Below are 72,089 nucleotides of genomic sequence, written 5' to 3'. Positions count from 1 at the left end.
CTGTACAGCAGTTATCATTTGAGCTGTTGCAAATATATACGTATTCACTTTTGTGCCAATGCTTGTCTGTTCCCTTTGCTTACCCGACAACCGGCCAAAGTTATTTCCGGCGTGACCACGCCCTCCGGAGCACTAAGCTAAAATCACTAATGCGACAGAGCCTGGTCGTGCTCTCTTTGTTCAATTCAATTCAATAAGCATAAAATTATTGGAAATGTTAGACGATACTGGGGCAAAATATTTCAATAGATATTATAGATTATTATCTCTTCTCTATGCATTAACTTTCCTGCCAGACATTAGTTTTCTTGATATTTATACTAAAAATAAAATATTGTGGATGAAGGTATATTAGGAAACTTGGGCCTCACGTTTCAAAGCCAGGTTTTCCTAGAAGCAAGTTTCTACAGCGCGCGCAACGTAAAAACGCTGATTGGTAAAAAAAAAACAAACCTGAATTTCAAGTTTTTAACCGATCAGCGTTTTCACGCTGCACACGGCGCAAAAGTTCTACTCCTAGGAAAACCCGTCTTTATGGGCGTTGACAGCAACCAATCTTTTATAGTGTCCTTACCTTTATAATCCGAGACAAATTTTCATTAGTTCAGATGATTTTTGAAGATGGAATGGGAGAAGACAAGTAAAATTACCAGGGTGAGATAGATCCGTACTCTATAGAGCAGGGGTTTTTCCAGTACTGCCCAGAGAAATTTCGCGAGAGAATTCAGTGTTGGGACATGTATAGACGGTCAATATCTTGCAAAAACACCGATACAATTAATCAACATTGCAGAGAGTTTGTCTTGTATGTCAGTATATGAACTGACAATGAGATACTATACAGTATGCCTGTTGACAGCAACTGCTTTTAGTTGAGCTTCTGATGATAACCAAGAGGTGGTGTTGGTTGAATTTCCCGGTAATCGAAGGAGATGATAGTCATACTGAATGCCTTAGTCATCAAAGAAGATGCCCAAGGATTACCGCTGATTCAGTTGAAAATCAAAGATGACCGACCAAAGATTGCTACTAATTCAGTTTTTTAGATCAAGGAACTCCAAGGACTACTACTACCAACCGTACATGCACCTCGTACACATTCCTCTTCGGAATTTCTAACGAATCGGCACATGCCGGAATGTGTTTTCTGAGTGAATGTGTGGCCCTAACGTATCTATATTGTAGAGTTGCGCTTGTTTCGCGTTCATGCTTCCATCTGTCTTCCATTTTCTGAAGTAAAGATAGAAATGCTTGAATTTTCATGTTAAGTCAGTATCGTGTTGCAGGTCTGCCTGCTCTCTGCGGAGAGACATTTTAACTGAGAGACCGGCTCGAAATTCACGCCGGTCCGACGCTGTAGCCCAGGTTGATAAGATATTCGCCTAAAGTGCCAAAGGATGTTTATACCCGTGTTAATACCCGGTTCATCCTTGTCAGAAAGTTTCCTGACACAGGGGTACAACAAAAACGGCGAGAAAAAGATTGCTACAGCTGGGTGTGCCACACCGAGGGGTTAGAGCACCAACGTCTCGGTGAGTATAAAAAATTCTGACGTTTGGAATCGGCAATAAATAGTAGGTCCCGGTCTAATTAGCCCTCGTGTGCAGAAAATGACCGTTGTGCGACAAAAATGATCAATGATCCAAGGATTGCTATTAATTGTGTTTCTTGATAAGCAAAGATGATCAAGGACTGCTTCTACTACTCCTACTAAACTACACACGCCCCTCGTCCATATCCCTCTGCGGAACTTCTAACGAATTGAAACATGTTGGCATGTGCGCGTATGTGTTTTAACTTAACGTGAAGTTTATGATCAAGGACTGTTGCTGCCCGAGTTCCTTGAAAAGCAAAGGTGATCACAGGGGTTGCTACTACTGAACCAAACTTAGAATTCGTAAACCAAGGACTGTTGTTGATTTGGATAGTTCCACGATAATAAATGACTAAGCTGAAGCTGCAAAAAATATGCTTTGCATGTTTACTGCAGCTCTCGTCACATTTTCATTCGATCATTCCTGATATCTCAATTAAATCCCTGCCAGGCAGGCCATTGATCTCAGCATTAAAAAGTTCATATTTGAAAAAGGAGGGTAAGAAATCAAAGTTTCTGCCTCCACAGAATCAATCATCTCATCTCGATTCGATAACACGGTCGGGTATGTTCGAGATTTGCTCACCCCCTTGTCTAAACATTATTTTTCCTGTGATATTTGTATTATAAATAAAAATAAATTGGTGGATGAAGGTATATTTGCAGCAGCTCCTACTAATTTAACGTTGTCGAGAAGAGAAATGATAAATGAAGTCAGATGGGATTTCAAAAGCCACACCCAGAGATCGTTTGTACGCGAGTAATAAAGGATCTTATCTCTTAACTCGACTACAACAAGATCCGAATGAAAGCTAAGAAACATCCATCTCCGGAAACCAGGATGACATATTTTGCGCATTTTATAAATATATTTCCTTCTGTCTGGATGTCATCATGTTCGTGAAATATGTGCTGTGCGTAAATTACATTCTCGGATGATTATGCCGTACCAGAATAATCCGCTTTTCTGTATCGCGTTCAATATTCCATGTTTCCGTGGTGGACTGTAATTAGAGTGTCTGCGTTTTGTTGGTTTATGTCTTTCTCGCATTATGAAATCTTTATTTATACTTCATCCGTGCGCATGCGCTTTCGTCTCAAACCAGGTGATTTGTTATAACTCTTATTCTTCGATCATAGGTAACATCGCGACCTTCTAGACGCTGGAAGCTCCCTCTGTCAGCTCTCGGGAATCAGAATCCGGAGATCAACCTATATGTATTTAAATTTTTTAAAGTATGGATTGCTAGAAATTACAGCTGATGTATGTATATTCAGTAAATATATTTTTGAGGAAACTTTAATTTCCAGCTTCAGTGACTTTCCACAGTGCAGTGACTTATTTGTTTGGAACCACAGACCTTATTATTCGCATAACATGCGATTTCCATGGCCCTCAAAAGGGTGAAGCTCACATGGCCTGGAGCTCCCTGAAATGACATCATAGATTTCGATTTTTTTGCATTATGTTACTAAGAAATCGATCTAAAAGGGACTTCCCAAATGTCCTAGAGACCACAAAAATACTGGTAGGGCCTCACTCGATTATATATGGAGGTTGGCATGATAATTTAATTCGAAAAATATTCCGAAGCACCTTAAAGTACCGTAACACAAAACTGTAGCGAGAGGGGGAGGGACTAGGTGGTCTAGTCTCCAACTGAAATGTTAGAAAATGGCTGATTTTATATCGAATAACATGGCCGAGTCTATTGTTCTGTCACTTTGCCCCCCCCCCCTCCTCCACCAAAACATCAGTGGTCCTTTCCCGAAAAAAATTTCTGGTTACGACCCTGCCGTAACACATTTTTTCGAAATCGCAGATCTATTACCACCTTTAATATATATTCTCATCTCCAAAATATTTAGGAGTAGCCTTCGTTGATCTCAAGGCCCACCGTTAAGGAATCACCCAAAAGGGAATGGCCAAAGGAAATGTGACGAGGGCTGCAGAAAATATACTGTATAATGCATATTTTGCAGGCAGCTTCAACTTAGTCATCTATTACCATGGAGCTGTACCAATTAACAGTAGCCTTGGATTTACTAGTCGCACGTGCGGTATAGTAGTAGCAGTCCAAGGTAATATTTTTTCCTTATCAAAGGACTCGATCAGCAGCAGTCCTTGGTCATCTTCTTCGATTATCAACATACTAAATCAGCAATCCTCGACCATATTCTTTGCTTGCCAAATAACCAAACCAGCATCCTATCAGCGGCAATCTGTGGTCATCTTCGATTATCAACTAAGTACGGGCTTATCATAGCTATCGATAGGCACGGCAATGTATAATAGAGACTTGCGACGAAAGCAATTGTATTGTTTTGTTCTACAGCGCATATACTCGAGAAGGGAGATGAAGGAGAGAAAGAGGCCACTCAACGAGGAATGCGACTTGAACAACTTGTTTTCATCTCGATCTGCTGGTTGGTCCGTTCCTCCCCCCCCCCCCGCTTCTTCTGTCTAGGGATCATCATCACACCCTTACATTTATGCAACACTCCGGTCATTTTCTCTATCCTCTTCCTTTACCACGTGCGGACACAGCTCTTCCTCCACCCCTACGCATTTTTTCTTCCTAGTTGCAATTCTTGCAACTCGTACCTCTACGCTCCACTATGACCGCAGCCTACCCAGATCAGTGACAATCCTCGGTTATCTTCTTCGATGATCAACTCTCAATACCGGCAATCCTTGATCATCATCTTTTTGATATTCTTATCAAACAGTAATTTAACGAAGTTCTCAATAAACACTCTCGATTAAACCATCCCATTGAAACAGCGGTTATCACACTTTCGTAACTCGCGACTTCCTCCCCACCCCCCCCCCTTTTTTTTCCATCTGCGGCTCTCCAGAATACTTTAGTAGATATTTTCCCTTATGAAAGAACCAGTGCCAAATGATTTAAACCAGAGGTTCTCAACCGGTGCTCCGCGGAGCCCTTGGGGCTCCTTGTGCACTCTCCAGTGGCTCCGCGGCCGCTCGAGGAAAATAAAAAAACAACAAAATTTAAAAAAATTATTACAAATATTTAAAATAGCAAAAATAAATCGGTAACTTTGATGAATAATTAAAAAATTGGTCTACGAGGCTCCGCCATAGAATTTTTTTACTTAAAAAGGCTCGGCGCGAGTCGAAAAAGGTTGAGAACCGTTGATTTAAACGATATGAAAGTCCAGATTATTTTCTAGATTATACTAGATTACTTCGGACTTAAGCCAGTTGGTGCTTGAACTGACTAGATTTCGGACATTGGCCATGATACAAATACGAGTACACAGGTAAACTAATTTCGAAGGGGTCTAGTAATTGAATCCCGATCAGTGAATGATGGATAGCAATGTTTTCCCGGAAATTTTCTGATCATTCATCACAGAGATTGAATGCTCTCAATCGACTTTTCTCTGCGCTTTCAAACCTAAATCCCTGGTGGTGTGGAACCGATATAATGTACCACATAGACCATAATGTCTGCAATTCAGGTCTTTCCATTTAATGATGGACATTGGTTTGCATTGTTACCCTCGTAAGCCCATATAAATATATCCACAAGGGAGTGTTCCATCTAACATGAGCCTGTGGATAGGTTCGACAAGCGCTCGGTTCGTATTCCCTAAGGATGAATTAAGGGGAAAAAATGGGGTAGAAGGAGCAACACAGACACACGAAATACTTGAATTTCTATGTCCTATAGATTCTCCCATCCCTGTATTTTCCGTTTATATTTTTACTGTGCCTAGTCAGTATGAAACTTTCCCCCTGTGCTGTATAACCCATCAACACGGTACACCCACAGTACTTTGATGGCTTCGAAGAGAGGGGGCGCGAGAGCATAAAAGTTTTGATGATCGCCTTTGGAACGGGGAACGAAGACCCATGGAAAATGAGAGGGATGGTCTTGGAATCGATGTGGAACTTGGTGTGGATGAGAATGTATGAGTTGTGGGAATAGTCGGTATGCACATGTCATCTGTTATTTGGTATTTCGTGCAACCATCCAAGTTCCCTTTTTCCAAGACTTTACTGCTTGACTTCCCTTTTGGCACGTGAAGGGGAAGGTCGCCGGATCGTATATGGAATATATGAGGAATGGGAGGGGGGAAAAACCAATAATAAGCTTGGGAAATCCGTGCCGTGCCGAGAGTTGATCCGGTCCACGATATGGACAGACGAGGTGGCATGTAATAAGATGCACGTGTAAGGGAAAATAGAAATAAATTTACGGATTTTCAACCGCAAAACTGTGTTGGATTGTGAGAAGAGACCTCTGTGGATGACAGGTTGAGAACGGTTTGGGGTGGAGGGGAAATTGCTTATCTCACGAACATCGGGGGCTTATCCAGGATTGAAAATTTATTTTTTGATGTGCGAGGGGGTGCAACGTTTACGAATTTTATGATGGGATCAACACTATATGAGTATCATATATGAGTATATTCTCTCGTTTAATCTTATCAACCTCACGTATTGATTCATGTTAATCTCCAAATAGTGTTTCTATAATGGGTTGATAGGTCGTCTGGCTGCGCTTTGAAACATAAGACACTTCAAAGTGATGCTCGCGCGGTGTTACTGCGCTCTTATTGAAGCTCCCAATATTGCTGATGAATCGTGTCCGGAAAATCCATTGCTAGCATCTCACAGAAAGTTAAATTCATCGATTCCCAAGCGGTTCCGAAGCGAGCCACCAATTTTTGTCAGGGGCACCGCGGCGAATTGGAGATACTGATTTGCGTGCGAATTTATGCTTATATAAGGTGTAAATTATCTACTAAACTAAATTCTGGGGATCCGCAGCTGAACCATGAATCGGGCACTGGAGCTACGTGTGACAAAGGTTTGAGAACCACTGAACTACTGGATCACCAGGTTTTTCAATAAAACAAACAAATTCAAATGAGCTTCGTTGAAAATACAGAAAAAGTGGTTCTCAAAGTTTTGTCACTCGCTGCTGCTCCTTTGCTCTATTCGTGGTTCATCTGTAGCTCCTAAAATAGTTGAGCAAATATAGGCATACAGATCAATATGTTCAACTCATCACTTCAGACAAACGTTGGCAACACCGCCAGGAGCTGCAAAGCACACATTTTGAGAAACACTGCCGTTAAGTATAGGTCAGTGGTTGCCAAATAATTTAATTGTGAATCCGAAAGAAATCTTGGTGTCTGCCATGGGCCCTTATTTACAGCAGATGAAACTTCAGCCATCTTTCAGCGAGAATATTCTTGAACAATGGTGGGCATTTTATCCAGTACAAGTAAATGTTATGCGATTGCACTGCAATCTACTGGACTGCAAAAGAACAAAAACAACGTTGCATACCTCTATCGAGAACTCTCGTCACAAGTTAAATTTTTGCCAAATCACTACAATATTACTGCAAGCAGTCTACCAAAGATGCAGCTGTGCTTTTTCACAGTAATTTAATTAAAAGTTTTCTTTTTAAGTAAATTGTTTATACTCTTTTTCAACTTAGCATTAATTTATTTTATAATTTTACAATTGGCTCGCGTGGACCTCTGGATGTCCAGGCCAGGGCCGTAACTAGGATTTTTGCCACCCTCACCAATTTAAAATTTTATAATTCCATTGTAGTGTTCTTTGTTTCCTCCTAAAAATTACCACTCCCCCTTAAATTTTTCCACCCGGGCAGTTGCCCCTCGGCCCCCTCTAGTTCCGGCCTTGGACCAAGGCCGGAACTAGAGGATCCATTTGGGAACAGCTGGTATAGGCCATATCATCAAACCTGTATCCTGACACATAAAAAAAAGTAAACATAAAAAATTTACTATCATTTTAAGAATTTTTCAATCCATATAATTTCCCCATTTAAACTGTCTGTTTCAATCTCCCCCGAAATCCCCCAATTTCCCCTAAAATTTAATTTCAGTCTAATTTTTAATCCGCTAAATACATTGTGAAAATATCTTGTAGCACTAAAAATTCTATCGCATCTAGGAGGGAAGTGGTGGGGGGGGGGGGCAAAAGAAAAAAAAAGACTTAAAAAAAAAGGTTTGTAAAAAATGCTGTCTCAGTTCTCTAAGAAAAAACCGTCTTTCTTGACAAGCCTCATTCGGACGTCACTTCTAATTTCCCTCTCGATCCTCCCTCTCTCTAGTCTTTTTCCCCACTCTCCCTTCATAAAGGAAATAAAAAGCAGATGCTCTTTTTCCCTCTTCTTTTGTCCCTATCTTGTTTTTTTTTTGTCCATCTTTCACCTTACTTCAACACACCCGGGCGTATTTTTCCCTTCCGCCCCCCTTGAAAAATTCCCTCCGTCCCTGTTTCCTCCACACGGTTTTTTTCTCATTTTTGAATCGGATCAGTAAAGCTCTTCACAAAACGGATCAAATAAGAGGGAAAAAATAAAAAGGGAAAAATATTTTTTGCCCCTCCCCCTTTTCGTATCAAGATATGTGTTGCCTCCTCAAGTGAGTGAGTGAATGAAGGCAGGTTGACAATATTGTATTATTTCAAGAAAAAAAAAATATGGTGGATTAGAAAATTGTGTGTAAGCCTTGCTTGCTATGGCGGGGTCTGGGGATTGTGGATCTGGGGTAGAGGTGGAGAAAATGCTTTGATTTTATTATGACAATGGAATTGCCTCTTTTGAAGGAATGCTTTTTTGAAGAGGTGTATGGAATGCTCTAAAAGACAATATAAAGTTATATGAAGGTGTATCATTGCCAGGCAATGTTTTCTTTCTTTCATTTTTTATCGATGGGGTTCAACACCTACGTAATCTATGCTGAGTCTGAAGCTGTCTGTGGGGTGGAATTTCAACGGTTGGGACCCGAATCCGACAGGGGTTCCTAAATTATTGAAGATTTTCATTGATGAATTTGCATCATTTTCGAATTATGTCTTTCATTGGCTCCGCATTTTCATCGATTCTGAAATGGTCTTTCATTTATTCTGAAATTGTCTTATATTAATTCTGAAATTGTCTTATATTAATTCTGAAATTGTCTTATATTAATTCTGAAATTGTCTTATATTAATTCTGAAATTGTCTTATATTAATTCTGAAATTGTCTTATATTAATTCTGAAATTGTCTTATATTAATTCTGAAATTGTCTTATATTAATTCTTAAATTGTCTTATATTAGTTCTGAAATTGTCTTTCACAATTCTGAAATTGTCTTTCACAATTCTGAAATTGTCTTTCACAATTCTGAAATTGTCTTTCACAATTCTGAAATTGTCTTTCATCAATTCTGTGTGAAATTGTCTTTCACAATTCTGAAATTGTCTTTCATCAATTCTGTGTGAAATTGTCTTTCATCATTTCTGTGTGAAATTGTCTTTCGTAAATTTGGAGATTGCCTTTCATCAATTCTGAAATTGTCTTTCATTAATTCCGTGTGAAATTGCCTTTCGTAAATTTGGAGATTGCTTTTCATCAATTCTGTAATTGTCTTTCATCAATTCTAAATTGTGTTTCATCAATTCTAAATTGTGTTTCATCAATTCTAAATTGTGTTTCATCAATTCTGAAATTGTGTTTCATCAATTCTGAAATTATCTTTCATCAATTCTAAATTGTCTTTCATCAATTCTAAATTGTCTTTCATCAATTCTAAATTGTCTTTCATCAATTCTAAATTGTCTTTCATCAATTCTAAATTGTCTTTCATTGATTATGAATTTTTATGCTTTTTGAGATTGTCTTTTACTAGTATAAAAATTTATGTCTACACTATATATTTACCGAATAATAAACGCCACCCCCCCCCTCCACTTTAAGGATAAGCCATTATCAACTGCATTCATTCGAACAAAAAAAAAATCGAAAAAATTATCCTTTTGATAAATTTTAACAAATTTTAAACAATCAAAATGAATTTTTCAGACTTTATTGCAATTTAAAAAAAAAAAATTTCAAACATTCAAAAATCCCACTTCTTCTATAATAATAACAATAATAAACATATTTGTTCAAAATCTTAAAAAAAAAATTAAATTAAATTTCAGTATAAAGGCCTATTCTAATTATTCCAAACATCGTAAATACCGCATCCATTGAAGAAGAAAAACAACAGAATTCTCCGCTTTTCTCCGAACAAAGACGAAATTTCACGCATCAAAATTATTTTATTCACGGAAATTTACGACAGAAAAGAAGAAATTTTTACCTCAAAATTATTTTCCCACTTCAATATAAAAATATCATAATAACAAAATAGAGGGGAAAAAATCGTAATTATACGACTCTCCTCACACACACATAAAAAATAATAATTTTATTTATTTCAATACAAATACACCATAACAATAGAGAAATGAAGAGTTTATCCGGTATTTACACTTCAAAAAAGGGAAGTAATTATAACAATAATGATGATAACAATAATTGATGGCAGAATATTATGCAGTTTAAAAACGGAATAATGACATTAATTCGAGCAGAAAATCGTATTCTCTGCTACGAGTCTAACTCTTTTGTGTGGGAAGAGTCGTGTGTCCGCCATACTTTTAATTCGTGTCTAGATTGAGTCTGGGCATAGTCAGTATGGCTTCACACACAGTTTGAATTTTAAACGAGACCACACTAATTGCATTGCTTTTGTCATTCTTTCATTCAGACATTTTCTAAAGAATATCCACGAGAGGGTCTCTCGTATCTTTTCGGAAACCTCTCGCGTTGTCTCGTTCTCGTCGCGGGATTCGACGTTGTTTCCCAGAATTTTTAAAGGGGGTGAATAAACACACAAAAGAGAGTGTGGCTCCTGAATATGTCTTGCGGAATAATTAAATAGATATCAGAGAGAAGGGAGAGAGATCCAGCCAGCACCAGGTGGTGCCATCAGAGAGAAGATACTCTATAATTTCGCAATCGAATTGTTTGATATCGAACAAGAGAGAGAGAGAGAGAGGGAAGCCTCTGAAAAATTTTCCCATGGAATATTCTGGAACAATTCCCCTGAAATAAATAATAACGAGTTCACCGTGTGTCGAGTTTTTGGAGAGAACCTCTAGAGAGATACTCTATCCACTCCAATATAATTATTCCATCCGGGAACTTTCGGTATTCCATTCAGTTTTCCAAAGGTATATTACTGAAAGGAATGAATGATGTTGTTGTTGCTTTGTGTGTGAGAGAGAATATGCATTTATTTCTCTCTCTCTCGGTATTCGAGATTATTCTGGTATATATGTGAGTATTTGACGATTGGGTATGATCAAGGCTATAAATAATTGAATTTTCTGTACCGCATGCACAACGGAGTGAGTAGAAATTCATAAGAAATTGAATTTTCTGTGCTGGAGTTCGAAAACAATTCTCGAGAATCTTGTAGTCCGAAATGCAGGTTATCTTCTGTATTTGGGGAATTTATGCATGGCTGTATTCGTTGTGCCTTAGGTGCTGTGTATCGTGTTGTATGGAAGATGCACTATCTGACCATGAGTATCTGTGCCCCATTCCACTCTTCTATAAGATTACAGGCTTATTAATTATTTGGAAAAGGTCTATAAGCCTACAGGAGACATAAATGAAGTATGCCAATTTTTTACCGCTGCCACTCTATAGGCTTACTATTGTTACTGATCAAACTTGCTAAATTCAGTCTAACACTCATGAATCATTGGCGTACGCAAAGGGGGTTCTGGTGTTCTAACCGTCCCCCCCCCCACCCCGATCTGAAATTATAGTGTTATTTTTCGGGGGGAAAGCAACTCCTTCAGATGAAAAAAAGTTTGACCGCCCCCTCCCACACTTGAGAAAATTCTGCGTACGCCCATACTCATGATCAGCAATGAGATTATAGTGTGTTTTTTGTTTTGCTTTGAGTAGAAAACGAAATTTTAGAATCATTGGAAGAGATAATTCTAGAATATTTTTGAAACAAATAATTTCGGAATCAGCGAAAAAAAAATATTTTTAACTCAATGAGGGAAATGATTCCGTAATAATAGAAATTATTTCACAATTATTAACGGAATAATTGCTGAATTATTGAAAGAAATGGTTTCAAGATACATTGATGAAGGAATAATTACAGAAAAAATACAATTGTAGAATCATCCAAAGTGATTTCAGATTAATCAGAAACTTTTCCAGAATTGGTACAAAACATATTTTAGAATAAATGAGTATTCAATTATTTTTGCTCCCTGTTTAATTCGCTCCAGCCATATTAAGACATCACTGAAAACTACGTGAGAAGTCCTTGTAAATTTGGGGATGCCATCTTACAGTCGAATCCCGTTTTAACGAATACCGTTATAGCGAAATTCTCGTTTTAACGAACATTTTTCTAATCCTCCAAATAAGGAAAAATGCAGAGACCTGGAATTCCTTTATAACGAAATTTCGTTATAACGAAGTGATTTCTCCGGTCTCTTGGAGCTCGTTATAATGGGATTCGACTGTATAAATACCTCAGTAGGGGTTGGTGTCTAGTGGGCTTCGTTCGCAATTCCGAACACCCCCACGGTGTCTGAAAGGTTGAAGAACCCTCGAATTAAATGCTTTATTTCTTCACATACAAGTACAAGGGCCACAACAGGTAAATTGCCCAACGAGGTGGCTGAAAGAAAAAAAAAATCAGGCCAATGAACAAAATATGGATGTCAAATATAACAAAACTACAGCAACCCAATATAGAAGCATATACCACCAAAAATAATAATAACTAATAATTAATACACTGCCCATAAAAAAATACCCGTAGTTGTCTTATCTAATATGGATTGCTTCTCGATTTATTTCAATATGTTTATCGTACTTCTTTTTAAACGCGGCAATTGTGCTAGAGTTTAGGACCTCCGGAGGTAAAAGCTATTCTTTCATTCATTAACAACCCTATTAGAAGAAAAACTCCCTGCGACACCACGACCTAGAATTATTACTAAACGATACTGGTGTTCTTGTCGAAGCAGTTGGTGTCGACGGTGTATTAATAACTCATGGTCCATTCCAGGGCCGTAACTAGGTTTTTTGCCGGCCCGGGACAAATATGATTCAGTCGCCTGGAGCAAATATTATTTTGCCACCTCCACAACTTTAAAATTCGATAATTTTGTAATGGTGTTCTTTGTACTCACCTAAAACTGCCGCCCCCTAAATTCTGCTGTCCGGGGCAATTCCCTCCAGCCCCTTCCAGTTACGGCCCTGGTCTATCCTATCCATCGTGTTTAAAATTTTAAACACTTCGATTATATCCCCCGACAACTCGTTTCTTCAACGTAAACCGCACTCAAGAAATCAAGTCTTTCTTCATAGCTGAAATATAGTCACATATTAATTAAATTAATAAATTACATGCTTAACAAATCGAATATTAACTCTTTCGATAGATCTCTTCTCCCCCCCCCCCCCCCAATGACCTATCACGGTTCCTTTCTACTTGATTCCCACCCATGTGGGGGAGCCCAAAACATCCCAGGACCACGATTTTTGAGAAACACCGGCTATTGAATTTAACTATGACCTCTACCAAAATATATCGTAACACGCACGTGAACGTGTGTTCGTAGAACCACCAAAAAAGTTGCAGACAGCGGATGATATCACCCTCCTTTGAGAAGATTGCAATGGGCGTCGTTTAGCTTTTCAATGTTACAAATGACAGCCATCTTTTCTTCTACTTGTTCCCGTTGTCAACGGAAAACCCTTCATCATCCTTCAAGTTTATCATTATAATGGCACCTCGAAAGGGGGACAGAGCAAATTACCTCTGAAACTGCTAATCACGCGTACGTTTCGTCTCTGGATGGTAAACCACAAAAATGCCAACCCCAAATGAGTTTACAACTCTCTCATCAACGAGTCCTTTTTCTAGTCTTCGTACAAAAGGCCGAATGGGGGGCGGGGGGGCAGAGAAGTCCTCTTTTCTCTTGTCCATTCTATAGTTTGGTAGTTAGCAGGTCCCTTCAAAATAGTGGGTCCTTGTTCCCTAGGGTTGACATTAAAACCAGCGGGTGGTGGGAAGTTGTTGTGTGAAGAGAATAGATGGAGGGGGACTTCGCTGTCCGTCGTCAGGAAAAGGGCTTTTTGATGGAAAACAGGACAAAAGGGGACGAATCAGCGTTTGTTGAAGATCCTCGGTCATTCATGCGGATATTTCGAGAAATCCGAGAGAAAGGGCCAATGGCGGGAATCAACGTCGCATGAGTGGATTATACTGTACTGGAATCTCCAAGGAATACAACCTGCTGAGCCATTGTCGATTTCCGCTATATGAGTTTCTGTGCGATCTGCATACGATTAGTCCGCAAGCGGGGTGGTTTTCGAGGGAAACTGCTCCGCATTTTCCGCTCTGTATAAGGATATGATTTTTTTCAATGTGGCATGAGATGGGAATATTTGGTATAATTACCGGTAAAAAAACTTATTCCAACCACGTAATTACGGTACTCAAATTTCTGACAGCGTTTGGGATACGAAAAACTTCTTTTGTAAAGGAACAGCGAACCCATAGGAACCTACGGTGCACAAATGACTTAATTTAACTGCGAATTCTTTACGCTTCTCCATGGCCCCCGCATCCTGGAGCAGGGCCGCAAAGCTATGGTGGACCCCGATCAGACTTTTCATGGGCCCTTCCCAGTTAATTTATAGCGTAAAAAATCCGAAAATGATGAAAATTGTCCCGGGCCCCAGGGCTAGAGCCCTGTCAGCCCTCGCTCTTGTGGGAGCCATGCGCTTCTCTCGCCATTTAATAATGACTCTTGCCCTGGCCATCTTTTATCCGTGCTTGCATTGTAAGAAAAAGGATAAAAGTTCCCATCTGCCCTCTTGGAGGACCCCGGTCTGCCGGGGCGTCGTGCGTCGTTTACTTACGGCTTACTTGATAAAGGCATAATTCAAGGCAGGCCCGTAGCCAGAAATTTCGTTCGAAGTGGTAACTTGTGGGGCGGGGGGAGGAAAGCAAAGTGATAGAATAATAGATTTGATTATCTCTCTTCCCCCCCCCCCGTCTTTTTCAGCCATTGTCTCACATTTCAGAAGAGGACCAAACTACGGCCATAATTCATGTTCCCATAATTTGCACGGGCAAATCCATGCACAGGACCTGCCACAAATCCTAATGATGTTCAGATTCTGTCTCTATGACTTCTTTCAAACTGTTATCTCTCCCCCCCCCCCCCAGAGCACTAGTTTGCTCGAAAGCCCCTCACCGTATTTTGTAGAACGATCCCGATTATCCCTAGAATTGATTCAGAAATCGAATTTTTTTTACATAAATAATGTGTTTTATTCTGTGAGTGCCCGGCACTCACAGGTATGAAACACTTCCTATTAGGGTTTCTCTCCCCCATTAGCCCGCACCTAAAGTGCAACCGGGCATTTCTCGGGATCAAGGAAGAAGAATAAGGTTGAACCAGATCACATTTCTATACTGAATTAGAAAAATGTAAAAAAAAAATAAAAAATTATCACCACAATCAACGTGGCAATCAACAAATTTTGAATAAAATGAATCATATTAATGAATGAAATTTCCAATTAATTGTTATCAACAGTATATCCAATCCTTTGGAATTGACGTGTTATCTCGTCAATCTCTTGACTCTTATTATAGCATTGACAAGCCCAGACACATTTCTTGTAACGTCGAAAATTTCCAAAAAATTTCCAGTTTGTCGGACAGTGTGGGAATCTGGAATAGATAATGCACTTGAATTCGTACTTTTTCTTCATTCATTGGAAATCATTTATTGAACAGTTAGCCACTGAAAAGTTGTTAAAAGTGCCAAATATGAAGCCTTTTTGCAACTGCAATACCTTTATTTCAAATATTTTTCGTTCCTTTTTCGAAAAATAATGAGTATTTTATTAACCTCTTCCAGCTCAACTTGTCTGAAAAAAAAGGATTGTTCTACAAATAATGAATATATTCAGAAAGCAGGGCCGTAACTAAGGGGGGGGGGGACTGTCCCGTGCGGAAAAATTTAGGGGGGTGGCCGCAGATTTAAGTGGGAACAAAGAACACCATTACAAAATTATTGAATTTTAAAGTTGTGGGGGTGGCAAAAATCCTAGTTACGGCCCTGTCAGAAAGAAAAAAAAAAACAACCGAGATTTTTCTGTAGGGGGCCATTCAAGTATTACGTAAGCAGATTTTCAGCCATTTTTGACCTCTCCCCCTCCCCGTCGTCAACAAAATTTCATCAGCAGCTTAGAATATTTCATATCTTCAAAAAGAGGTGGTTGATGACGTAAGCAACCTTCAAACCTCCCTCTTCCCCTTGTCATCAAAAGTCAGCAAATCCTCCCCCCCCCCTCCATCGCTGCTGACGTGATACTTGAATGACCCCTTGTTTATTAAATTTTTCTATGAAATTTCCATTGTTTAAAATTAACTTATTAGGAAAATAATGACGTAATTATTACATCGTTATTAAAATTGCATTATTTTTAAAAATATTGTAGAATAGCTTACGCTGCGATAATTATTCTAATCAATGAAAATATTATAGTGTAATAGCTTAATTATAATAATTTATTAACCGCACCCATTACTAAATAGCATTTTAGGCTTAAAGTAGGCCTGCTATTGGCAATCGGCGAGAAACACCCTTGATCCTCCCAGACACATTAACTTGTTTTTGAATCGAACCTTTGGTGAGAAGAGAAAAAATTCTCTCTATATAAATACATTACAGTCAATCCCGCTCATAATGTTCCCAATTAGAACATTTTCCCGCTTAGTACGACCTATTTTCGTGGTCTAAACTCTAACTAACTCTCATTAAGACTTATCGTTTAAAGCGTTTTCCCGCTTAGAACATTTTTTCATAACCGTTTTTCGGAAAAAGTTATAGGCGGGATCGAATTTAGTTATTGATTTTATTAAAAATAATAAATTAACAAACACGCGTGATTTTTAATTATACTACTTAATGAAATTTAAATATCAATAAAATTTTAGTATTAATACTTCATATGTTATTGAATGCCTTTAAATTTGCTTAAATTGCCCGTATATTTACTATAATCCCGTTAATTCCTGCCAGAATCATTATTCTTCAGTGGTCTCTCACACTAGATATCAGTTAACCACTGCTCTGTTGCTCTAGCAATGATTTATCCGCGGTCTTCTTGTCTTATAAAAGGAGAAAAGATTAGCCCCAACGAGCCTTAACAAGGTTCCTCCGCCCTAGCAATCTTTCAGTTCTTCAAGTGCCCAAGCTATATCATGACTCTTTTCAAATGATTATTCATTGGGGATAACTAATGGTCTGCACTAATGGTCTAACTTGGGTCTGCAACTAATGGTCACATATTCACGACGCCCTCATGATGACAGTAACGTTTGTGCAAATGAAATATTGTCTTCACATCTTTAACGTTTGGCATTCAATGACATATATGTAGCATCTGGGCTATTTTCCGGATTCATAGGCCATGGTCCCGCCCATTGGCGTACGCAAAGGAGGGGAGTTTAGGGGTTCTAACACCCCCCCCCCCCCCCAGCCAAGATTATAGTGTTATTTTGCACGAAAAAAAAGTAAACCTCCCCTCAGAAGGAAAAAAATCTGAAAACCCCCCTCGAGAAAATTCTGCAAACGCCTATGGGGTCCCGCCTAACAGTTCGCAAGCTGCAAATGTTTCACTTGGGAAAATATGCAGAAAAATTTCAATTATTTAGAGTCATTATGTAAACCTTTTGGAGAGAGTAGCCTGCGGGCCAACTTTATCGGTTTGAAACAAGTTACGGACAACTTGAGTGATCTGAAATGTGCCGCTGGCTGCTTTAGTGATCTGAAATGTGCCGCTGGCTGCTTTAGTGATCTGAAATGTGCCGCTGGCTGCTTTAGTGATCTGAAATGTGCCGCTGGCTGCTTTAGTGATCTGAAATGTGCCGCTGGCTGCTTTAGTGATCTTTAAGTGTACCGTTGGTCACTGAAGTGATCTTTAAGTGTACCGTTGGTCACTGAAGTGATCTTTAAGTGTACCGTTGGTCACTGAAGTGATCTTTAAGTGTACCGTTGGTCACTGAAGTGATCTTTAAGTGTACCGTTGGTCACTGAAGTGATCTTTAAGTGTACCGTTGGTCACTGAAGTGATCTTTAAGTGTACCGTTGGTCACTGAAGTGATCTTTAAGTGTACCGTTGGTCACTGAAGTGATCTTTAAATGTATCGGACCACTTAGACAATGTGGAACTGCACAGAGGACAGCTTCACTGATCTGGTAATATGCCACTTAGTTCATTTTCACAAAATTAGGTTTGAGGTCTCGGACTACATCAGATGATCCTGAGGGCCACATTCCGTCCGCGAGCTATGTGTTCAGCATGTACGTACCACAGTTTCCCATACTTTTTATTTCATCACCCCCTTCTTCAGAAATTTTTTTCTCTCATCGCCCCCCCCCCCCCAACTCAAGCGAACCCATAGGATCCCATGTTATACATGGACCATTCTAACGCCCACCGATATGGGCGATATTGCCCACTTTGGAAAAACACACCGGTGTCCTCGGCTCGGAATGACATTTCCGACAGTAGCGACGCTGACTTTCAAGAACCTTTAGTTCAGTGGTTGGTAACCTTGATGATTTACATTGCCACCAATAGAGTTAGCCCTGAGTTCTAAGTGGAACAAAAATGAGATTATTCATCACCCAGAAGCCACAAGGGAAAGACAGAAGATGATTTGTGGATTCCAGACAGAATATTACCCAAAGGTTGTGCAAGAAACATTTAAATCATCGTATCGTGGAGCCAATTTTGTCAACACGATATTGCATTCTTTTTTTCTTTTCCGAATGTCATTTTGTACCGTGTAATTTCTTTTTCCCTTCAGCTTCCTCCATTACTTGGACAGTTGAATGGTGTCTGAGTTAAGGAACGTCTCATTTCCTTTTCGGGGGGCCCCCAAGGAAACCACGTAATCCTTGAAAAAAGAACATTGACGGCCCAAGGAAGAGAGAGACCCTACCTTTTCCACCTTTAAATCTTTTTTACATTCTGACGTTAATCCCTTGAGAATTATGGCCCGAGATGCACTCTATGCATACAAGAAGAGAACGACATCCCAATGACATTTTCTTTGCTGCTTGACAAATGGTATATCCATATTCTGGAGGTAAGGAGACACTTTCAGAGCAGGTGTCGCCTGTATATTGAGCTCAACTGGTATGGTATTTCTTTCAACAGTCACTGACTTCGAGGATGTAATGTTTGAAGCCTAACTTAATCCTATAGATTCACGCTAGATGGCTCAAGGTACGTCCCGAACTCAAGACCACGAGATTGCTTGAGATAAAAGAATGATCTTTCTCCAAAAACTAGCCATGATTAATCTTTAAAAAAAAAGTGATGAAAATCCTGTATTCAAGTTTAAAATTGTGTTGATGGTCGGGGGGGAAGGCATCAGAGCACCTGGAAAAATGATGTTCTGGGGCCTTCATTTAGCTGGAAGTACAGTTCCTTGAAATATGGACCAGAGCGTGTTATTCCATCCTATACATAGGATTTTAACATGGGGTTACGCTCATTGATCGCGATCAGTATTACGTCACTAACAAAAGGGGCAGACGGGTCTAAAGAGGCAAGGGGCTCAAAATGTTTTAGTACATAATATGTAACGGCAAATGTAATAAATCGGTTATAATGAATAACTAATAGATTTATTTGCTGATCGTCTCCGTGAGTTTGGTAATTTTTTTCCGGCGATTATGCATAATACCCAAGCATCGTTGGTGAATTTGATAAATGCTAAAAAATTACATAATTTTTACCGGATATGTGTGCATAATACTTAAGCGTTGGTAAAATGGTAAATACCAAACCTGGTAAATAATAAAAATACTTGAACTATGTTCGCCAACGACGCTTGGGTATTACGCATAATCGCCGGTAAAAGTGATAATTTTTTATGGAAATTTGTAAAACTGAACAAAATGGCCAGTGATAATGCATCCTGTTATACATAATAACCGGACTTCTATACTGAGTACTATACATATATAGGTATTATGCGGTAAACGTAATAAATCCAGTAAATATATTGGCCTGTCTTATACTGGCTTATCAACAGCAAAGTTTTGCGATTTTTCAATCTCTATTCCATAGTTTCCCAACCTTTTTTGTCCCATTGCCCCTTTCTTCATATTTTTTTTCTCCCATCGCCCCCGAACGCAATCTAACCCATAGAATCCCATGTAAAACCTGTAGCTTCTACCACGCCCTAGAACTTTCCATCGTCCCCAAGGGGGCGTAAACGCCCACGTTGGGAATCACTGCTCTCCTCTATTCGAATGTGACAGTCGGAATCCATACTTCAACAACTTTCATGCTATAACTATAAGAGTATAAGAAGGTTTTAGTAGGGCGCCAATCCAGATGGCGCAATAGTCATAAACAAAAGCCACAGCTTGCCTCACTTTTTAGCGACGTAATATTTTTGCAACCCCATGTTAAAATCCTATGTATAAGATGGAATAATGCGACCGGGCCGTCGTTCGATTGGCCAGCTGGGAGCTGAATGGTCCTAGACGACTAGCCAGCGAGATAAATTGTAACTTAGGGGCCGTTCAAGTATTACGTAAGTAAATTTTTAGCCATTTTTTACCCCCCCCCCCCTGTCAGCAAAAGTTAACAAAACTCTGACCCCACCCCCCTTGTCAGAAAAATTTCGTCATCAGCTTTGCCCCTCCGAATCCTAACACATATTGGTGGGATCAAAAACGTACGCGGGAGGTGGCACATGGGGGATTCTTGCGCCTCTCCCCCCCCCCAGAAGAGAAAAAAATATTTTTAATGTAAAAATTTTTTATTTTAATTACAATTTCGAAAGAAAATACCTTTATATGCAATTATAGTCGATTTCTGTTGATTTCAATGTTATTTGAAAGGTAAGAACACAAAATTTCTTTTTAAGAAATTCATTGCGACCCACCCTTTGAGCCATATATGGTAAGCCCTTGACCCGCAGACCAGATGTGGCCCTGAATGTTATCTGATGTGGCTTGCCCCCTCAAACCCAATTCTGTAAAAATGAACAAAGCGGCACATTTACAAATCGCTTAAATGACCCGTGGAACAATTCCAGAGCATTTAAATGGCCCGTGGCACATTTTCAGATCACTGAAGTAGGCCTCAAAGATCACTTTCACATTCAAAGATCACTTAAGTAACCCGCGACACAGTTTCAGAACACTTAAACGATTCGTGGCACATTTAGAGATCCCTTGAGTGAAATGTGGCACAATTTTACAGCACTTAAGCGGCTCCTCAGTGCTGTTCTACATTGCTCAAATTACCCGTGAAACATTCCTAGATTACTTAAGTGATCCGTGGTATAATTATGGATCACTTGAGCGATGCGTGGCACAGTTCCAGAGCACTTACGCGGCCCGGAAACATTTCCAGAGCACTTGAAGGATCCGTGAAACATTTAGAGATAATTAAAGTGGCTCTGTAGGGGACTTATCAACAGGTAGAATGTTAGTTTAGGCATCCAATAACTATCGAAAGGTTTTTTCCGTTTTTGGCGCACCGAGTAAGATGCCATTAAGAATATTTCATATTTTCATAAAGGGTGGCTGATGACGTAAGCATCATCCAAACCCCACTCCCCCCTTGCCATCAAAAGCCAGCAAATCGGAAACACCCCCCCCCCCCCCCCGATGCTGACGTAATACTTGAATGGCCCCTTAGTGAATTCTTTTCCGACACCAACAGTGCGGAAAATTACTTGACTAATTTACTTGAGTTTCGATTTTGTTATGCAAATGAACCAATTCGTTTTTAATTCCTTTCATTTATCCAGTGATAATATTTTTCGGGCATGTGAAACTCTGATTCGGGCATCTATTATCTTAAACTATATGCCCGACCGGGCATGTAAATTTCTGGAAATTTGTCCAGCCCTGCCCGGGATCTGGATCTTCGCTGATCAATGGTATGTCTGAAGACCGCCCTGCATGTCTCCAACTATCGTATACTGTTGGCATTCTTCTTCAATAAGACAGTAAAACGTAATCTAAACAAAAGACGAACCTCTAACAACGTGTATCTACTTAACGAGAGATAACAGTCGTCATTAATTCGCGAGACATTAATGACACTCATTCGAGCGCTTTCAACTCACAATAACTCCATAAAACGCCTTTAGCTATAAAATTAAACGGCTATTCAATGGAAATTTTCTTAAAATATCATCGATAATGTACCCGTTATAGTATCTTATAATTTTGATAATCGTCGCTTCGCTTTAATATCATTTCCACCCTAAAACCAGTCATTAAACGTCTTAGTCACAGTTAAGTGGAAAATTCAATCAATTGGAATATTTGACATATTTATAACCGGGGCGCCCCTTACCAGACGTGGGGTCCGGTGAGAAAATAATTGCGTAGCCTCTTAGCACTGATTTTTTCCTTCTGAGCGAGAGAGGGAATCAAAAATTCATAAAATGAAAACAATTAAATTTCTGATTAAATGCAAGAAATAATTAAACACCCATGAAAATTCACATTAAATGCAATTCCAACACTCATGAAAATTCAGAATACACGTGAAAAATAATTCCAGCAACAGTGAAAATTCAGAATAAATTCAAGAAATAGTTAAAAAGCATTCCCATAAAAATTCAGAATAAACAAAAGTGATTATCCCAGCTCCCATGAAAATTCAGAAAAAATACCACGAATAATTGCATCCAGCACTCATGAAAATTCAGAATAAATTCAAGAAATAATCCCAGCGCACGTGAAAATTCAGATTAAATACAAAAAATAGTTATAGCATTCCCATAAAAATTCAGAATAAACAAAAGCAATTATCCTAGCACTCATGAAAGCTCAGAAAAAATGACATGAGTAATTGCATCCAGCTCTCATGAAAATTCAGATTAAATGCAAGAAATAATTCCAGAATCCCATGAAAGTTTGGAATAAGTGAAAGAAAAAATTCCAGCACCGATGAAAATTCAAAATATATGAAGGAATGATTGCGGAACCCATTAAAATACAGAATAAATGAAAAGAAATAATTTCAGAATTGATGAAAATTCAGAATTTAAAAAAAAGAAAGAAAAAAATTACAGATATATAGTGGCAATTCAGAATTCATAAAAGAAACAGTTCCAGAATCTTTTCTTTCTAGATAAAAATTCAGATTTCCAAAATTGATGAAAATTAAGAATTTATGAAATGAATTATTGTATTATCGTAAATGCAGGGGCTCCCCAAAACGCGGGAACCTGCCTCATACCCTTAAAACTGTGTTTGATTCATAATATGGATACAATATACGATTAAGGAGGGATCAGAAAAGTCATTTTGGATGTAAAAATGCTACATACAAAAACCAATGAAACTCGTTAAGGGCTTCTTTCTCTTCAAGACGGTTCTTCGTCTTGAGATAGCGTAGAAAAAAAATTATTTAAGAATTTTTTTTTTCTGGTGTTGTAGCTATTTTTTTTGGCTCTTTTTTTTTGGTGGTGTGTACTTATTACTGCCCACATTGTTTTTCTGTTTTTTTGGTGACACCTCTGCGGCTTCACTTTCTTTTCTCTCGAGGGATAACTTCGGCCATTTTTTTTTTTACTGCAACTACAAAATATCCTAAGGTTTCGTCGTCTTCGAAGAAAATAACATTATGTGTATAAGAAAAAAAAAAGCACGAAAATATATATATATAAGAAAAACTTTTTTCAACCTGAAGGTTTTCTTATTGTTTATAAGTCGAACGAAAAAATGTTTAAGAAACATTTTCTTTCTTATATTGCATTTTTCATATTATAATCACTAGGGATGGGATTTTTATGGCCTAAGAACCGACAGAATATACTCCATGAAGAATGCATTTATGCCCTAAAATAACTTGAAGTATGCCTTAAAATCTAAAAATATGCCTTTATAAATTGGCTCTGGCCATTTTTCCTTGAGGAAGAATTGCGGAAAATTACCAATCGTTCTCCAGAATGATGCCAAAGGCACACAAATAAAACTGCCAATTGCTGCCAGTGTCGCCGAAAAATCGCCAATCATTATTCAGAATGACGGTTAAGTTAAATAAAAAATGTTAATTATTGTTAATATCGTCGAAATATTGCCAATTGTATAAAATGAAGCTAGTGAAGAGTGAGCTTGCGTGAGCGAAACAAATCCTCCTTCACTGTTCTGCTGAAATATCCAAAAAATAACGCTCTAAAATATTTTATCTAAATTTTGAAAATCATGAAAATCTGAAATTTTGAAAACCAATAAAGTCAAAAATTTTGAAAACAATGAAAATCTGAAATTTAGAAAATCATGAAATTATGAAATTTTGATAATCTAAAATTACTGTCATGAAAAAATGTTCTATCGCGTAAAAATAGCTAAATATGCAAAAACAATAAAAAATATGCAGTCATAGAAATTCGATTCCTATTAATCACCTTGTAAGGGTATTTTATGTAGGTATGTGTGTGTTTTTTGTATAAAGTAAGGGTTTTTTTACCTTTTAGTTTGTTGAGTGGTTCTTTACTTAGAGTCGCGACATAAAATCAACAACAAAATTAGCTTCGCGACCATTTATTTTTTCATGGGACAGTTTCTTTGAAATTAGTGAAACCAGTAACGCAATAACTTCATTTACCACAGGACTATAAGTGGATTTTTGTACACTCATTTAAGATGCCGTTGCTAATAAAGTTTGGTTCGTGACCCATAGCTCAAGCATCCTTGTCTCTAAGTGGATTTGTACAACCAATTTTGGAAGACACCGCGAATCAATTTTGGGTCCTGACCCATTACCGCACGATTTCCTGGCTGTTAGTGGATTTGAACGACCCATCTCGGGAGCCCCTGCGACCCAAGTTAGGGTCGTGACCCATTCATTAAGAACCCCTGGTGTACGGTAACAAACATCCCGGTGTCTTGGCCGATTTCAGAATTGTCCCTGGAGGATAAGTTATGATAAGGGAAATGCTCATAAATAAGCAATATCTGTTGAAAATTCACCAATTTTTGTTTAATCAGTTTGGTGTTTGGTGAAAGTTTCTTTTGTTTGATAAAATTTGAGGATTTCTTGGTGAATATTGGTGATGTTTAACGAAAATTTATAGGATATACTTCAGTTCTTCTGACTGGTGCAGTGGTAAGATGCTCGTCTACTACCATGAATGCTGCCATCAGATCCACGGGTTTAGTCCCGGGGAAGGACATAGAGAAAAAGTTCTTTCCCTACCGAACTCGAAGCTACCACCAATAGATGGTGCTTTTATTTCTGACTCAACTCGATCAGTAGCAAATTTCTGTACGGCGGTATGACTGGAGTTGGTAAGCGGTAAAGTAGTAGTTTTACCATACTGAAACAAGGCTACTCCAATTACTGTATTTGGTTTGCTATTGCCGAAATAATGTAAATAACCTTCATAAAAGTAGGTCGACAAGTATAAATTGCCGCCTCTCGATCTGAGTTTCTTTGAACACGTATTGCCATTACAGCAACGGATTTGTCTATGGTGACCAGTCTGGCTCAGTTAAAGGTCCGTTAGAGAAGTGGTATTCATTTCTTTGATTAATATGTATAGTGCATGAACAAACTACAGCCCGCTTAGAGGCTCTATCCGACCCGCCGTAGATGGTTCGGTAGGTGGTTCGCTTTCTAAGCATAAAAAGTCCAATTACGAATGAATGTCCGTATATGCCCTGCTCGCCAAATTTTTTTTCTCTTTGCTTTTGGCCCGCTCCTAAAAAGTTTGCCCATCGCCAGATGAAAAAATAGCTTTAGCTGATTGGCTTTCAGGTGGCATCAATTACATCAGGGATGAGACCTGGCTATCTAAGTGTTATTTAGTTCTCATTTAAACATAAATGGTGATAGACCTGAGTTGTGCTCGATTTGAAAGGAAAAAAAAAGTTCTTATTTTTAAAAACTGCAAAACGCGTAACGAGATTCATCCGTGGTTTCACTCATCCGTCAGGGACCCCATGAGCCGTTTTTTGTTGCGGGAATCAAACAAATAATCGGTTCCCAATGTCTATTAAATATTCAATAATGATGAATTCTATAAAGTGCAACTTGAATAAGGCACTTTTTGATTTGGTGTCGATCAACAATAATTCAGAAAAATTTAGACTCCTTTCAACATCATTCCTAAAGCATACTTGCATATTCATTTCCATGCGTAAATAACACCCTTCTAGACACTATTCAGATGTGGGTGGTACAAACGTCTAATTAATACATACACGCATAGCTAACTAACTAACAAACTAACTAGCAATAAAGGCTGATTAAGGGAAAGCTGTGAAGCGTCGAGAGATAAATTCTTGTTGTTTTTCGCAGTTTTCTGTTCAATCCAGGGAAGACCCAAAAATCCAACTGCTCTCAGAGACAGAGAGAGAGAGAGAGGAAACAGCAAGCAAATGGCATCAGGGATCGCTCTTCCTAAACAGATCCTTGATCAATAGACCGGGTTTTATGACCACCACCAACCACACACACACACATCCTCGTTGGAAATCCTGCGTGAGGAGGAGGAGTCATCCATGAGCAAAACTAATTAGAAAGGATCGCATATCAACACCGCATAGAATCAAATTAAATGTAATAGCCTTTCCTCGCCATCCGATATCGACACACACACAGCACCCTTACTTACATCACGGTCTATTTTCCATCAAACGTATCGACCTTTTCATATACTCGGATTATTATGTTGTTTTCACGCTGCTGCGACTTTCAATCCGAATTATTTCTGGCAAAATGTTATTATGCTTCTCTCTTTGTTGTAAAATAAAGAGCACCCTTTCTTGTTATCACGTAAACCCTTTCTTTCAAGGAGAAGAGTTCTCGTATATGAGATATGTAATTTGTAAACGTCTATTAATGCATCGTTATTATCTATGTACATGGCAGACCGCATCTCGGAAAAGGGCCTCAGGACATCAATTTTGACGAACCCAAAGGTTAAGACTTTCACAAATACAAACATAACTACAAAAGCCAGAACAGGCAAAGATGCCCATAAAATATGGATGTCAAATTTAGCCAAAATAAAGCAACCCAACGTAAAAAGATATACTTATCACAAAATAAAAAAAAAACTACTAATTCATATTATATAATACACTGAAAATGAAAAAGATTATGGCTGTGTCATCTGAGTACGGATCGATTCTCGAATTATCACCCTATTTTTATCGTACTTCTCTTTTTAAACGTGTCAATTGTGATAAAATTCACGACCCCCGGAGATAAGCTATTCCATTTATTAACAACCCTATTAGAGAAAAACTCCCTTCGATACCTCCCCCTTCCTGAACGCATACTGGTTTTTCGACTGTACGTTATTCTCGTCTATTGACTTCACCAATTGCCTTTTGATAATAATTTCCAAAATTTTCGAGAGCTCATCAAACTCACTAGACGATAATTGGACACGGCTTCTCTACTACCCTTTATAAATATCAGAATAACATTATCAAGTTTCCAATCCCCTGGAACGATACCCCCAGACACACTGTTTCTGCAAATCTGTGCAACTGGTCCTAACGAATCAATAGCAAATTCCCTAAATACACAACTAGGATAAATATTATCTGGTCCTGGTGCTTTGCTGGCACATGCATTTTTCGGAAGTTTTAGGACTTCCACATCTTCCACTTGAATATCGTATTTAATGGTCGAAATTATTGTTTGATTTTATTACACATTTTTTTGATACGGGCTAGAAATGAAAATTTCTTTAAGTTTAAATTTTTTGACGGATGCTCGAAGCCAAAACTTCTTATCTGTTCTTTCACAATAATTTTATAACAATTTTCAAGCCTAACATCTTTAACCTTAATCTCTTGAAGGCCTCTCAATAACTACTTAGCTGGGGACCCTCAGGTCAAAGTCCGGATCATTCAGGGGCTGTACAAAAAACTGGTAGGTACCATTGATTAACTTTCAGATATCTATCTACATGATCTTGAAGATCAATACAACCGACAGGTCGCAGATGGTTTTTTCTGGAGGGAGAACGGAAATGATCCAGCTGGATTAATGCATTTTTCAATACTTTTAATCCTGAAATCCTCATTGTTCTATCAGTATATATAACATATTTTCCCGGTATACTTTTCCGCCACTGCACGCAATCCCGTTCAGTCCAGAAACCTTACCAAGAGAGAGAGAGAGAGAGAGAGAGAGAACACCACCCCGTTGTAGAAAGAGAGAGAGAGTATTGGCATCATCTGATGGATGGGCGATAAATGACATTATAGATCCCGAGAGGGTGATCTGTCATCATGCAAGAGTGGGTGGCTACGATGGCTTGGCAGGTAGACCGGGATGCCCTATGACGATGGGAAAGGCTTGTGTGGTGTGTGGTGTCGAGGGTGGAAAAGGCTCTGGCCATTGAAAGACAGACGCGAAATATGAAACCCACTCGGAACACCGTTCGAAAAGATAATGCAGGAGAATGATGGCCGGAGAGATGATGACGACGACGATGGCGATGACGATGCACAGGGAAAAGGGTTGAGGTGCTCCCTTTCCTGTCTCAAAAAGGAGTATCAAAAACATTGAACTTCGAGAGTTTTTATTGACTGCATATATAACAGAATATTCCATCTTCACTTTCTATCGATATATCTAAGAAATTCAGAAATATTTCAAGGTATCCGATTACCTTTGTTGTTGTCACTTTTCTATGAAATGGTACTGGAGTCAATTATTTAATAACATTTTTTTTGATAGAAAATGGTGAAAATAATGATAAATTTTGGATTACCCATGTCAGGGGGTACACAATCTTTTCAGTCCACGGGCCAGATATGGGGCAATTCTTGCTCTCGCGGTGGGCCGGAAACTTGTATATATATATAGAGTGACCATATAACCTGTATTTTACGGGATATTTCTGTGATTTTTGTCTTCTCAACTTTTTTATAAAATCTCCCGTTTTTTCCCTATTTTTGAAAAAGCTTAGTTGAATTTTTAAAATCAAGAATTCAGACTATTCTCATGGCACTTATAATAATATATAATGCCTTTGATATTATTTTTGGCTGTAAGTAAGTAGCTTAAATTTCCTCTTTTTTCTTGAGCTGTAAGTGACAACCCTACTTGTGTTGGATATTTTGTTTTGGCTGTAATTGGGAAACTTTACTTGCTTTAGATACATTTTGATTGAAATCGGCTACTTTACTTGCCTTTGACAATTTTTATTGGCTGCATGCGACAACCAAAAGACCTATAACCTATAAGCGGCCATTCAAGTATTACGTAAGCAGATTTTCAGCCAGTTTTGACCACCTCCCCCCACCCCTTGTCAGCAAAAGTCAGCAAAACACTGACCCCCCCTCCTCCCCCCTGTCAGCAAAATTTCGTCAGCAGCTTAGAATATTTCATATCTTCAAAAATGGGTGGTTGATGACGTAAGCAACCTTAAACCCCCCCCCCCCGATGCTGACGTAATAGTTGAATGACCCCTAAATTACATTAAATATTAAATTAATAGTTAATTTAACTAATAGATTGTATGGTATGCTCATACGTTACACCGAAATCTGATGTACGTGTAAATTTTTAAAAATTTCATTTAAGTATATCACTGTATAACAAAAACACTGTAATTAGACAAATACATGCGACAGATCTCAGATTTTCGTTATTAGTTCATAACTTTAAAAAAAATATATAGCAGAACATCATATTAACATTTTTTAACGATACAATCAAAATCGATTTTTAGATATCATGTTTCGAACTTGAGTAAAATGCCGAAAATAGCATTCTTCGTAAAAAACGCGTTAACGGATTACTTGTATGTAATTAAAAATACAACACTAAAGTGAACGTAACTTCAGTTCTGAGCATCAGGAGGCGGCTTAAGCGAGGGTGCAAAGAATGCAGAATGCAGTGCACCCGGTCGGCTTTTTGCAAAGTGCATTAGCATCGGATTCTCTTAAGACGCATGAATTTTTACAATTCTGGATTAATAAAAATTCGCAAGACACCACACGCTGTCAGTCTTTTGAGCCATGACAGCGAAGATGTTGAGAAAATCTGGGGCAACAGACAGGGCCTTGGGCCGTTGTACGAGAAGCACGAATGGCCTCTATTACCAGGGGCAAGTGTGCATTTTGGTGCCCAACAAAGTCGTTTTTTTGGGAGCGGGCAAAGAAAGAATTCGGGTTGTCACTTGTCCAAAATCCGTTGTAACAGAACTCCCATTGCAATCTTCTTCTTTCTGACTTCGCAACCTTGCAGCAGGTATTTTTGGGTTAATGTTGAACATGTGGAAAAAAACGGGACAGTTTCTTTGAAAGCGGGACGTACGGTCAAGTGCTTCTTGCTGGGTAAACAGTGTGTACGGCTTTAGACGGATAAAAAAAAATCAGGTTTATCCCAGAGCACCCCCCCCCCCCTCGGCTAAGAACAATTTCATCTTCCCTCCAGGGGCGGCACATGATGTTTCGCATCTGGGCAGCAGGTAAATTTGAGCCACCCCTGCGGAACATCCTATAAACAGAACAAGGCTATTTTTTCGGAATTACAAGAAATAAAAATCGACATTTTCTTTCAAAATGACGTTTTAAACGTAGTCGAATACCTTAAAAAAATATTGTTTCTGAAATTTTCTCCAGGGGGGTGCATGTGTATGATGAATGAATGGAGTTATATCGCGTTACTTTTTTTTGGGGGGGGGGGGCGAAGGGTAGGCTTCGTATACATATGCAAAATAAAAAGGGAGAAGAGAGGACGCAACGAATGCATAAATAATAGCCGAAAGTCAAAGTTGCTGAATTTTGAGAAGAATAATATACATTATATGAATAAATATAATGGACGACGAAGGGATCGTGGGAGGCTATAAGAAAGGGTCATTAACTCTTTTTATTTTTGTTGTGAGGTCCTCGAGGTGGCCACAACACGTGGTAGCGACCCCGTGTCCGTAATTTCTTTTTTTTTTGTTTTTTGGGTGTGAGCGCGAATCTCTTGCTCCTTGATGATGGACTGCATCAAAATATGCATTTAAGAATTATTTTCCATCATTATCTTTCATTTAAAAAGCATTTTTCTTAGAATTTTTTTATTTTTCCGAGTTTGAGAAGTCACAAAGGTGCATTGACTTTTTTTGTTAAGGTGGAATTCTTTTTTCTCTTCCTTTTACTTATTTGCATATTGTCTGTGGGAGAATTTTACGGCTCGAGTTTAATTTGTGTGAAGGGCTCCTGGGCATCACAAGTTTCGAGTTTCCCACAAAGTGTTTTTTTTAATAGGAAATGTTTGGTCAGTCAATCTACAAATATGTGTTGCTTTTAAATCTGGGTTCCCTAAGCTAAGTAAGTTTAGTCCTAACAAAAGAACAAGTTAAAAAGTTAAAAAAAAATACTAGAGTAGTTGGTGAATATATGAATTTCAAATTTGAGGGTTTTCTGAGTAAAGCGACCATTAAGGACCCCCATTCTAGACAGAGTCATCAGAACGAGTTCGAGGCCCTGAGGTTCGAGGAATTTTTATTAATCCGAAATTGTAAAAATTTATGCGTCTGAACAAAATTCGAGGCTGCCGCCCCTTGAAAAAAGCCGCCCGGGTTTCACCACACCTTTTGCACTCCGCTTAAAAACAGCCCCCGATCTCCAACATAAAGTTGAACATGAACCCAAAAATACCTGCTGCAAGGTTCCCAAGTCAGAAACAAGAAGAGTGCAAGGGGAGTTCTGTGGTACACCAGGTTTTGGACAATAATCCAAATTCTTTCTTTGCCCGCTCCCAAAAAATTACTTTGTTGGGCATCAAAATGCACACTTGCCCCTGGTGATAGAGACCAATCGTGCTTCTCGTATTACGGCCCAAGGTCCTGTCTGTTTCCTCAACATCTTCGCTGTCGAGGCATGGCTCGAAAGACTTACAGCGTGTGGTGTCTTGCGAATTTTTATTAATCCAAAATTGTAAAAATTTATGCGTCTAAAGAGATTCCGATGCTAATGCACCTTGCAAAAAGCCGACCGGGTGCACTGCATTCTTTGCACCCTCGCTTAAGCCGTCTCCTGATGCTCAGAACTGAAGTTACGTCCGCTTAAGGGCGGTATTCACCGACATGGTTTAAGAAGCTATAGTCACAATTTTTTGATAAGAGATCGACACCGATTGGTTAAATTCAGGGTTTTAACCAATCTATGTTGATCTCTTATCCAAAAATTGTAACTACAGTTTTAAACCATGTCGGTGAATACGGCCCTTAGTGTTGCAGTTTTACATACAAGTAATCCGTAAACGCGTTTTTACGAAGAATGCTATTTTCGGCATTTTACGCGAGTTCTAACTATGATATTTAAAAATCTATTTTGATTGTATCATTACAAAATTTTAATACGATATTCTGCCATATATTTTTTGGGGGGCCCCCATTGAATTAACGTACTTGTTCGGAAGCTTCAATAATTTATGGGCTACGTTGCACCACTATTTGAGATAGAGGTTCTCAAACTTTTGTCTCCGTGGCTCCCTCACCTGATTCATAGTTTATCTGCGGCTCCCCGGAAGAGTTTCGTAGACATGCACTTTTCCATGTGAAAGAACTACCTCAAAACATAAATAGGCACACAAATTAATATTAGCTCACCGTGACGCCCCTAACAAAGGTTGGTGACGCCCCCTAGGAACCGCGACGCACACTTTGAGAAACATTCGTTTAAGATGATGTTATCCATCCGAAATTTCTTGGCTATGTTAGTAATCACGTATTACCTGCTAGGTCAGGGGTCCTTGACCTTTTTGTGTTCCCCGTAGGGCTGCAAGTAGGGTAGGGAGGGAGGGGTTCTCGTGCCCCGGGTGTAGCACCAGGAAGGGCACCAAGTTTACTCTTTTTTCTTTCAAAATTAATGGGAAAAGATGCGCAAAATGGAAACTTGCCCCGGACGACAAAGGGAATTTTTTTTTTCTCAGTTGCGACCCCGGTTCTATAGGTCGTTTGTGTTAATAAGATAAAGTCAACGGACCGCATTTGCCAATGGAATGAAGCCACTGGACTGCTTTGCAAAATATATTTTGCATAAAAAGTTATTTTTTCACCCATCCAAGCAAACGGACAACTCGAAGTACTTAAGAACGCCTGGTCAAGAACTCTCGCGCTAGCTGTTCTTACAATAATTTAGCTAGAGTAGTGGTTCGCCTTCGGAAACCGAACCCAACCTGGACGTATTACTAAATAGTGATTTCCGCCGTACTTGGTAGTGGTTGTGGGTCTTCAACATTTTTCGAATTACGGGAACACCTTCTACATCTATCATCATATGAAGCTTAGGTGAAGAGCTTGTAGGTACTCACATGACAAATCTGTGGACAGCGATGTTCCACGAGATTACCTCAGACAGATGACAGAAAATATGCGAATAATTGTAAAATTAATGTTTTGCTGTTAAGTTTGACACGTAAAAAAACATTGGTCCACAAGCACTCTCGAAAGATTCATTGAATGAAAAATATTATATACATTACAAATATCAATAATATTCACATAAGTTTTAATACGAGATTAGACACTCTCTATAATACTGTAACTTGGAGCTTCGTCGAATTATTTAAGGCATTTTTCTGAACAAAAACCATTAGGTTTGAAAAGGTTTAGAAACACCGACCTGTAGGGTTTTTCCGGTTTTCTAGCCCAGTCCCGTGCCTACAATTTTCATGACCCCAAGATCTCTTAAAATTATTTTTCAAGCTGGGCTTGACTTATGCATGGGAAATCGGGAAATTTGTCTATTGACAAACCTTAATCAATTTTTTTTACCCCATTTTTATTAAAAAATACATATGAAGGGCTACAAGGGTAGGAGCTAAGGGTAGGAAAATACATTGAAAGTCCTGGTTTTAAGGGCAATGAAAAATCCTGGCATAGGGACCCAGCTTCACCAGGGAGGGCTGTTCTAGGAACGCACGATAATCGCAAAACCAGTATATGGACACCATACAGGCGTTTCATTGTAAAAACACTCAATTGGTTTCTGATATCGAAATCTTTTCAGGTTTGTAAGAATTTCCAAGAACTTTGGTTGGGAATAAATTCTCATACATGTATCAAGAAAGGTGGAATAACATTACATGGTATGTTGAACATCTGTGAGGTGTCTGTCTGTCCACTGAGAAAGACAAAAAATAAAAATGAACCAGAAGGAGAAAGCTGTCATGTTGTTGTTGGTCGAGATTTCATGATCTTGTTTCGAATTCTTTGAGGTGGAACAACAACAACCGACCGAGAGTTTATTTTATGTGTCATTTTCTTTCATTTGAAAACTGAAGACATTGCAAAAGAAAAAAAAAGTTGACAGTTTATCTGAACACACCATCAACTGCAGAACCTGGAAAAATAAAATAGAAATAAAAACTTACAAGCAGATGTCTCTTCCTGTCCTGACATTTTAGTTTTTCTATTCGAGTCGAAAATAATGTTTTTCCATTCGAAGTGTCCGAAAAAATCACGTAACTGAGGACATGTATACTATTTGATCATGTTATTTTTTTCCGTATTGAATACTAACTTTACTTGACTTTATCGATTTTCGGAGAAGTATCCACCGAAATTCACAATCGGGATTGGGGATGATTCTGATATAAATATGCACGTCAACAATTCAGAGAATCGCCCTCTGTAGTGTGGTTGAGGCCATTTTATTCCTAGAAATATAAATTTCACAATAACCAGTCATCATTCATCTTTGACAGTTTCATACGCGAAATTTGAATAATTTTTACTGTCGATTCTTCCTTGGGGTTGAGTTCTTGTTTTGGATTCGAGTCCTGTACGAATTCGTGAATTTTGAGCATTTTTAAGAATTACTAAAGCCTTTAGTTTAATGCGGGCTTGTTTGAAACACTTTCGAGATACAATCACTACTGGTACACTTTACATCATGGAATCTGGTGGAGATGATCATGATTTCATCTTTTCCAAGAACAGCCGAAGTTTCGGTTCAACGAGACGGTGATTCGAATCGCGAAATTCTGGAAGAAATACTGCAGAGTGTAGACAAATCGATATCTGACTCCGCCATCAAGTAATAAACGAACGCGACTGGTTGTAGTCAAATTAGTTTCCGTGAGGAATAAAAATGACCTTTTGGATTGACAAAAGATACAAAAAAACGTTACCTTAGAATGAAATGACTTATGGATATTCCAAATGTATATATATATTATCTCACTCTGATCACGCTTTTGCCACTGTTATCCAAATTATACCTCCCCCTTCCCCCGATCCCCACGGTCATATATGCAGTCGATCCCGCTTATAACGTCCCCGCTTAAAACGTTTCCCGCTCAGTACGACTTAGTTTCGTAGTGGCAACTTTAAGTAATTCTCGTTAAGATTTCCTGTTTAAAGCGTTTTTCCGCATACAACGTTTTTTCTTGTCGATTTTTTAAGAAAACGCTATAAGCGGGATCCACTGCATTCCACTTGAAAATTTGTTCTGATAGGATACTTAAAAAATCTTGGCTCCAGCTATGATAGCCCTTCTATTTAATTCTGTGATGTATATACAGAGTGATTCTAAATTCACATGACATAAGAGGTGAGATAATACTCTTGAACAAACATTTTTGGTCATAGACTGTGCGGTCGAATCGCAATAGCAAAGGTGGTAGAGGGCGTTTTTGGAGCGTGCACGACAGCGCTTCAGCAAAAGCAAATGCCATATTTATCTGGCAGATTTGCTGCAATAAGTCCAATCAACCATTCAAGGGTGTAGGGCAGCGGTTCTCAAACGGAGCCCTTGGGGCTCCGCAGCAAATCGAGGAAAATAAAATGAATCAGTAAATTTGATGGATAAGTAAATAAGGGAGGTCTACATCATTCTGCCATAAAAATTATGAACAAAAAAGGGCTCCTCGAGTCAAACAGGGCTCCGCGAGTCAAAAAAGGTTGAGAACCGCTGGTGTAGGGTAGTTTCGAGTTTCGATTAATAAACTAACGGTTATAATAGGCATTTAACTAATAGGCATTCTCATGATGCTACCTAGGTAACGCAAATTCAACCACAAGTCATTATACCGCTTGATCATTGTTCGGCGCAGCATAATCTTGAGGGTCCTTGCACCAAATAAAAACAGACTCCAATCCAATCCGAAGGTGCATATGCACCCTCGAATGGTTGATAGCAGATACCGTAACAAATCCATTGGTAAAATATGATATTTTCTTTTGGTGAAGCGTTGTTGTGCACTCTCCAAAAACATCCTTTACTACCTTTGCTATTGCGATTCAAATGCACATTCCATGAACAAAAATGCTTGTTTATGAGTCACATCTTAAAGTTCAGAATTTAGAATCCCCCTGTATATATATGACAGTATTAGGGTGCGATTATTGTGCACGCGTGTTTCCGATTGATTAAAAACTCGAATTTGAACTTTTCTTTTTTTCTTTTTTAGCTTGAAATTCGGGTTTTTAACCAATCGGAGACGACGCGGGTTTCCAGAAGCGGAAACACGTGTGCACTATAATCGCACCCTTAGATAGGAATGCTGTCATACTGGTACAGCTGGGAGGCCTGGATTTGAAGCATTTGAATTGAGCCACACTCGTTGATTGGAAATTGGGAGGGAACGCGGGTATTCTCTTCCCAGAAAAAATAATTCTGACTTAATTGCTTTCGAAAACTGTTTTAAATTAATCGGAATGGATTGAAACAGCAAATAAATGGTTTTTTTTGCAATACTTAAGTTTTTGTGGAACCTCTCTTACGCCCTTCTTCTCTCTCTTGCGTATGTCTCCCGTCAAAACTGAATTAGAAAGTGATAGAGTGATCATTGTGAAGTTAACTAAGAAAGTTATAACCGTTGTCAAAGTGAAATAACTGTGTTTAAAACTGAAAATACAGAAGGATAAGTGAAGCCAAAGTGGAATAAGCAAGCTGTACGAATTATTAGAGTGGGATAAGAGAAATTGTGAAGTTAAGAAAGTGAATATGATAGCGATTATCAGAGCGGGATAAAATTGATCAGAGTGAGATAAGAGAGGTGGTCTGTATCGAATATATGAGATTCACACATTTTATTCAAAAATTGATTCAAAGAAGAAATTTCAAATAACTTCCTATACGTGAATCCACTCTTAATTCGACAGGTCAAGGATTCGAAACCGGACATCCAATCAAAGTAAATTGATAAAAATGTTTTTGATCATTTCTCAGCAAAAAAGCATCCAATTACACATAATGTATCTAATAATCTATAAAATAAATAAATAAAACGAAAATTAAAATGCGCAATAATGATCGAAATGATTTCAGCAGATAAATCATCATCTGAATGTTGACAAACATTACACTCGTATATTGATTACTTATCTGCACATCGAAACGAATCAATCACATTTTTCCAAGTGAAGTAATAATAATACCTGTAATAGTGAAAACTATTTCCATATTTTTCTAAAAAACATGGAGATACTAGTAAGTCACATGGATAAAGAAAAAATAATATCGCGATGTTGTTATTATTGTTATTTTTTTTTAGTCAATTTCAACGAGTTTTTTTCCATCCTTTTGAGATGACTTTTCATATCTCGATGCATCAAAAACCGAAAAATATACAAGAAACGAGATAAATAAATGAAGAGGACCGTGAAGAAATCTTTCTGGAATTTTCTTTTCCTTATGATATATCAAGTATAAAGCTCTAAGGAAAAAAAAAATGCATTTTTTTTAAGGAAAAGAAGAAGCCTGTCTTCATATGGATTCGTTGATGCAGAAACAAGAAAACGTCTCAGAAGAAATACAGAAGAAAAGAATAATAATAGAAAAAAAATGACTTTGACAGACTGAAGAAAGATAAGGTGAGAATCTCGAAAAAAGAAAGAAATATTAAGAGAGGAAAAATGGTGGAAAAGTTACTCCTTAAGAAATGTCGCGGGTCATGCCCATGGTATAACAAACAGCATTAGGAGAGAGATATCTGATATTTTTTCCAACTTCTCTTAGGAATTCCTAGATATTTATTCCTTTTTTTTTATGCCTCGATTCTCAAGATGAAAGTGCCACAATGTGCCGTGGCAACTCAGAGTGCCGTGAGATTGGTCAAGCGTGCCGCGAGATATTTTAGGGATGGGATTTTATCGAGAGTAGTTGCTAATTTAGTAAGCTGTGATGCACATTCAGTGTATTATTGCAGTTTACCTTCGGAAAGTTTCTTGCGACATGAATCAGTGTATGGTTGATTGCATATCAATGCATTGTTGTTGTATGTATTGTTGATTTGTTGATCGTATATCCATGTATTGTTGTTGTATATCCAGTATCATTGATTTCATATCAATTCCTGGTTGATTGTCTCTTGACACTCAGTGTAGCATTTTAAGGTTACTGCAGTTTTTTTTTCGAAAAGTTTCCTTGTGACATGATTCAATGTATTGTTGATTGCATATCAATGTATTGTTGATTGCATATCAATGTATTGATATGTCAACTGGGGGCAGATGACAGCACTACACATAACAAAGCATTACATAGAAACAAACTTTACGTCAGGTTGCACTACACGTACACGCACATTCCCGCATGTACCGATTCGTTGGGGGGTTCCGGGGGGGGGGTGCATGTGGGGTGTAGCAGTAGGGGCTCGGGGATCCATGATGTTCTTAAGTCAGCCACCTCGTTGGGCAATTTGCCTGTTGTGGCGTTGTATTTGTATTTGTATTTGTATTGTTGATTGCATATCAATGTATTGTTGATTGCATATCAATGTATTGTTGATTGCATATCAATGTATTGTTGATTGCATATCAATGTATTGTTGTTGTATGCATTGTTGATTTGTTGATCGTATATCCATGTATTTTGTTGTTGTATGCATTGTTGTTGTTTATACAGTATTGTTGTTGTTTATCCAGTATCATTGATTTCATATCAATTCTTGGTTGATTGTATCTTGACGCTCAGTGTGACATTTTAAGGTTATTGCAGTTTACCTTCGACATGTGACATGAATGATTGTGACATGAATCGGTGTATTGTTGATTGCATATTAATGCATTGTTGATTTGTTGATCGTATATCCATGTATTGTTGATTTGTTGATCGTATATCCATGTATTGTTGTTGTATATCCAGTATCACTGATTTCCTATCAATTCTTGGTTGATTGTCTCTTGACGCTCAATGTGGCATTTTAAGATGCCACTGAAGCATAGGCGGAGATATACTTGAAAGTATGGGGAGGGGGCATGATGATGATGTCAGTTCACATATAGGCATATGAATTAGATCAATCGATTCCGCCTTTGAGGCTGGTGGAGGGTTCAATGTCCCACGTGGGATTCGCAATCAGTGTATTGTTGCTTATAAAAAACAGCATATTGGAGGGTCCTGAAACACTAATTGGTGTATTGTTGATGGGTGCGTTAGTAGCATCAGTTTGTTGTTGATTGAATTATTGATAGGCGCATCAGTTTGCTGTTGATTTAATTGATGTTGATTGGATATCAATTTATGTTTGACTCTCTTGACACGAGATATTTTAGGGATGATATCATATATCGAACGCAGTTATTGATAGAGGTGCTATATTCACATAATCACATATTCACTGTGCTGTTGCAGTTTGCCCTCAAAGTGTCTTGAGACAGTACTGTGACATGGTGTCGCAGCGGAGTTTTCTCTAAGGCCCAGATCCTAGGGTTGTTAATAAATAGAATGACTTACCCCCGGCGGTAGTAAATCGTAACACAATTGACACGTTTAAAAATTAATGTTTAAAAAAATGTAGTGGTAAATCGAGAAGTTATCCATACTTAAAGTATGTGACAACCATAAATATTCTTTATGGGCATTACATAATATTTCATCATTTATATACTGTATATTGTTTGCAATTGCAATTTAATTGGGTTGCTGTATTTTTGAAATATATGACATCCATATTTGTTATGGGCATCTTTTCTCAGTCACCTCGTTGGGCATTTTGCCTGTTGTGGCGTTGTATCAGTCAGTGTATTATTGATATGTGCGACGGCATTATTGTGCCTATCCGCGAGATATTTCAGGAATGGAATCATATCGAAGTGCTCATTGACATAGAGCCGAGATTCCCAGTTATTAATAGAAGTGTGGCTCACATCATGATCCCACGCATTTTGGGAAAGAGCGCGTAGACTGGGATCTTTGGCAAGCCCTAGTTCAAAATTTTAACGGGTCCCCACTATAGCGAATTTATAGCATGGGGGAAAAGAACAACAACATGAGAATTTTCCTGGGTCTCAAAGCAGTAGTGCTCTTAGTGGCTCTTGTGGGGGCCGTGGCTTATTGGGGGGGGGGGCATTCAGTGTATTGTTGTATTTTAGGGCACCACCGCAGTGTATTGTAAAGATCAGAAAACCTACAACGGTACAAATATTCAATCATTACACTTCACTCATAGTTCGAAAAATAGATGACAGATACTGCACTTTAACAAGCATTAACAGTAACAAACTTCACGTCAGGTTCACACCATGCAAACGCACATTCCAACATGTACCAATTCGTTAGAGGCTCCATAGAGGAATATCAACTAGGCGCATGTGTGGTTTAGGAGCAGAGTATTGTTGAATTTTAAGGCACCATCGTGATGTATTTTTGAATTTTCAAGTGCCACTGGCAGTGTATTGTAATTGTATACCTATCAGTGCATTGTTTATTGGATATCAGTGCATTGTTCATTGGATATCAGTGCATTGTTTATTGTATTTCTTGATTTGATGACTGTTGGTTGTATTGTCTCAGGGGCTCGGCAAGAATAAAAAGTTTGGGAACCCTTGCCCTATTTGACTGTGCCAACTACCATTCTAGATTTTAAGGGATTCCTATCTGCGCGATATATATATATATATATTATTTGTGTGCAATACAGATATCTATCTGTATTAGAGAAATATATCCATGTTTGTTTGCATGCCATAGAACTGTCACATAATCATCAAGGGTTTAGCTTGAACTAAAACGTTGGGAAAAACAATAAAAATTAAGTGCAGTTACTGACAGTCTTAATGCACGATGGTATCTCGGCTCAACGATATTTTTCTGTTGCAATATGATCGGAAGTGGCTCTAGTGTAAGCCTAGTTAATTATTTTCACCGAGGGCTCCATGATGTTACCAATATGATCCTGCCAAGTTAGCATCTGAAGAGTAATTTTCAAAAAGTTGTCGACGGAATATATTTCGGAAAAAACAGAAATTATAATGAGAGAAAACTGTATCCTTTATGTTCCTTCAATATTTTAACAAGGGGGTCTTCGGATAAGTGCTGATTAAAAACACAAGTATTAAAAATAAATATTTATTGATCACGTGAATACACTGTATATTGCGTGGGAATACATTGTATTTTGCGGGGAAATATGTTCATTTTCCCGACTATCCAGTGATGAAGTTTAGGAACACTCTAGCTCCACGTAAATAATGCACAAAAATAAATTGATCACGGAAATTGCTTCGCATGGCTATCACTTCGTCAATCACCAACGCCTGTTCAAAAAGTACTAATTACAAAAACACTAGACTATAGGCTAAATATTAAGAATGTCCATTCTTCCAAGAATTTTTACTTTTTTTATTATACGTCCGACATACCTACCAAACATGAAGGTTTTGTTTTCTTGGAACAAACATTACACAAGCCATATAATAGCTCCTATAGCTGATATACGACTGGACACGATACTGCGTGCGTGCAGGGTGGTTCAAGTTCCTCAAGGAAATATTTTTTTTCGACATGATCTCGAAAAGACACATAAAAGAAAAAATGTAGAAACGAGCAATACACCATAATAAAACAGACGTTCACCCTCCGAAAAAGCAAAAAAAAAGTCCACTAAAAGCTTTACTTTTTCCTAGGCTAACCTCCTCTATCCAATGATGACCTTCCCCTCATTCTTTTGTACACAGAGAGAGAGAGAGAGACACGGCTAAGTAACCCAATGCCCCTTAAGTGCAAAATGCGACTGGTATTCACTTTGAATTATGGTACAGAAGGATCTTGACTGGAGAGAAGAACTTTAGAACCGGAGATTTCGTGTCGCAATCTTTTTTTTGTATGTGTGTGTATTTGGTGGCGAGTTTGGTACTGTATGGCGAAGTTGAAGTGAACCGACTGACATAAAGCCGGTTGGAGTTCCTGGAATAGCTTTTTTCCCACCTCTCTCTCTCTCTCTGTTCCGAAAAAAAGAAAATGCGTTATATACGTTCGGTGGGGGCGTATTATACGACTACGACGACGATGGGGCGGGGGGATTTCTAGGACCCCACATTCTATTGCCTTGAGTCAATATACGAGTTCTCGTTTCACGAAACCCTATTACTGAGGAAAAATTAAGTGAAAGGGACCGTTCATTCAGAAAATGCCCCTCGTCGCTGCCAGTTGATCAAAGTGCCCGGCGACTCAATATTTCTTTACCACTCTGCCACGTATCTTGATTGAAATTATTGTGTGAGACTTCTTCAGCGAGTCCAGGGGGGGTTTGGTGGCAGATCCGCAAGCGACATTTCCGCACATGAGAGAATTTGGGGACATTTACGCACAATCAAGCCCCTTAAAATTTCTTTTCTTTCTACCCCTATTCGGTTTTATTCCCTTCCTGAAGTAGATACGACTTAAATAGGGGCTGAATCCACATCACATTGCCAAAGTTCACCTGTTCTTTATCACTACAACAGCTATCTTCAACCCGTTGCTCGCGAGCACAACGGCGCTCCCTGAAGTACCCAGAGAGCTCAATGCTCGTGTTCGATTTCGTGCTCGCGAGCACTTGATCAACGTTCCAATTGAACATCTTGTACAAATCGCACTCAAGTATTGAAATTATCTTGATTTCATGCATTTGCATGTCAAACTTGGAGTGAGGGTGTTTTTTTTTGATGATTAGTACAGGCATTGTGCTCGCGACTGAAAAAAGGTTGAAGACTTCTACACTAGAATTTCGAATGCTTCTGGAATGTTCCACTGCAAATTATTTTTTACTGGTAAATGTTAGGAGAAAAGTGGTAAAGCAGTGATTATGCATAATCACCGATCGCCTATCTAAATTCGGTGAATTTTAATGCGCGAGGATAAGCATTCTGATCTTTGGATTTGGTTCACTCATTGTGGAATGCATGAGAGATGATTTCAGTGTCACAATTCCATGTGGACACAGTCCCCCTTATAACTTCGGTCCATTTATGGTAGAGAAGAAAAGAAGGAAGAGACAGGAAGGAAAAAGCAGAAAAAAAAAAACAAGGGTCTTTGTTTTCGCAAGTGCGGGAATGTACTGCGCGGATTTGTCCCCAAATTCCCCACGAGTGGAAATGCCCCGTGCGGAACTGTCTATACAATGTCCAGAGGATTTACCACCAACAATTCATGGAAGAAAAATTCAAAAATTTACCTATATAAAGTCCACAGATAGGTAAATGTACCCACAGCAATGTCACCAAGTATCGTATTTACGGGGAAGCTTAGCAAGCTATAGCCCAGGGCGGCAAATTTGAGGGATTGGTGGTCAAGAAAATTAGTAGAATGGGAGAAGGGCGGAAACTGCCTATTGGTTATACGGAGCGACGGACTAGGTTAGTGAACGACGAAATGGGGACCTGGAGAATTTGTAAGCATGGGAGTGATTAAAGAGTAACCTAGGGCTTGTTCAAGCATGTGAATAACCACAAGAGTGTTTGTAAGCATGTTGTGTGAATGACCACAAGAGTTTGTGTAAGCATGTTGTGTGAATGATCACAAGAGTGTGTGTAAGCATGTTGTGTGAATGACCACAAGAGTGTGTGTAAGCATGTTGTGTGAATGACCACAAGAGTGTGTGTAAGCATGTTGTGTGAATGACCAAAAGAGTGGCCTGGACATTGGTTTCTAACTTGTGTTTCGCGGGGTTCCGCGACAGCTTTTTTTGGGGGTCCGCATGATCAAACGCCACGGAACGCTTCAAAAATCCCAGAACCGGGAGATCTTGCTAATGAGAAAAGTTTCCTATTACTAATACTCCCAAAGCTGTTCTTTATTTTGAGTTTTAACGAGATAGTGGCTATTAAAAAAATCAGCAGATTGAAAGAACAGCATAAATCAGGGAAAGAAGCGCTGTCCGTTATATAGTTTATGCTGTTTTTCCCTACTTTCTCTTGATTTTGAAATTCAAAATATCTCTGTGCTAATATTGTACTTAGAAATGTGGATGTTTTTTGTTTTTTTTTTGCCTCAGGACAGACACTGCAATAAGTTTCTACCTGGTTTTTAGAGAACAGGGTGCTTGTATACAAAGTTAATTTATTTTGATAACTATACAACCCCCTTTGAAACATGAATGGCGTAGTTCTACACGTTATTTTGAATACTTTTTCTAATAGCAAGTATGCCTCTAGAATAAATGGTTTGCCAGTAAAACGCGGCAAGGTCAAATTGAGTAATAGTTCCCGAATCTATATGTAAGAAACATCATTGAAGTGGAACTAATTCTGCTGTCACCTATCAAATGAAAAATTCAACTGTCGTGATTCTTCAATTGAGATGCTTGGTTTTTAATGAATGCGTCGCATAAAAAAGTGAATGTAGTGTGTTATTCGTAAGCTTTTTTTGAGCAATACCATTAATTAAGCTGTCAAATTTGCTGAAAAAATATTAACAGTTGGTCTTTCCGTACGGTAAACTGAACGTTGGTAAGATGCGTAGAACTGTTCTCACCTGTGATTGAAATGCATATGATTACTATTTCTGCGAATCATACTGATATTAATTTACCATGTACAAATATCAACTGTTAAAATTGAAAAAAAAACTTTACAATTCAATTAATATTATTGCTTAAAAAATATTTTTCATTATCACGGTACATTGAATTTTTCTATGTAATGCATTAATTGAAAACCGGTTATCTCAAATTCAATCGAAGAATGACAATAGTTGTATTTTTATTTGATAGGTGACAGAAGTAGTTCCAGTTCGATGATGTTTTACATGCAATATAATACGCAGGGAGTCCTGTAAGTGCTAGAGCAGAATTTACCTCATCAATCGTCCGTCGTAGAAGTATGATTCCAATTTGAAAAATGCTCTCAACAGGCGTTCAAAAATCACCCACTACCAGTTTTGAGAGTGAAAATACAGTGTGCAACAAAATAAAAAAAAAATATAAGTTTTTATACGGTCTCCTTGTGTTCTAACTTCCAATTAAAAAGTTGTTGCCCTGTCTCCCACGATGACAACAAAAAATTCCACGTTTTCTAAGTACAATATGCAGAGATATTTGAATCCAAAAACCACGGAGAAATTTGGGAAGAACAGCGTTAAATGCGGAAAAAACGTTTTACCCTCATTTAACGCTGTTCTTTCCCGAATTTTTTTCCTCCGTGTTTTTCGGATTCGAATATCTCTGTGAATATTGCACTTGAAGGGAGAAAGCAAATTAGTAACTGAGGGAACGAGTTACCGTTGCAAAACCAATTTTCGGTGACTTTTTTCTCCCCCTCCGATGAATTTTTCTTTTTTGGTGAATTTTTTCCGTCTACCCTTCTTAGCCTCAGGCACACGACTTTCTCTTTAAAGTGTGGTAGTGCTGCATGTTCACCATGTTGCGCTGGCATTTATGTGAAGGGCAGGTTTTGTCCAACAGCTCCAGACGAAAATGTCACGGCGTTATTAATATCACAACTGCTCTAGCCTCGATCCCAGTCGTCTAGGAACGCCAATGTATCGCAGATGGGGGCAAAACATCTTGGCGTTCAAGAACTGCTCCAGCCACGATCTCGGTCGTGTCTGAAAGCCAGGGTATTCAGGGTGACCCCTCACCCCTTCCTTCAATACCAATAATACCGCAGAAATGGAAGAAACATTTGAAGTTCAAGAGCTTCTCAAACCATCATCTAAAGTGACAGTTGTGACTTCTCTGTCACTAGCGATGATGAAATCAAAATAAATTCAAGAACTGCTCTGGTCACGATCTTAGTCGTCGCTAAAAGCAAAAGTGATCAAGACGACTCCCATTCCGCCATCAGCGTTGATGATATAACCAAATTACCAAAGATACCAAAAGATGCGGATGATACATCTGGGGGATGCTCAAGAACTATTCTCGACACTATCTCTTTGAAGAGATAGTGTCGGGAATCAATCAAGGATCAAACTTAGGACCTATATTACACAATATTTTTATGGATGATTATCCGCAGGTGCCTAAAGGAATTTTATCTTTATATGCTGACGATGTCCTCATGATATGCACAGACAGGATAGCTTCTAAGGCTCTTAGCAACCTCCAGGAGCTGATGGAAGAAGTGGAATACTGGAATTTAGTAAATAGGGCCAATATGTTTCAAAGTGTGTTTTTATGTGGCTGACAAACAAAGAGATTCCACAAAATTCTTACTTGTTTTTTGAACATCAAGCGATTGACCCAAGCATAGTGACTAAGTACTTAGGAGTATACATAGACACTCGCCTAAAGTCCTCTTGAAGCCCAAGGTGCTTTACGGTAAGGTATGATTGCTTGCTTAAGATGCGATTGTTTCCGTAAGGTGTGACTCCGCTTTCTTCACCAGTAAATATGATACCACAGATGTCAAAGAAACATCTGCTAGATGAAATTCCACTACATTGCGATTTATTAGCTTTGAACTATCTTATGACACCAGCCGTCAAACCTTTCAATGTTTCTAGCATTCACTTGATTAGACACTGACCAGCTAAACTTAATTCCGAATTTTCCTCATTTTCGTCTACCACGCTGACCCATAACGACCATAAACTCTTGAACTTGTCATACTCTGCTGCTAAAGCATGGAGGAAAGAAATTTCATGTCAAAAAGTCCCAACATGTCAAAGCCAGCATGACTCGGGCTTGACATCTGACTTGTTCTTCTTTCCTTTTGGTGACACAATGTACGTGTTTTGATGGTGTTACCATCCTCCGCAAACCTACTCACTCACCTTCAACGTCTGCCTGGGCATCTCTATATGTTATAGTGCGTTGACTGAGACGTAGAATAGAACCTGTTTCGGACCTAATCCATCATCGTGATATCCTATTATGGTTATTCACATCAAATTTGGATGACCGATGTTCTGGGCAACTTCCAAGCAGAGAATTCACTATGTCTCTATGCAAATATTTTAGGTTTTAATGAAACTGTATATATATGTGTGTGTGTGTGGTAAAAAATGTATAGATATCACAAACACGATGTGTGTCCAGGGCCTCATGATGAACAGTATCAGTCATAGGCGTAAGCAGAATTTTCTTAGGTGGGGTTCAAGTTTTTTTTATTCTCAAGGAGGGAGGGGTTACGTTTTTTCCTGCAAAATAACACTATAACCTCGGCTTGAGGGTAGGGGGTCAGAACCCTAAATCCCCCCCACCCCTTTGTGTACGCCAATGGTATCAGTACACAGCAGCGTTTCTCAACCTATCTCCAATTACCCTCGAATAGAATTACCAGTTAAATATTTGAAACAATTCAATAGATATATACATTATGACGGTGTCCTGCATTTTATGAGACTGTCGGAACGGATAGATTTTATATAGTTGTCCCGAAGCATATTTGAATTTGTAAGGGGCCATTCAAGTATTACGTAAGCAGATTTTCAGCCATTTTTGACCCCCCCCCCTCCTTGTCAGCAAAAGTCAGGAACTGACCCCCCCTCCCCCCCTGGCAGCACAATTTCGTCAGCAGCTTAGAATATTTCATAACTTCAGAAAGGGGTGGCTGATGGCGTAAGCATCCTTCAATCCCCCCTCCCCCCTTGTCATCAAAAGTCAGCAAATTTCCCTGGGGGGAGAGCGAAACCCTCTCCCCCCTCGATGCAGACGTAATACTTGAATGACCCCTAATGAATGGTAATTTGTAAGATGATTTTATTTAGTTAAAACATTTTAACATAATTCCCAGAAAAACATTCATGAATGAAGATCAAGCCCGTCATTTGGGGGGCGGGGAGGCTCCCGACTCTTGAAAATACACTAAAAATGGTATATTATACTAATATATATGTACGGGGTGATTATAAAAAAAACTATCCCGACATATGGGTCCCTAACTATCATACCATTCACAGAAACTGAATGAAATTTTGGCATAAGGTATTTTGAGGTATGCGCTCAAGAATGATATGGAAAACAACAGTGTCACTCTAACAGTTACGGTTACAGTGAGAAAATTTCAAAAATATCAAATGGCAACACCAAGTTTTTTGTATTGGAATGCGATCTCCATACTGAAAAACACTAAATAGCGTTGGAATGGCACCTGCAGCACGAAAATCCCCGGAGCTAGGCAAGGAAAAAGTAAAAAGGACTTTGCCGTGCACCAGAGCATTAATGTTCGTTTCATTCGTCACACCGTTTCTTCGGCTGAGATCCCAGCCTGATTAGTCCTCCACAAGGTCATGTGGAAAACACAATAAAATGCTTTATTTTATGCTGCTTCTCTGTCCTTATTGGTTGTCCTCACTTTTAGCCTATCTACCGCCGGTGATTTTCATGCTACAGTTGCCGTTCGAACGCTATTTAGGGTTTTTCACAATGGAGATCACATTCCAATACAAAAAACTTGGTGTTGCCATTTGATATTTTCAAAATTTTCTCACTGTAACCGTAACTGTTAGAGTGACACTAATGTTTTCCATATCATTCTTGAGCGCATACATCAAACTACCTTACGCCAAAATTTCATTCAGTTTCTGTGAATGGTATGATAGTTAGGGGCCCATATGTCAGGATAGTTTTTTTATAATCACCCTGTATATATATATGCATACATTGAGTACATGCTCTTTGCCCCCCCCCCCCTCCCGGAAAAAGTTGAAATGACGGTCCTGAGATGAAGATGATGTTTAGCTTATAAATAATATTTTGATAATAATAAATGTAGAACTACAATTCACAGCGGTTTCCAGTAGTCCATTTCCAATCATTTGTAATTTTTCACGACAATTTTAGCAACAATTGTTGATTTAGTATAAATTTCAAAAATTGATTAATTTTACAATTGATATTTGGAAGTAAATTATCAAGCCTGCCTGAGTACCACCCTGTGTCATCATCGAGGACCAGGTCTGGTCCGCGGACCATATGTTGAGAAACGCTGGTATATAGTGTTTTTATAGTGTAAATTTTTTTTCTAGTATCAGTGATATATGAAGATGATGAAATGTTTTTTCTAGTATCAGCCACATCTGGCAATGACTTAAAAAATTTTTAGGGCCAGTAACATATCTGGTGATGGTCAGATCATTTTCTAGGATCGGCCACATCTACAACTTAACCATACATGCACCCCTCGTATACATTCTTCAGCAGATTGTTTATAATGAATTGATTTAGAAGCAGGAGCATGTTGTGTGTTATATGCGTGACTCTAACGCACATACGTTGTTAGAGTTAATCTTGTTTTGTTTTATACTGATGCTGCCACCTGCCGTCCATAACTTTTTTTTCAGCGAAAAATTCGAACAGAGCAATCTTATTCGGACAAGCTTTAATTCCTATAATCTTCACTAAGAATCGGAAATCAAGAAAATTTCACAATTTATAAACTGTGCCACAATGAATATGACTATAAATATTCATCTCACGTGTTTGTCTCATGTTCAATTTTTTCCCATGAAGTACATTTCAGCAGACTTGCAGTAGGACAGGATTTCTCACCAAGGATTATTTATAGCCAACATTCGTCCGTAAGGGGGTTGACCGTTCATTGGTTTGAAATGCACACCTTTATTTCTACACGGAGAAATTATTATTTGGCCGTAAAATAGGGGTGACTACATTTGGGGAGGGGGAGGAGGTGTTGGTTAAGGAGGGATTTTACTGTATTTCATTGCATCTATATATATAAAATTGCAAGATATAAAGAAGACTGGATGTTGTGAAGATATTTATTATTTTAGATGTTAATTTTTTAAGGAAGGAAAAAACTCATCTCTGCCTCTACCGGGAGTCGAACCCGGGTCCCTCGATTGCCGGACGAGTGCTCTGACCACTAAGCTACAGAGGAGATAGAGATTTTCCTTCACTAGAGCGTATATGTGCCGAACGGAACCGTGCAATGGACGGTGCAACCGATCAGCTAATAGCTCATGGACGACGAGCCACCAGAGGGCTATATATATGACATGAATGTCGCTCTCCACTTGTTAATACAAGATATAAAGAAGACTGGATGTTGTGAAGATATTTATTATTTTAGATGTTAATTTTTTTTTTTTTTTTTTTTTTTAAGGAAGGAAAAAACTCATCTCTGCCTCTACCGGGAGTCGAACCCGGGTCCCTCGATTGCCATCTCGATTTTCATCTCGATGAAAACTAGAGATGAGTTTTTTCCTTCCTTAAAAAATTAACATCTAAAATAATAAATATCTTCACAACATCCAGTCTTCTTTATATCTTGTATTAACAAGTGGAGAGCGACATTCATGTCATATATAAAATTGATTTTCTGTGTGTGTGTGTGTGTGTGTGTGTGTATGTTCTCTATACAAATCTACAATTTTAGATCGATCGTCGCCAAATTTTGCTTATATACCAAATGTGACCCGACTTGAACGATAGGCTACTTTAAAATTTCGTCAGACCAGGGCAAATGCCCCAAATGGGCAAAAAACTGTCCGGCAACAATGGTTTTTGGGCCTCAACAATCCCTTTCCGAACGTTTACTTTGGTTACCGTGGTTCCCTAGCGATGAGTTTCAGACGTGTTTACGCCTTTATAATGGTTTGCCACATTTTCAATACTCTCAGTAATGAGGCTTTTTGAATATACGTCATAATCATCACCATCATCGCTTTGAGGGTCAGGAAAAGGGTGATCCTCATAGAAATCAGTATTAAAATTGCCGATTTAACTGCATAAATACGGAAATTTAGTGGGGGGGGGGGGGGTTTCCTGCCACATCAATAATTTAAAAAATTAAATTGAATTCTCGATTTTTGAAATATTGAATTCACTTGGAGATACGAAGCCCAGAAAATTAAAAATATGAATAATTTGCCGGATCTACATTTGAGTTGGATTCCCATGTAATAACATTGATTTCAACTTTTTATTTACATCTTCTCAAGCATGAAAATTAATGTCTCCGTATTGTCTTTGATATTTATTTGCATAAATTCATATAGTTTAGGATGTTTTAAAATTAATTATGGGCCCCGTAAAGTGCATCGAAAAAATTCCACAGCTTTAATTAAGCATTTTTGGAAGCTGAAACAGGCAGAAATTGATAACTTGAAGTTCATGGGGAGGGAATCGAAATACCTAACACCCATTAAAAAAAGGGGGGGGGAACTATTCATTTCTACGTTTCTTTAAATCTAGATTTGTTTCTTTCATGAGTCGAGCAGGACGTCGCCATATTGGTTAACTTAGACACGGTTTGCATGTCCCTCAAAGAAAGAGGGAGATATCGCATGATCCAAAAAGCCTCATTGAAGAAAACCCGGGCAGCGCCGGGTATTGTAGCTAGTCTGATTATGTTTTTCATCAAAAAAAGGTCTCAAAAAGGCAACCTCAGTTGTTAAGATAACTGCGTTTAGGGATCTTGAGCGCACGTAATCATTTTCTGCGCGCACAGCTGGGAGGGAACATTGCTTCGAACCCATTGGCCCACCCAACAAGACCCACTGGGTATACACAGCAATTTAAAATTTTCTCCACCTCAGGTCAAGTTACGATTTTTTTTTTCTTTTTTAGAAACAATCTCATTTTCTGGAATCAAATCCAAGAAATCTCGTACTCGATATTTTTTTCTCGGAATCGAGATTGAAAAAATAGGCACGAAATGATTGCGCACGTTATGCTTTTCAAAAAAAAAGCAAATAATGAGGCGTCGTATCCGGGCTCGTCCATCACGTATGACTCGTCTTTTAGTAAAAAGACCCAGATCACCGCGTATGACTATAAGAAGGTAAAGTTTAACCTGAGCTTTGAAACGCGAGCGTGAGATTATCCTTCATCGTTCATCATCATTATGATATATTTCTTTTGAAAAAGTGACCGTCTTCAGAGAACTTTAAAAGACATGGTGGGAATCTCCATTTTGTTTTTACAAGTTCCATTGTGAGTTATAACATAAATTAAATAAGCATAATATGTATAGGATCTGCATTTTTTTTGTTCCTTTTGACGCCCACGTCGTATTACATGGGTCCACCCATGTGGAATTGTAAATTTCCCAAAAGATTGACACCGTACTTAATTTACGTATGACGTAGAGTAGTTACGAGATTAGGTGTTATATCATTATTATATAGTAAATAGTTACGATAATTTTTGTTTTATTGATCATTTATATCTCAGAATACGCTATTTACAATTCAATTTGATGCTCCCCACGTATGAAAGAGGCTGGCAAGGCTCCGCCACGAGGGCTAGGTGGTACGACCGTAGCTAGTGCGGCTTTGATGGGGGGGGGGGGGGTCCTACCTCTCCCTGAAATGTGAAAAAATGACTGATATACTGTAAAAGCTGTCAGTTTGGACACCTCTGTATCCGGGATACAACCCTATATTGGACAGTTTTATTTGGAACCGGCCGTAATCTTATGACACAGGGAATGCCCACAAAACTGTGCCTCTATACATTCTGGACACTTCTATAACTTCAATATATTTCAATGGAACCATAGGTGTCCAATTTATGGTTTTATTGTTACACGGAAAATAGCATGGTTAAGTTTTATGTATACAATCCGATCCCCTCCCTCTCTGAAAAACATTTCTGGCCGGGATACTGGATCCCCCCTTCACGATCTCCCAAACACCAATCCAATCCAATTCTCTATGTTTCTTTCCTCTCTTCTCACCATCGTGAAGCTTCATTTTAACCCTATGAAGGGAAGTTGTTCTATTTTCCCACATAGCTCTTCCTATCCTCCTGTTAAGGATTTTTTCCCCACATATAACACTCAGAGTGAGGGTGAAAAGAGGAATTTATTGCATAACTCTCTTATCTACTCATCGATTATACTGAGTTCCCCCCCCCCCTTCCCTCTCTCTCTCCTTCCTATTTCTTACGTGCGGTACTGATGCGGTATTTCCACTGGCGGGATTGATGATATTATTCACCCATTGTAATTGATATTGATAATATAGGTTCAAATAAAATTATATCTTTATACTTAAGTTCACCTTAAATCATCGAAAAGAATCCAGGAAATTGCGATCCTAAAATACGAGACATAACTACATTTTTTCCAAAAATTGCAATTTATTGCTTTAAAAAACAATTTGTTTTTAATGATCTGATGACCATGCTTCATTCAGAAAAATACGGTGAACCGGGATCTCGAATAATAACCCTTAAAATACGGAACATCACCGATTGTCATCACAAAATATTGCGGAAAGTAGGCGTAATCACTGATTGTAATTAAAACTGTTAAAAAATTGCGGGGGAAATAAACGTTAAATCTGAAAAATATGTGAGATGAATATTTATAGCTTTTGCCACTCTCTTATTATAATATAATGTATACTATGAAAACACTGCACGCGCGTGTGTGTGTACGCACGACTTCAGTAATAAGTACAAATTCGAATAAGTATCGTTGAAAAAAACAGGAAAAATATATATAAATAAAATCAGAACCACGAAATTACAGGTATGTCCCGTATACGGGACACAAGTGGTCCGCCAAATTGTTTCAGAAATCTTTCTTGTCCTCCTTTTCAGTAAGGCTTAGAAACACTGAACAAAACGAGAATTTCGGTCTTCCAATCAAAAGATATTATCGATATTATCGACAAAATATCGATTTCGATTACACACGGAGAAACAAAAATATTTCTCTTACAAAACAAGACAATTATTTCTTTATCTCCGACATCCATGACAGTCGTTGCCTTATTATAATCTGACGTCGGTCCTGGAAATTGAGGCAATAATACACGAGACGGACCTCCCAACTAAATCGCGTGGCAAAGGGGACACAAGAACATAAGTTGTGTGTCTTTCTTGCAGTAGAGGGAGAGAGTATATAACACAAGGGATGTCTTCCGAGGGTCTTATCTGCTTTGGTAATGTTCCCAAGGGCTCTCTTGAGTTTCACAAATAACAAGTAAAAAAAAAGAATGAACATTTTGGGGTTTCCGAGATGAGGGGGGACTCCCTTCTTTCTTGGCAGAAAAGATATTTATTTTTTGGTATTTTGGCAATATTTACTGTTACATTCCTTTGGTGTGTTGTTTTATTTCTTGTTTTTGATAAATTTTGGGGTTGGGGGCGCATATTTATGGAACAAGTCCAGCTTTAGTTACTTATGAGAACGTTTTTTTAGGTAATAAAACTGATTAAACTTTAGTGTTCCATGAGAACGACAGATAATAATTTAAAACAATAGTAATTGTGACAATGGGTTTGTCCCAGTGAAGTGGTGCGGCACTTTTAAAATCCCACAAAATGAGTAATAAAATTATTTAGAAAAGTTTTAATTCTGTAACTCTGTGCTGTGGCAATTCAGGGTGCCATGAGATCGCTCAAAAAATAATTTATAGAATGATGCTGTGTTGTCTTGTCCTCAAATATTGCGATATTTCTGGCTATTTTAAAACGCGAAAGTTCATAATTTTGCGCATGCGCAATGTCCTCAGACGCATTAGGAGTCATTCAAGTATTTCGTCAACATCGATGGGGGAGGAGGATGTTTCCGATTTGCTGACTTTTGGGGGGGGGGGATTTGGATGATGCTTACGTCATCAACTACCCTTTCTAAAAATATGAAATATTCTTAACGGCATCTTACCCGGTGTGCAAAACCGATAAAAATATTTGGGCTAGCTTGTGGGCGCCACTCTCCGTATTAATAAATCAGCTACAGAACCACTTTAGTGATCTTTGAAGGTTTCGCGGATTCAAGTGATCTGGAAATGTGTCCGGGCCGATCAAGTTGTCTGGAATAATTATGCCAAGCATCACTCAAGTGATCCGCAATAATGCAGCGGATCAGTTAAATGAACTTGGCATGTGCCGCGGGTAATTTGAGTCATGCAGAACCACACTGGGGGCCGCTTAAGTGCTCTAAAACGGTGCCACATGTCAAACAAGGGTTCTCCAAATCTGCTACGGATCGCTTAAGTGTTCTGGAACAGTGTCGCGGGTCACTTAAGTGATCTGAAAATGTGTCTCTTAGTTCACTTTTACAAAATTAGATTTGAGGGGGGCAGGTAACCAACCCCCAGGGACACATTCGGTCCGCGGGCCAAGAGTTTACCATATATGGCTTAGAGGGTGGGGTCACAATGAATTTCTTAGAAAGAAATTTTGAGTCATTAGCCTTGAGATGGCATTGAAATTAACAGAAATTTATTATAATAACATATAGAGGTATTTTATTTCGAAATTTTAATTTAAAAAAAAAATGTCTGCGAGTCCCTCTGTGCCTTCCCCCCGCGTAAGTCTCTGATCCCACCAATATGCGTAAGGAGGTAGGAGCAGAGCCGACGGGGGGGGGGGGGCTGGTCAGAGTTTTGCTGACTTTTGTTGACGTGGGAGAGGGGAATGGGGTCAAAAATGACTAAACATTTGCTGTCGTAATCCTTGAATGGCCCCCTATGTACAGATACCATTTTGAATCATGTCGGTGATGTGTTCGTTTCGTGCATCCGATGAAAATTTAGAAGAAAAAAATACAGTTTTGTGTCCGCTTCCTGTAGAATAGTGCCCGTGAGTGCAAGGAATGTGATAACGATGAAGGTTCGGGGGTGTCTTAAGCGTTTTCGGGAGTGTTCTGGGCTTCCGAATATTTTTTGAGTTCCTCTTTAAAGCATTCGTTAAAAAATGTTTTTAATAGTAGAGCATTTCATGGAATTACCGTTGACAAAATAGAGGGGAATAATGAATGAAAATATGGATGAAAATTTACGTAGTTAGGGGAATGTGCGTGGTAAACTACACTAGAGCAAGGTCCATGATGTTTTGAATTCGTTAAAGTGGGTTCACACTATTCAACTTTTGAATGCGTAGCTTTACATATGTGCAAAGGGTTCTTTAATTAAATGTTCATTACTGTATTCAGTTTGAAGATAAGTATTCAGAATCGCCTTTATATACACATGGTGAGGTCAGTTTTATATCTTCAATTTGCTGGTAGATGTCCCTATTAACGACAACAACTCTGTGTTTGATGCACAACATGATTTCGCTGGTTTGTTGAAATGCTTTGCTTGCATTTTTTTTTTTTTTTTTACTCTGATATTTGCAGTAAGATTTCTTTTTTCTCTCACTATAGGTTGAATGACAAAAATGGTAGTTTGGAAAGTAATATTGATTCAATACATACATTTTATGTGCTATTTTTTGAGGCTTGCATGTCCTCTTTAAAGCCCTATTTCAGTAGTACAATTCGAAATTATTTTTCCGGCTTTCAATATGTGTCATCAAATATGAAAAAAGAAATTATCCGCTCGGACAAAGACAATGAGCATTTAAAGGTTGAGTGTCGACAGGTTCATGTTCATCACAAAACCCTGAATTATTAAAAATTCCCTTAATAATTGAAAACCCAGAATTTTTCTAAATTTACTGTTCATGAAGACCCAGAATTTTCTGAAAATCTAGAATAACCGAAGATTCAGAGGTGATAAAATTCTACAATAAATTATGGCGCTGTTTCACTTGCGGCTATGGGCCCGGTCCTATTTGGCTCAGCCACTGTCGTTGTAAAATTTCTTGTAACTGAGCCTTTTCCCTGGAAATTTCTATCCGAGACACGGTACGCACACCCACTACCGACACGATTCAAAATGGCGTCGCGATATTATTTTCAATACTAGAATTCGCAGTAATATAATCCACCAACCCAAATCCATTATATAATTCCAAAGAAAATGAGGTGGCTCCCACTATAAATTACTTCCAAAGAAATTAAGGAAGCCTTAAGTTACGAGCCTTATCTCCTCCTGTTCTCAAGCGCACAGCATGTAGTACGCGCACACAACATATATCAGTGTAAAATTTCTCACGCTTTTCTATCACCGTAAAAATACCTCATTTACTTCAGTCGAGAGAGAGAGAGAAAAAAGTCCAAAGTCTTCTTTTTTTTTTTTCTAGGGGGAAGTTCGGGGGCCCCCCACAAAACATTTCCGAGTTTAGATGTTCCCGAGTTCCTCGTACTATCGGGTTGCTTCAGGAAAATGATCTCAAATAAGAAAAGAAGTTTCAAAAACGAGGTGAAAAATGACATTTTTTTTTGTCCATGTGTGCATGTTGTGGGGCCTCATCTTGACGAGCTTGTTAGAGGAGGGGAAGGGGGTGGACACTAGAAAGCCTCTCAAAATGAAAGTTTTCTGTGTAAAAAATAAAAATGCTGTAAAGAAAACACATGGGAACTAAAACACAATATAATATACTATATGGATAGTGGTGTAGTCAAAATTTTTTTTGGTATTGCCGCCGACTTCTTAAAGGAGTTTTGAGTGTTGTTGACAAAAAAAGAATGCTTCGGCAATATCTGGCAAAAATGAATGAGGCCTGCTATTTTTCTAAATTGATGACACATACTATGTTTTATCATACACTATACACCATTTTTTCAAGGTTTCTGGTAGCATAGCTAAATAGTTTAGCTATACATAAATAATTCACATAGTAGGTTAGTGGTTCTCGAACTCTCTCTCATGTTTCATGTACTCTTCCGCCACCTTCCTGCAAATGCGTAGGAGGCTCGCTTAAAATATGAAGTTCACGTGGTTGCCAAGAAAAATGCGTATTTCATTTTTCGTACGAGTAGAAATGAGTACAAGGCATACAGCTTGAGATGCGTAGTTGTGCGCACCTATGTAGAAATACGTAAGAAGCTACTACCTTACTCACAGAAATGTGTATGAGGTGTGTGTATCTATCGAAATGCGCGGGAGGCTGCAAGGCTGGGCAAATCCCCAAACATTTACATGTACCTAGAAATAATATATGCCCGAATCAATATTTTACTTGACCGAAAAATATTGTAACTAGATTTAATTAAAAAATTTGAAACCACAAATTTATATATTTGCATTAAAAATATCGAAAGTAATACAATTTTTTTAAATCGAAATTTTGAAAGAAATACGAAAACTTAAAAGAAACGTGGTCACCAAAAAAAAAAAGTTAGTCAAATTTCTAATTAAAATTTTCCGCGCTGTTAGCATCGAAAAAGGAGTGAGAAAGTTACTATTCACTTCGCTTATAGCATCACAATCGATATACAGTACGGGACCGCACGGTAGGAACGGACACTAGAATAGGGTTGTAAAACCATGCGCCTGAGATACCAGGACTCATCTTGATAAAATAATTTCAGATGGCATTACAGTTTGTAATTGTTCTGCAATGGGTAAAATTACTTATTAAAGCCTGGGCTTTGTCAACACCACCTATAGCAGAAGGACTCGCGCGAAGCTCGTGACGTCACTGAAGAAGGTCGTCTCAACTATAGCCATTGGATATAGCAGGCCGACGCATGCGCCATCTTTACCCTTTTTTGTAGTACAGTCGGCCCCCCCGTATTCACGGGGGTTACGTTCCGGGGGTGACCGCGAATACGGGAAATCCGCGAATAACCGAAACCATAGTTTTCTTCTTGTATATCTCGTTTATTGAACATTATGGGAAAGAGCAGGGTGACGCAGAGGATAGAACGAAACGTAAAATCGGGTGCAGCGATTGTTGGCGATGTTTTCTGAAAGAACATTGTGATTTCTGCTTGTCGTGTCTTCTTCATATCATCAAGTATGTTGTGATATGATGACAAGGCTTCCTGTACCAATTTTTCTAAATGTGAAGAGCGTACCATATGGGGATCTATGCCATGAAAACAATCCATTGCTGATTTGAACGTGCGAAGCCTTTCCGCTATGTACTACTCGCGGTGAACCAGTTTTCTACTTCTTTACCTTGATCTTCATCTGGTACCGCTTCAGTTTCAGGAGCAGTCAACCTGCATTAATTCCTCCTAGGTCAACACCTCTGAATTGATATTAATTTAGCTGTTCGACTTCCTCTATATCCATATCATTGAACCCTTCTCCACCCACCTGTTTCGCTAACGTGACAATGTCTTTTATAGTCTCTTTAGTTGGCTCTGTAGAAGTGGTTGTATCCTTTAGTGCACATTGTGGCAAAAGGTTAATCCAACCCATGAGTACTGTTTCTCTCTTGGGGGCTGCCTCGGCTCTGGTGATGACAGTAATGTCATTAGCGAGCCATTCACAGCTCATATGCACAGCTCAAATTTTGTAAACAAAACACATGAATAATGACGATTTCTGAGTGTTGAAAAAAAAACTGCGAATACGGAAACCGCGAATATGGAAACCGCGAATACGGGGGGCCGACTGTATATCCAATGGCTATAGGTGAGATGACCTTCTCCAGTGACGTCACAAGCTCGTGCGAAGGCCTTCTGCTATAGGCGGTATTGGCTTTGTGCCGTTAGTTCAGTGCTCTTCATCATTTTTCTCATTCTAGACCACTGAAATTGAGTGAAAATATTCGCGAACCGGCATAAATGGAAGAATCAATTTTCGAACCGGCGGAGAAAAAAAAAACAGAAATATTTTCTAACTCCGATTCATTTTTTTCATATTTTTATATCTTGGTATTTATAACAGATAACTTGATATAAACAGATTTAAGCTAGGATTTTTTCTGCCATCTATTGAATAAAATCAAAACTACGTGTTTTGATTCTAAAAATAAAATAATTGTTAGTTTTGAACAAATATGCAGCATGAAAATGAATAACGTGATATAAAATTTTCATTCTTTTAATTTTTGTCTACATATTAATGTAATTTTACACATTGAAAACTTAAAAAGTTTTACGAATAAAAAATTCATTAGAACAAATGTCTAGGATATATAATTCTTCAAAATCATCTTTCTCGACTGTTTAACTACTAATACGGTTGAATCTCGTAATAAGTTTTATTAAGGGATTCTAGGTTTTTGCATTGTTTCTACAGCCCGTTCACATGTCCAAATATTGCGGTAGCGTTGGGAGTTCTAGCACCTGCTTGACGAGTTGTTTGCTTCGTAAGGAAGGAAATGGGGAGCATTACTTTTGGTGAAAATTCTTGAAGCGGGTTTTTTTTTAATCTTTAAGCGAGTTTAAAACTCGCTTTTTTTATTTTCCATGTGAACGGGGCTTATGCAAACTTATTTGGGTGAATAGAAAAGTGTACGTTAAAACGAGATTTTCGCTACAACGAGATTCGACTTTATCTCGTGAGATCTCGCTGCATCTGTTTACATGTCGTCGTCGATCGGAACATGTCCATCTCGCACTGGCGTGGACAAATAGTATTTAATCACTTTTACTTCGTTTTCAAACTACATATCGATTTGAAACCATCAATTAAGTTTGCTTATAAAATCATAACTGATATTTCAGCTTTTATATGATAGCGACAGGGCCCCATATTTTTGTGATAACTATTTGTGTATGGAAGACAAACGCGGCATAGATATTTTCTACTATTTGAGATCCAATCGCAGGATCTTTATTCCTTCCATACTATGTAAAATACTATGTACAGTCGATCCGGCTTATAACGTTCCCACTTTGAACGTTTTTCCGTGGTCCCAAATATAACTAATTAGCATTTCCCGTTTAAAGCGTCTATTCAGGATGTCTTCTTGAAAACGGTTATAAGCAGGATTCACTGTGGGCCACGCACACACACACGCGCATACAGGGTGCATATATATGTAGAGCAAACAGAGGAAATGACATACCATTCATTCTAGATGTATACTTTCAATTAAAAAAAGTTTCCAGGTAACGTGTAGTACTCAGATATGTCATTCATGTTTCAAGGGGTTGTATAGTTATTAAAGTAAAAAAAAACTTGACTTTTTATACAATCCCCGTGTGCCCCAAACCCATTAGAAAGTTGTTGCCTTGTCTCTTCTCATGCCAACAAAGAAAAAAAAATTGCACGTTTATAAATGCATTATTCACCGAAATATTTGAATTCGAAAAACGGAGGAAATTTGGGGAAGAATATAACGCAAAAAAATGCTGAAAAAACCTTTTACCCGTATTTAACGGTATTCTTTCCTGTTAAGAAAAATGCATTTTATGCTTTTATATGAAAAAACTAAGCAATCTTTCCCTTCTTCCGTGTGAATACTATCAAGATATAGTATTTCACTCAAAGTGAGGTCTTTCGTTTTCTAGAACAACCCAGTTGCAGTAGGTAATATCATATCATTTTGAGTCCAGTTGTAGTATAATATAAGAGCCGATGATCACACCGGGCTGCTAAATATTACGATCGTCAAAAATAGATCAAAATATGTTGACATTTGCATCATGGCTGCCAACCAAAGCATTTCTGTCTGTTTTCACTGATGTGTGTAGGAACACACAAAGAAAAATTAAGAGAAGTCGAGAATATTAACTTTTTTTGTATGTAGGCCTATGTGGTAGAAAAAAAAATGGATGCCCATCAAAATTTTTGTCCAGCTCTCTCGCTTTGCTCAGAATATTTTGCGAGACGTGCGTGCAGTGAGGGCATACCGTAACTAGAAAGGGCCAGGTGGTTGTCCAGTATTTAGGGGCGGCTATTTTAGGTGGGAGGAAAGGAGGCCGTTATAAAACTATCGAATTTTAAAGTTGTGGGGGCGAGAGATAAAAAACCTGTTACGGCCCTGCGTGCATGTATATATAGAAATGCGTACATCTAGATATGCGCAGGAGACTTGCTTACTTCTAGATGTCTTAGAAGCTTGGGTACACGTAGAATTGCGCAAAAGACTTGCTCACTCTAGAAATGCATAATAGGCGTACGTGCCCATAGAAGTGCTCTGGAAGCCTTCGTACTTACGAAAATGCGTAGGAGACATGTACACTGCTAGAAATATATAGGTAGTACCCACATAAATGCGTTAGAAATGTGCTTACCTGAAGAAATGCGTAGGAAGATTGCTTATTTCCAGAAATCTGTAGGAGGTGTGTATTTCTCAAAGGTGGACCCAGAAAGGGGGCTTCACTTACACCCTCAGTGATTTAGACGGTCGGGCTCAAGGTTCCTTTATCCACTTAAGGTATCTATAGAAATGCGTACATCCACACCTCTTACCGAAATGGTAAGAGGTTTGCTTTTGTTTCCTTCCATTTAAGGAGACGTGCATACCTATGGAAGATGCCACGCTTCAAAACCTCTGGATTCCAGTACCAACAATTGTCGTTAAAAAATATAAATCATAAAATTCGGGAACCAAAAAAATATGTACAAGTAAAAGCAAAAGAAAAAGCAAAATAGTACTACCGATCAATTTTTATTGAAAACAAATTTTTTTGCTTTAAAAATTCACCTACATAATCTCGTTCACACAATATACACGTAAATTTTCTTTTCTCTCGCAAGGAAAATTTTTGCCGTAATTTTATTCTCCTTTTGCGTACATTTATTATTTAACTCATATATTATGTAAGCGAAAGTAAGGTAGAGAGGTGAAAAAAAACAACTGAGATATTCAAAATAGCCGCCATGGTACACGGATAGGGAGAAAATGCTTAAATGTAATCCAATTTGCACGTCCAACGTGGGATGGAGCGTAAAATTAGCCAATTAACGTCGGACGCTCTTAATCACTCTCCTGGTAGAAGAAAAATATAAATTAATAAATATATATATAATATTTTGTACATAAAAGAAACATAAAAGGTGAGATCACACGCGCTTTGTTTTTTTACCAGAGATTTAATCATTTCCACTCCCCGCCATTGAATAAGTACGAGGAGTATTTGGCTCTCTTAATTAATTAACATCGTACTGCGTTGGTGATTAAAATCACTGTGTGTTAATTGAACCAAAGAAAAATTCGATTATTATCTTACTCTTGTTTCATGTTTCCTTTTGAAAAAAATTTTTTTTTAAATGTTTTTGTTTTTTTTGTTTGTATTTATTTGGAAAATTAATTTTGATGGATGATATTAAATTGTATTTGTATCTATGTGATCTTTTTTTTTTTCAGGGATGAGAGATTCTAATTATTTCTAATTCCAACAGAACGAATGTGATTTGGTGCGAAAAGTTGTGATAGATTGTTTTTTTTTTTTCGTGCCGATTGAAGTCATTTAAAAATTTAAAATTAATTCTGAATTTCCATGAAAATTCTGTATTTCTTTTATCAATTCTAAAGTTTTTTGTTTAATCAATTCTGGAATCCATTAGTTCCATCAATTCTAAATTTTTTTCCTTCATCAATTCTAAATTTTTTTCCTTCATCAATTCTAAATTTTTTTCCTTCATCAATTCTAAATTTTTTTCCTTCATCAATTCTAAATTTTTTTCCTTCATCAATTCTAAATTTTTTTCCTTCATCAATTCTAAATTTTTTTCCTTCATCAATTCTAAATTTTTTTCCTTCATCAATTCTAAATTTTTTTCCTTCATCAATTCTAAATTTTTTTCCTTCATCAATTCTAAATTTTTTTCCTTCATCAATTCTAAATTTTTTTCCTTCATCAATTCCACACAAATTTTTTTTCTTTCATCAATTCTGGAATCACACACACACCCACACACACATTAGTTTCATCAATTCTGAAATTATTTCTTTCATCAATTGTGAAATTATTTCTTTCATCAATTCTGGAATCATTAGTTTCATCAGTTTTGAATTTTTCAATGGTGCCGGAATTAATTATTTTAATTATTTTTTATTTACCATGTCTAGAATTTTCATTAGTTTTGAAAGTTTTTGCTCTAATTATTTCAAAATTACCGTCAGTGTGCTGAATTTTCATAATTTTTCATGCCAATTTACAAATGATTGTGGGTTTAAAAAATTTTTTCACGCGTATTTCTGTAATTTTCTGAAATAACAGCTGCCCTCCTCCCCTGGACTCGAGGCAACCTGGTCTCACTACTATTTTCGCACCTAGCCCCACGTCTGGTAAGGGAGGGCAGCTCGGCTTCAAGCATCAAATCGAAAATATTGGCACAAATCTAAAGATCCTCATCCTTCTTTGACTAACGGAGCGCTTTTTGGTACATAATTTCTATGGCGGAGCCCCGCTGGCCACTTTTTTATATACAGTTGAACTCGATTATGACGACTTCGGTTGTAACGTTATTAATTAGCGGTTCCGAGTAATTTCCACGGAGAATAATGGATCTCGCTTATAATGTTAATTAAAACGCATCGACCTTGGATATAACATATTTTTGTCGTTATTCCGTGCTATCATAAGTAGGGTCATAATACCTAGGGTGATGCGTTTTCGGAAAATTTTGTGATTTTGCTCTTCTTGCTTTTTTTTTTTTATTAAAAAGGTCCCTTGGTTTTCAACAAAGCTTACTTTGATTCATAACCTTTTCTAAAATAGGAGGCGGATGTGTGTGTGTGGTAAATATGGGTAAACATTAATATTAATCTCAAATATTTGCCATGTTCTGTACCGTCTTAATGCAGGGGCTCACCCGGGCACGGCCCGAGGGTTTCAAGTGCAAAAAAGGCCTTGTGAAATGAGATCTGGTCAAATTTTCAACACTTAGTATGAAAGAAGTATTGGGTAGTGGGGGTATTTCTCGAACTATCTCTCTTTCTAATCAAGTAAGGGAGCCCTAGAAAAATTATTTTCCTTGCGGGTCTTTGTGATGCTGTTGAGACTTTGTTCAGATTAATTTTGTCTTATGAAATGCATTTTAAATCACTGCAAACTTGTTGTAACACTGTATTTCTCGCTAATGGTTATTTATAAGGAATTGGAGATTTTTCCGCAATTGGCAACATTTCAGCGAGAATTAGCGATGCCCAGTATTTGATTTCAATTTCCCGTGATATTCCTCATAAAATATGGTCACCCTGAATATTAAAAACTACTTGATTGCATCCGATTGCATTTTTCATATTTAAAAATTCGTGAAAACATCAACGTTTTGGTTGTAACACACGTCAGTTATAACGACAAAATCTCGCGGAATCTTCGATGCCGTTATAATCTAGTTTGCCTGTGTTTTTCAAATTTACTGATTTATTTTGTTTCCCCTCGAGCGGCAATGGAGCCCATGGGAAGTGCACACGGAAGCCCCAAGTGACCGCTGAGCTACAGATTTAAAGCATCTTTTATCTCTATCCGATGCTCAAGTCCATCCACATAAGAACAACACCAACCAAGATATCCGTCTTATGGTCAAAGGAGGGGACTTCAAATAAACGGGATTCAGAATATAAAAAAAAATCTAAATATTCCTTTTTTGAAATGCAAAAAAAGGAGAAGATTCTGTCTCAAATATTTGCTCTCTCTTCGTTTGATATTCCCTTTAAGTAATCAATGGTGTTCTCTCTCTCTCACTCAAATCCTAGCTTCCACGGCTCATAACGTATTGATTGAACTATCGAACGACCGGCGTCTTTCTTAAAAGCAATGGGGTAAATTCGACAAAATCTCGGATCAAATTTTTCCTATTTTTGAGCACATTTCGATTTTCGCTGGAGAAAGAATCTCTCCATCTTTATGTATTAAGGAGGAACAGAAAACGATATTCCGCGCTACCAAAGTTTAATATTTGCACCAGATAAATATCGTCAAATATTCATTCCGAGAGGAATATCGACGTATATTTAGTACGATATCGAAAGGCATCATCTCGTATTCAAACGCCTTAGCATTGCCTGACTTTTGCATACGTTTTATTGGACTTCTACCTTTCTGTGCCTGCCCACCAATTCATCCAATTCACATACTTACTATCGAAAGTCATAGCAGGTGGAATTTGAGCATGTGCAACATTTACAGCCGCATAGAGTGGCAAATCATTTATTGCTTTCTAGGCTGAGTTGGACACAAGAAAAGCCTGTACAAGGGTCGAACTTAATACATGCCAAGACGTGAGTAATAATTGCAGATCAGCTTCGCGTTCGTAGTTTTTAACAAAACTGTGCCTTATTTTCTATCCATAGCCAAGGGCCATAAATGTTACTATGTTAACACATGCGCCTACCAGCATGGTTCGGGGGGGGGAACCTTAGGTGCATAGGAAGGCCTCATGATTATGAGATCTGATATTATGATTTTTTATGATAAGTATGTAAACTGGCAGTCGTGATAATTTACGCTGGATGGAGGAAATATGAACATCATTTTCCCCAGGGCTCCACGATGTTCCTGAGACGGCAATGGCGTTGGAAACTTTCTCTCAATCTGGAGCGTTTTTCTTAAGCCAAGATCATTGGTGGACTCTTCTCTAGTCAATTTATAATACAGTATTAAAAAGAATTCGGTTCTGGGCCTCCTAGACTAGAACTTGGCCAGTTACCCCTTCTCTTGTATGACGAGGCCGAACAACTTGGTACTTTATGAAATAACTGACAGGTTGGTAATTCCAGCCTGAATATCAATTGTCCGGTGGGCCACTACGCTCTTCAGACGGTCCTGATCACAAAGAGCCGCCTCAGGTTAAAACCAGAACTATATAACCTATTTAACTGCTGTCCGGACTACACAAGCTGGTCGTCACACTAATGTAGGGGTTCTTAACCGTTTCAGCCACGACCCAAAATCCAATGACATGATCAAAACTTCCTGACTCACCGGGTCTATATTTTAAATTAAAAAAAATTCTTATTAAACTATTTCTGATTCACAGAAATCTATTCAGTTTTCGAAATGAGTCAAACTAGTTCTTGGCATCTGAGCAGCAGGGCCTGAACAGTGGGACCCGAATGAAACAAGAGGGTGGTACAAATTTTCGAAAACTGACACTCATTCTGAAGTTGTTTCTTTCATTAATTCTAAAAATTTCTCTCACTGAATTTCGATTATTTTACATTAATAATTATTTTTCTTGAATTCTTTAATTATTTTCTTTCATTTCAAATTCTTATAATAGTTGAATTTAAATTTGTTCATAATTTTATACGATAATTCTCAGCATTCGTGAGATAATGACATGCTATGTGGGATATCGCTCTTTTCCGAAAAACGCTGTACACAAAATTATGGCTCAAGAGTGCTTCAAAAATGCCTGGGCCTGAGCCCGAGCCACCGAAATCGTTAAAATACGTCTGAAACCAGAGGTGCAACAAATGAATTAATAAGCGGATTGCGAGTGGATTCGTGCGAAGTGCGAACCATCGCAGAAGGGGTCGGTTTGTGTCGTGACCCACAGGTTAAGAAACCCCTGCACTAATGTGAATCAACGTTAGTCTAAGGCAGGGGTTCTTAACCTTTTTCAGCCGTGACCCATAATCAACAATAAAATCAGCTTTGCGACCCGTAGAACTATTTGTTTTTAGAAATTAAACCGTTGACGCAATAAGTTCATTTATACAAGTAACAGCACTGTAAGTTGATTTGCGCAACCAAACTCGGAAGCCCCGAAGGATAAAGTTTGATTCGTGACCCATAGTTCAAAGATCCTTGGATCCTTTTGTGTGAAAGGATTTATACGACCCATCCCGGAAGCCCCTGCAACCCAAGTTTGGGTAGGGATCCATAGCTCAAGAATCCCTGGCTGTAAGTGGATTTGTACAACCTATTTCTGAAGCCCTTACGAATCAAGTGTGGTTCGTGACATATAGCTACAGAAACCCCAGCTTCCGGTGGTTTTGTACGACCCATCTCGAAACCCCTGCGACCCATAGGTTAAGAACCCCTGGTGTGAGGGTTTTAATGTAAATCAACCTTCTATATCAGGGCTGGACAAGTCCCAGGCGCCAGGTCACCATGGCGACTAGAAAATCGATATTGGTGCCTAAAATTTTATATGCATCATTGATAAACTGAAGTGTGTGACAAACAAAAATTTTGATTTTCATAGTAATGTGTCTTTTGACATGGGAAGGGGTCATAAAATCCCGGAAAAGTAAAAAGAAAAACAATAGGGCTGTTTTTAGGGCAGCTTCTCATGGGGGAAAAAACATGCTTGCCTCCTAATTTTTTTTTAGATTTGTCCAGCTCCGGTAAAAATTTCAATATGAGTGTATCCAAATTATTATATATTTTTTAATTTTCAATCTAGTGATATTGACTCCAAAATAAAAGGGTCCTAAAAAAACTTCCTATACAAAAAAAAAGTTTTGAATCAAAAAAATTTCCTTGAATCAAGCCATTTCTCCAGTTTTATCAAATTCATCGAATTTAATGAAAGTGGGAGAAAAAGGGAAGTCCCGGATAAATGAGGAGAGAGAAAGAAAGAAAGAAAGAAAGAAAAAAAATTTTTTTTCATCATTTTCCGGAAGTTAAAGAAACCGGAAAAAGGTATAATTGATTACCATTGAAAATGAAAAAAATAATAATAAAATAAAATTCGTTTCCAGAAAAGATTGTGAATTTTATCAGGAGGTGACGGAAAATTAAAGAAAAAAAAGAATAAAATTTTTTTCCCCCTCCTCGTCTTTTATCCCAACGAATGTCGATTCTCCATGTCGTAAATTTCACGAGTAATTTGATGAAGACAGGAAGATGGTGTACGTAAAAAAAAAAAATTGGATTAATAATTTTTTTTAGTTTTCGGCTGGAATAAAACAGGATAAGGATATTTTTCCCCCGAGATAGACAATTTTCTTAAAATTTTTTTTCTCACTGTTTTACTTTGAGTTTGATTTCCTGTTTCCGTCTGATTATATTATAAAATAAAATTCAAGATTTGATTTCCCCCTCCTCACCCGGAAATATCACGTTTCTATTTTGAACGAAATTATTGTCGCAAGGCGTTTGTATACAGTCTAATCGTAATTAAAGTTTCGATTTCAAAATGGTTTTAAAGGAAAATGAATCAATAGATTGTTTTGAATATTTCGCGTGAATAATTGTGTGGGAAATATATATACGGGGTGCTCGGCGAATAAGGGGGGTGGGGTGTAGCATTTTACTGGCGAACCGTTGATCCTAGAGGTATGCTTTCAATTAGAAAAAGTTTACAAATAACGTGTAGTATTCAGATATGGCATCGTGTTTTCAAGGGGTTTTATAGTTTTTTAAATAAAAATACCTTTTTATTCGAATGCCCTGTGCTCAATAGTGCAATTATAAAGTTGTTGCCCTGTCTCTCTTTCCTGATGCCAACAAAAAAGAAAAAAAATTTCACGCTTAGTTCTAAGTGCAATATTTACTGAGATATTCAAATTAGAAAAACGGTGGAAAGTTGGGAAAAAGCAGCTGTAAAAATGCGGAAAACCCGTTTTACGCGCATTTAATGCCGTTTTTCGAATTCGAATATTTTGGTGAATATTCCACTTAGAAATACGAATTTTTTGCACTTAGAAAGTCCGACATTGGCCGGGTGAACTGCGCTGGTCCCGTCGTCGAGAATTGGCCAACTTTAGGATATATATATATATATCTTTTGGACTCGGAAGAAATTAGTTATATATTGCTTCGGAAATTGTGCAAATAGTGATTATTAATCATTTATATCATCTTTGTCCTGTAAATAATCGGTGGCACTTCTCTGTAAATCTCGCCAAGTTGACGACAAACTTGGCACGTTTGGCGATATCGTGTTGCCAACGGAAAGGAATGGGTATCACGAGAATATGCCATAAATTTCTAGAACCCTTCTTTTGCCTATGTAAAGTCATACCACGATAAAAGTGATATAGTCAGTGTGTTGGACTTTCTCCTCCAAACGAAAACTCTTATTCGTAGTCCTGCATTATGACGTTCTGCATTATGTTTCATCCTCTGCTCATTTCAAGGACTTGTGAGAGAAAATATAAATCAGAGAACAATGGGAATTAAAATTTGTAAATTTGTACGATAAATAAAATACTGTTGGTCAAAATGAAATAAAAATGCAACCAAACGCATTGTAATGAATCTGAAGGAAATCGATGGGTGTTCCTCTAAATGAAAAACGAGAAATGGCCAGCAAATAGTGAGGAATTCAGCCGTGATGGTGACACTATCTTAAAATATTAATTAAAACGAATATAAAAACTGGAATTTTTATACGGCCTATAAAATTTTATGTACCATATTATGAAAAGTAGAATAAGAAGATGATGAATAAATTTAAAAATATAGCGATAACAATAAATAATTACCACATAAATTATTTGGTAATTAAAGACAAAAAAAAATGTTTTCCAAACAGTTGGTGAATAACAAAATATCTAACCTAGTACTTTATAGTAGGCTACTGCAGTCAGTAGATAAATTTCTGATTTTAAAAAAATTTAAACTTACTTTTACTGGTGATTCACGAATTTAGTTATAAATTCACCGAGATATCAATGAGCGGAACTCGTTATTTTTCCCACTTTTCCTTAAAGTTTAGAAAATATTTTGAGTTTTAGCACGTAAAAAGCGGCAAAAAATCAGGATTTCAATTACCGATGTCTCCACGAATATTTATTCTAGTTATCAGGTTGTATTAAAACTATTTATGTGTAATGAAAAGTCTCAAATTTGTTTGTTAACATTTTCTTGATTGAAGATCATATAAAAATTTAATTTTCCTTATTAATCTAAGTGCATCCAGTTTATTTCACAAATATGTCATGTAAAAATAGTAGTTTAAAAAAACTGTGGCAGATATCAAGAATTTCAATCAATTTTAATTGTTTGAGCATAGCTCATTACAAAATAATATATAATACATTCATCAGCAATAGCAAACATGATACCAAGAATTTCAATCGCGGAATCTTTCTTCCAATGTTCCGATGCAAATTTTTGTCGAAATAATGAAGGGAAGCACAAACTAAAGAAGTTGACATTTTTTTGATTGAGAGCCGTATAAAAATAATAATTTATGTATTTATACATTAAAATTCAGAGGGTAATTCGCCTAATTTAATTGTAAGGGAACGACACTATATCACAATTGAATTTCCTTTTTATTAAAAAAGTCATTTCTTTCATTAACTCCTGAAATTTACTCTTTCACTAATTCTGAAATTATCTCTTTCGATAATTTTGAAATTATTTCTTTCATAAATTGTTGAAATTATCTCTTTCATAAGGTCCTGAAATTATCTCTTTCATAAGGTCCTGAAATTATCTCTTTCATAAGGTCCTGAAATTATCTCTTTCATAAATTCTTGAAATTATCTCTTTCATAAATTCTTGAAATTATCTCTTTCATAAATTCTTGAAATTATCTCTTTCATAAATTCTTGAAATTATCTCTCATAAATTCTTGAAATTATCTCTTTCGATAATTTTGAAATTACTTCTTTCGATAATTTTGAAATTACTTCTTTCGATAATTTTGAAATTACTTCTTTCGATAATTTTGAAATTACTTCTTTCGATAATTTTGAAATTACTTCTTTCGATAATTTTGAAATTACTTCTTTCGATAATTTTGAAATTACTTCTTTCGATAATTTTGAAATTACTTCTTTCGATAATTTTGAAATTACTTCTTTCATAAATTCCTGAAATTGTTTCTTTCATTAATTACTGAAATTATTTCTTTCAATAATTCCTTTAATTTAATTCTTTAAATTATTTCCTTCATTTATTGAAGAAATTATTTCCTTCATTTATTGAAGAAATTATTTCCTTCATTTATTGATGAAATTATTTCCTTCATCAACTTTCGAAAAAATATTTCTTTCATTAATTCTGGAATTATTTCTGTGCCATTGACGGACTCAGGTAATGTATTCGATGCACAGCGTTAATACTAGTTGAATGTGATAGCTTCATCGATTAATTATTATCATTTTAATCAACTTTCAATATTTTTCAGCTATTTCCTAAAACCCCATTCCACGGGACAACTTCGAAGAACTCCAAGGACCACATTGAGCCCGTGGGCCATTGCAGTTTTTTTTCTTCATATTTAACTTTTATAATCGCGCATAAATTCCTTTCGGACAGTCCTTATGTAACTATATACGCCACATTGAATTGAAGCGGCTTTGGCGTATTGATGTACACCGACATGCCACCCACGGCATTTGTAGCAAAATCTTCGGGCCGTTAATAATTAAGCATCCATCTACACACACAGAGTTTGACTGCTGTAATTGAATAACGTTTCGGTATGTAACTCACACAAAGCCATATGCCGTTGTAGACTAGAAATCCCCTCCCTCTTTGATCAATGATAAATAACTTGGAAATTGGTTTGACCTCTAAACGCGATTCATCTGGTATCCAATTCATCGGTCGGAATGTAGTAATACGGGAGCGGAAAAGCGTACGCGCAAAATTCATGTACAAGCATAAACTCGACAAAACACCAGCCGTACCCGAAAATTTCAATTAGGTAATAACATACAATATCGAGTGGTCATCATATAAACACACGCGATAATATAAAGAGATAGGGAATAATGTTTATGAGCGCAAGAGAGTAAAGTCCTTCTGTTCCATTTTGTCCGGAAAATGATGAAAGGACCCGGATGCCTGGACTCGAGTGAATAACATTGTGTTTCCATAATGTAATTACCGGTTTGATATTGGATTGACAATGATTGTTATAAAGAGGACCTGGTGAGTAGGCGAATTTCGGTCGGTGTTATAAGGAAGTGGAATTGGATCATCGTTACTATTTCATTCAATGGATATTCGTGTTGAATACGGCTTCAAATTATTTATCAATCAATACATTTTATTGCCGTGTGACAAAACAGGACAAAAGCTACACAAACTCGTATCGCTGAATTTCCCAATGAAAATTTCAAAATTTCAAATAATTTTTTTGA

Source organism: Pholcus phalangioides, unplaced genomic scaffold (genome assembly GCF_987345545.1).
Source record: "Pholcus phalangioides strain wild (caught in Gottingen) unplaced genomic scaffold, Ppha-v1.0 ptg000013l_1, whole genome shotgun sequence".
Lineage (NCBI taxonomy): Eukaryota > Metazoa > Arthropoda > Arachnida > Araneae > Pholcidae > Pholcus > Pholcus phalangioides.
This window is presented reverse-complemented; position numbering follows the sequence as displayed.